Source organism: Rutidosis leptorrhynchoides, chromosome 4 (genome assembly GCF_046630445.1).
Source record: "Rutidosis leptorrhynchoides isolate AG116_Rl617_1_P2 chromosome 4, CSIRO_AGI_Rlap_v1, whole genome shotgun sequence".
NCBI lineage: Eukaryota > Viridiplantae > Streptophyta > Magnoliopsida > Asterales > Asteraceae > Rutidosis > Rutidosis leptorrhynchoides.
Window position 1 is genome coordinate 124,115,836 of NC_092336.1, and position 72,089 is coordinate 124,187,924.

General features: G+C 34.3%; 1 protein-coding gene across 1 annotated transcript; it reads right to left on the minus strand.

Moving 5' to 3' along the window:
* Window positions 1-17,644: 17,644 nt before the first annotated feature.
* Window positions 17,645-19,347, minus strand: LOC139840977 (cyclic dof factor 1-like). Its single transcript, XM_071831214.1, has 2 exons — window positions 19,171-19,347; window positions 17,645-18,613 (listed from the first exon to the last, which is right to left on the minus strand). Exons 1-2 carry the CDS (start codon window positions 19,345-19,347, stop codon window positions 17,669-17,671), a joined length of 1,122 nt encoding a protein of 373 aa, XP_071687315.1. The 3' UTR covers window positions 17,645-17,668.
* Window positions 19,348-72,089: the final 52,742 nt, after the last annotated feature.

A 72,089-nucleotide genomic window follows, 5' to 3' on the forward strand; every position in this document is an offset into this window, starting at 1 on the left:
AGGTTTTTCTAAACCAATGTGGAAAACGACGACTCGTATTAGAGGAACATCATATATCCCTAGAAGATTAGGAAAAAGAACCAAGTTCGAAGAAGAAGAAACCAGTGATTCAGATTAAAGGGGTGTGAGCATGTTGTGTAATAAATGTATTGTAGTGTGCTTGTAATTTTATGTTCTATGTAAAAATTGCTTGTATTGTTTGTTATTACGAATCTAATCCTTGTCTATTTTACAGTATAAAAACAAAATGGACGTTAAGGGTAGACAACCGAATATTTTAGAAGACCTACCAGAGGATTTGATTGAGAAAATCTTGTCTAGAGTCGGTCAGAATTCTTCAGCACATTTAGTTATGGCGAAATTAACTTGTCAAACATTTGAAAGACTTTCCGGAAATGCCTTAGTTTATAAAAAGCTTTCCTTTGATAGGTGGGGTATATCACATTGGGGAGACCGTAAGTTACGCCGTGTTTTCTTTAAAGCATTAAATGCGGGGAACCCAAATGCAATTTTACGCTACGGGTTAAGAACCTATTTTGACTCAACATATCCCAACATAGGATTTCGTGAATTAGAAAGAGCTTCTAACATGCAACATAAAGAAGCATGTTATGCTTACGGGTTAGTGATGTTCGCTTCTTACCAAAGTGAGAAAAAGAATATTGGATTGCAACTTTTAAATAAAACCTTCCCACAAGTGACGGATTCAGTAGTTGGGGTGAGAAACAAGGTTTTTAGATTATTACGGGGCTGTTGGACATTACGAAACCCTCGTCCTTTTGATGATGTTACAACATGCTGCCTAGCCAATGGTCATAACGGTTATTTACCACAAGACCAAGGATGGAAAGTCGTCTTAATAAAACCAGAATGCATGACTTGTTTCTGGACTTATGAATTACGTGTCTTTATTTCCTTTGCTGAACAACTTGCGTATTAACTAGATTTATCTTCAAAACTGTCCTGTATCATAGTGTACTATATTTCATGTTATATGTAATATAGCGAAGTTGTAAGTTTGAAGAATATTTGTATGTAATTTATTATTATAATCAGTTTTTCATATGGAATTGTAGTAGTTGAATTGTATATTAGCTAATAAGTATGAACTTAACGGGTAGGTACTACCCGAATTTAAACTTATAAAACGCTAATATGAAGAAAAATCTTTTATAAATGAGTTCATATTATGCTACGAAATACTATTGACTACTCTTAATATTCTTTATGATTAACTCGATTCAGTTGTCTATTTTGAAAGAAATGGCACCGACTACTCGACACACCATGAATATGAACGAAGAGGAATTTTGTACCTTTCTTGCTGCAAACATAGCCGCAGTACAGGCTGCGCTACATACCAACAATAACGCTGAATCTAGCAATGCAGCTAACGGCGCAAGAAATCGTGTAGGATGTACCTACAAAGAATTCACTGCCTGCAAACCTTTGGAATTTGATGGAACCGAAGGACCAATTGGATTGAAACGGTGGACCGAGAAAGTCGAATCGGTGTTTGCCATAAGTAAGTGTACTGAAGAGGACAAAGTTAAGTACGCTACGCATACCTTCACAGGTACTGCGTTAACGTGGTGGAACACCTATCTTGAACAGGTAGGACAAAATGCTGCTTACGCACTACCGTGGTCGGCATTCAAGAAATTGATGAACGAGCAGTACCGTCCTAGAAACGAAGTCAATAAACTCAAGGCAGAGCTTAGAGAGTTACGAACACAAGGGTTCGACGTTACCACATATGAACGACGATTCACAGAGTTGTGCCTATTGTGCCCGGGAGCATTCGAAGATGAAGAAGAGAAGATCGACGCGTTTGTAAAAGGGTTACCAGTAAGGATTCAAGAAGATGTAAGTTCACACGAGCCCGCTTCTATACAGAAGGCAAGTCGAATGGCTCATAAACTCATAAATCAGATTGAGGGAAGAATTAAAGAGCAGGAGGCCGAAGAAGCCAACACGAAACAACTCAAGAGGAAGTGGGAGGAAAACGGTGACAAGAGTCACCAGTACAACAACAATAACAATTACAACCACAATCGCAACAACTATCCCAACAACCGCAACAACAATCGTAACAATAACCGCAATCCTAACAATAACTACAACAAACATCCCAACAACAACAACAACTACAACAACCGTTTCAACAACAATAACAATCCCAACAACAACCTCAATAACAACAACGGCAACAAAAACCAAAAACAGCCATGTCATATGTGTAAAGAAAATCACCAGGGGTTTTGCACGACATTTTGCAACAGGTGTAAAAGAAATGGTTATAGCGCGACAAAGTGTGAGGTCTACGGACCAAAGTTTAACAGAACTAAGTGAGCAAATAATGCCGGAACAAGTAATGCCGAAATGAATAGTGTCGGAGCAAGTAATACCAACGCTGTTTGTTATAAATGTGGAAAATCGGGCCACATTATTAGAAATTGCCCGAATCAGGGGAATACTAATGGGCAGAGCCGTGGAAGAGTTTTCAATATTAATGTGGCAGAAGCACAGGAAGACCCGGAGCTTGTTACGGGTACGTTTCTTATTGATGATAAATCTGCTTATATTTTATTTGATTCGGGTGCGGATAGAAGCTATGTGAGTAGAGAATTTTGTGCTAAATTAAGTTGCCCATTGACGATTTTGGATTGTAAATTTTTACTCGAATTAGCAAATGGTAAATTAATTTCAGCAGATAATATATGTCGGAATCGAGAAATTAAACTGGTTAGCGAAACATTTAAGATTGACTTGATACCAGTAGAGTTAGGGAGTTTTAATGTGATAATCGGTATGGACTGGTTAAAAGAAGTGAAAGCAGAGATCGTTTGTTACAGAAATGCAATTCGCATTATACGAGAAAAAGGAAAACCCTTAATGGTGTACAGAGAAAAGAGCAACGCAAAGTTAAATCTTATTAGTAACCTGAAGGCACAAAAACTAATAAGAAAAGGTTTCTATACTGTGCTATCACACGTCGAGAAAGTTAATTCCGAAGAAAAGAACATCAATGATATTCCCGTCGCAAAAGAATTTTCCAATGTATTTTCGAAAGAATTACCGGGACTACCTCCACACCGATCCGTTGAATTTCAAATAGACCTTGTACCGGGAGCTGCACCAATAGCTCGTGCTCCATACAGACTTGCACCTAGCTAAATGAAGGAACTTCAGAGCCAATTAAAAGAACTTTTAGAGCGTGGTTTCATTCGACCAAGCACATCACCGTGGGGAGCTCCTGTTTTGTTTGTCAAGAAGAAAGATGGTACATTCAGGTTGTGTATTGACTACCGAGAGTTGAACAAACTAACCATCAAGAACCGCTACCCACTACCGAGAATCGACGACTTATTTGATAAACTACAAGGCTCGTATGTTTATTCGAAGATCGATTTACGTTCTGGATATCATCAAATGCGGGTGAAGGAGGATGATATTCCAAAGACTGCTTTTAGGACGCGTTACGGTCATTACGAGTTTATGGTTATGCCATTTGGATTGACTAACGCACCAGCTGTGTTCATGGACCTCATGAACTGAGTGTGTGGGCCATATCTTGACAAGTTTGTCATTGTTTTCATCGATGACATACTTATTTACTCGAAGAATGATCAAGAGCACGAAGAACACTTGAGAAAAGTGCTAGAGTTGTTAAGGAAAGAAAAACTGTACGCTAAGTTTTCAAAGTGTGCATTTTGGTTGGAAAAAGTTCAATTCCTCGGTTACATAGTGAACAAAGAAGGTATTCAGGTGGATCCAGCAAAGATTGAAACCGTTGAAAAGTGGAAAACCCCGAAAACTCCGAAACACATACGCCAGTTTTTAGGACTAGCTGGTTACTACAGAAGGTTCATCCAAGACTTTTCCAGAATAGCAAAACCCTTGACTGCATTAACGCATAAAGGGAAGAAATTTGAATGGAAGGATGAACAAGAGAAATCGTTTCAGTTATTGAAGAAAAAGTTAACTACGGCACCTATATTGTCATTACCTGAAGGGAATGATGATTTTGTGATATATTGTGACGCCTCAAAGCAAGGTCTCGGTTGTGTATTAATGCAACGAACGAAAGTAATTGCTTATGCGTCTAGACAATTGAAAATTCACGAACAAAATTATACGACGCATGATTTGGAATTAGGCGCGTTTTTTTTTTTGCATTAAAGACTTGGAGGCACTACTTATATGGGGTCAAAAGTATTATATATACCGACCACAAAAGTCTTCAATACATATTTAATCAGAAACAACTGAATATGAGGCAGCGTAGGTGGATTGACTTGTTGAATGATTACGACTTTGAGATTCGTTACCACCCGGGGAAGGCAAATGTGGTAACCGACGCCTTGAGCAGGAAGGACAGAGAACCCATTCGAGTAAAATCTATGAATATAATGATTCACAATAACCTTACTACTCAAATAAAGGAGGCGCAACAAGGAGTTTTAAAAGAGGGAAATTTAAAGGATGAAATACCCAAAGGATCGGAGAAGCATCTTAATTTTCGGGAAGACGAAACCCGGTATAGGGCTGAAAGGATTTGGGTACCAAAATTTGGAGATATGAGAGAAATGGTACTTAGAGAAGGTCATAAAACCAGATACTCAATACATCCTGGAACGGGGAAGATGTACAAGGATCTCAAGAAACATTTTTGGTGGCCGGGTATGAAAGCCGATGTTGCTAAATACGTAGGAGAATGTTTGAAGTGTTCTAAGGTCAAAGCGGAGCATCAGAAACTATCAGGTCTACTTCAACAACCTGAAATCCCGGAATGAAAATGGGAAAACATTACCATGGATTTCATCACTAAATTGCCAAGGACTGCAAGTGGTTTTGATACTATTTGGGTAATAGTTGATCGTCTTACCAAATCAGCACACTTCCTGCCAATAAGAGAAGATGACAAGATGGAGAAGTTAGCACGACTGTATTTGAAGGAAGTCGTCTCCAGACATGGAATACCAATCTCTATTATCTCTGATAGCGATGGCACATTTATTTCAAGATTCTGGCAGACATTACAGCAAGCATTAGGAACTCGTCTAGATATGAGTACTGCCTATCATCCATAAACTGATGGGCAGAGTGAAAGGACGATACAAACGTTTGAAGACATGCTACGAGCATGTGTTATTGATTTCGGAAACAGTTTGGATCGACATCTACCGTTAGCAGAATTTTTCTACAACAACAGCTACCATTCAAGCATTGAGATGGCGCCGTTTGAAGCACTTTATGGTAGAAAGTGCAGGTCTCCGATTTGTTGGAGTGAAGTGGGGGATAGACAGATTACGGGTCCGGAGATAATACAAGAAACTACCGAGAAGATCATCCAAATTCAACAACGGTTGAAAATCGGCCAAAGTCGACAAAAGAGCTATGCGGACATTAAAAGAAAAGATATAGAATTTGAAATTGAAGAGATGGTCATGCTTAAAGTTGCACCTTGGAAAGGCGTTGTTCGATTTGGTAAATGATGGAAATTAAATCCAAGGTATATTGGACCATTCAAGATTATTGATCGTGTCGGACCAGTAGCTTACCGACTTGAGTTACCTCAACAACTCGCGGCTGTACATAACACTTTCCATGTCTCGAATTTGAAGAAATGTTTTGCTAAAGAAGATCTCACTATTCCGTTAGATGAAATCCAAATCAACGAAAAACTTCAATTCATCGAAGAACCCGTCGAAATAATGGATCGTGAGGTTAAAAGACTTAAGCAAAACAAGATACCAATTGTTAAGGTTCGATGGAATGCTCGTAGAGGACCCGAGTTCACCTGGGAACAAGAAGATTATATGAAGAAGAAATACCCGCATTTATTTCCAGAAGATACGTCAACACCTCCAACTGCTTAAAATTTCGGGATGAAATTTATTTAACGGGTAGGTACTGTAGTGACCCGAACTTTTCCATGTTTATATATATATATATATTAAATGAAATTGTTATTTACATGATTAAGTGTTTTCAACATGTTAAGCAATCAAACTTGTTAAGACTTGATTAAATGAAATAGGTTTCATATAGACAATTGACCACCCAAGTTGACCGGTAATTCACGAACGTTAAAACTTGTAAAAACTATATGATGACATATATATGGATATATATATAGTTAACATGATATTATGATAAGTAAACATATCATTAAGTATATTAACAATGAACTACATATGTTAAAACAAGACTACTAACTTAATGATTTTGAAACGAGACATATATGTAACGATTATCGTTGTAACGACATTTAATGTATATATATCATATTAAGAGATATTCATACATCATAATATCATGATAATATAATAATTTAAAATCTCATTTGATATTATAAACATTAGGTTAACAACATTTAACAAGATCATTAACCTAAAGGTTTCAAAACAACACTTACATGTAACGACTAACGATGACTTAACGACTCAGTTAAAATGTATATACATGTAGTGTTTTAATATGTATTCATACACTTTTGAAAGACTTCAAGACACTTATCAAAATACTTCTACTTAACAAAAATGATTACAATTACATCCTCGTTCAGTTTCATCAACAATTCTACTCGTATGCACCCGTATTCGTACTCGTACAATACACAACTTTTAGATATATGTACTATTGGTATATACACTCCAATAATCAGCTCTTAGCAGCTCATGTGAGTCACCTAACACATGTGGGAACCATCATTTGGCAACTAGCATGAAATATCTCATAAAATTATAAAAATATGAGTAATCATTCATGACTTATTTACATGAAAACAAAATTACATATCCTTAATATCTAATCCATACACCAACGACCAAAAACACCTAAAACACTTTAATTCTTCAATTTTCTTCATCTAATTGATCTCTCTCAAGTTCTATCTTCAAGTTCTAAGTGTTCTTCATAAATTCTACAAGTTCTAGTTTCATAAAATCAAGAATACTTCCAAGTTTGCTAGCTTACTTCCAATCTTGTAGAGTGATCATCCAACCTCAAGAAATCTTTCTTATTTATAGTAAGATATCTTTTTAATACAAGGTAATACTCATATTCAAACTTTGATTCAATTTATATAACTATAACAATCTTATTTCGAGTGGAAATCTTACTTGAACTTGTTTTCGTGTCATGATTCTACTTCAAGAACTTTCAAGCCATCCAAGATCCTTTGAAGCTAGATCCATTTGTCTCTTTTCCAGTAGGTTTATCCACAAAACTTGAGGTAGTAATGATGTTTATAACATCATTCGATTCATACATATAAAGCTATCTTATTCGAAGGTTTAAACTTGAAATCACTAGAACATAGTTTAGTTAATTCTAAACTAGTTCGCAAACAAAAGTTAATCCTTCTAACTTGACTTTTAAAATCAACTAAATACATGTTCTATATCTATATGATATGCTAACTTAATGATTTAAAACCTGGAAACACGAAAAAAACACCGTAAAACTGGACATACGCCGTCGTAGTAACACCGCGGGCTGTTTTGGGTTTGATAATTAAAAACTATGATAAACTTTGATTTAAAAGTTGTTCTTATGTGAAAATGATTTTTCTTATGAACATGAAACTATATCCAAAAATCATGGTTAAACTCAAAGTGGAAGTATGTTTTTCAAAATGGTCATCAAGACGTCGTTCTTTCGACTGAAATGACTACCTCTTACAAAAATTACTTGTAACTTATATTTTCGACTATAAACCTATACTTTTTCTGTTTAGATTCATAAAATATAGTTCAATATGAAACCATAGCAATTTGATTCACTCAAAACGGATTTAAAATGAAGAAGTTATGGGTAAAACAAGATTGGATTTTTTTTTTTTTTGTAGCTACGGGAAATATTAACAATTCTATACAAATCATATCCTAGCTAACTTATATTGTATTATACATGTATTATAATATATTATGTAATCTTGGGATACCATAGACACGTATGCAAATGTTTTGACATATCATATCGACCCATGTATATATATTATTTAGAACAACCATAGACACTCTATATGCAGTAATGTTGGAGTTAGCTATACAGGGTTGAGGTTAACTCCAAAAATATATATACTTTGAGTTGTGATCTAGCCTGAGACGTGTATACACTGGGTCGTGGATTGATTCAAGATAATATATATATATCGATTTATTTCTGTACATCTAACTGTGGACAACTAGTTGTAGGTTACTAACGAGGACAGCTGACTTAATAAACTTAAAACATCAAAATGTATCAAAAAGTGTTGTAAATATATTTTGAACATACTTTGACATATATGTACATATTTGTTATAGGTTCGTGAATCGACCAGTGGCCAAGTCTTACTTCCCGACGAAGTAAAAATCTATGAAAGTGAGTTATAGTCCCACTTTTAAAATCTAATATTTTGGGATGAGAATACATGCAGTTTTATAAATGTTTTATGAAATAGACACAAGTAATTGAAACTACATTATATGGGTGAATGATCGAAGCCGAATATGCCCCTTTTGCTTGGTAGCCTAAGAATTAGTAAACCGATCTACTAATTGACGGGAATCCTAAAGATAGATCTATTGGGCCTAACGAACCCCATCCAAAGTACCGGATGCTTTAGTACTTCGAATTCATTTTTATCATGTCCGAAGGATTTCCCGGAATGATAGGGGATATTCTTATATGCATCTTGTTAATGTCGGTTACCAGGTGTTCACCATATGAATGAATTTTATCTCTATGTATGGGATGTATATTGAAATATGAAATCTTGTGGTCTATTATTATGATTTGATAATATATAGGTTAAACCTATAACTCACTAATATTTTTGTTGATGTTTTAAGCATGTTTATTCTCAGGTGATTATTAAGATCTTCCGCTGTTGCATACTAAAATAAGGACAAGATTTGGAGTCCATGTTTGTATGATATTATGTAAAAACTGCATTCAAGAAACTTATTTTTGATGTAATATATTCTTATTGTAAACCATTATGTAATGGTCGTGTGTAAACGGTATATTTTAGATTATCATTATTTGATAATCTACGTAATGCTTTTTAAACCTTTATCGATAAAATAAAGGTTATGGTTGTTCTAAAAATGAATGCAGTCTTTGAAAAACGTCTCATATAGAGGTCAAAACCTCGCGACGAAATCAATTAATATGGAATGTTTATAATCAATATGAACGGGACATTTCAGTTCATAGGTTTATCATAAAACAATAAAATTCATCATTTTGATAGACCACAAGATTTAAATCCTTCATGGTACAAATGGGCCCGAATCCTATACCCACCTGTAATGTACATGCGATATCTTTTAAATACAGTACACCTTTCTCGTGTACGAAATCATCTTTCATAAATCTTAGTAACCGTACACATATCTCGTGCACAAAAATATCATACACATAACCTGTGTATAAAATCATTCTCTCGATACATAACATTCACTTTTCATTTCTTTCATAGCTTGGCTTGGTAACCGACCTTAACATATAATGCGCATAATAATATCCCCAAAAAAACAGAACATCTCATCTGTATAATATATAAACCTCGAAGTACTAAACACCACGCCCACTAGCTCTTCCGTCTAGTGAACATTCTGGGTGGGGGTGTTAAACCCGGTAGCTACCTTTAGGATTCGCGTGAATTAGGGCCATACCCGATTCTAATTCTTAGGTTACCAAGCAATAATAATCAGGGGAAATATTCACAACAATTAGTGGCAATTATAACGTCCAACTAATTGAATAATAATCTACAGAACTTCTGTCTGCATAATAATTTATTCGAGGAATGTTTTGCTTGTGTCTATCTCGTCAAACATTTATAAAAGCATTTCATGTATTCGCAGTTCAAAATATATTTCAAAAGCATTTAATAAAGCAGTTGTAAAAACAGCGCATGTATTCTCAGTCCCAAAAATATAAAGAGTAAAAGGGAGCAAATGAACTCACCATACTGTATTTTGTAGTAAAAAATACATATGACGACAATGAACAAGTGTAGGGTTGACCTCGGATTCACGAACCTATAGCAGGTATATATATTAATACATATAATCGTAATCGAACAATTTCTATATTATATCTTAAATTATATATCTTATATATTTAATTTGTGTATATTTAATATAGTTAATATTTATATAGTTTAATATATACATATGATTAATATTACATTTAAAATTCGAACAATTTGTTATATGTATATATTTATATACATAATCTTAATATATATATATATATATATATATATATATATATATATATATATATATATATCTGAATGTATTATAGTAGTTGTAAATAGTATACTCATATATAGAAAATATTTATTTGTAATAATAATATTGTTAATATGAAAGTAATAACGATAATAATAATAATAATAATAATAATAATAATAATAATAATAATAATAATAATAATAATAATAATAATAAAAATAAATTGCTACCTCAAAAGTGTTTAGAATAGCTTTAAAAAAATAACACCTCAGCTCGGACTCGAACCCGCGACCTTTAGCTTAGCACCCCACTCCCTTAACCACTTGTCTATAAATGTTTTTCTGAAATATATTGCGCCCCATATACCTATAACCCGTACAACAGAGCAGTAGTCCAATATTAATTTAGTAGCCCAAACAATTAAGAGTCCATCATGATTTAAATGGCCCGAATGAGTGAAGTCCAATAAGCAATACATGAGGTTTTTCGTTCTTTTGTTTATAACCCCATAGAAACCTTAGTAGTAGAAGCAACAAAGAATAGACTAGGGTTGTTTTTGTGTTGACCTTGGAGCTTGTCAAAACAGAAACAAGAAAGACATATTGATCGAACCTTAACATCACGTCATTCGTGATTCATCATAGTTGTCATCTCCTTCAACTTCTATCCCCATCGTCTAATCACCATATCATCATCATCATTCTTATCATCTTATTATCATCATTCCTAACTTCACACTATCATCTAAGTATCACCATTTTTTATGTGTAGCGATTATTTTAAACAGAAAAAGAGTTGGACACAATCAAGGTTGTAACAGTAATATGTACCACACCTTTTCGGCCCCATAAACTAAGCCCAAGTGATATAGTCAGTTAGAATTAAAACAACCCAATTTGCACAACACTTAAGGGGGCCGATCCATTACTACCTTTATTAATTTACGGCTAAAAATATATAAATCGGGAGTCAGCAGCGAAATTAAATAAGTGGATGGTTGGTTTGCATTTGTGGAACTCGACATAAACCATTTGGTGGGGTACTCGGTTTTTATCTTAGAAACATAAAGGATATCTCAAGTTGTAATACGTAAATCATGATCTTTGTATATATAATAAACATAAAACAACAAGTGGGGTTTGTTAGAAACTTTCGACCAGAAATAAAAGGAAAACGAATCTTGCTTAACATTTATCTTTTCCATAACCCCACCATCCACCTACTCCACTCATTAACACTTCAACAATTACCTTATTATAATAGTCATCATCATTGTTTCGGATAGTAGCAAAAGAAAATGACGGTTTAAAAGTGAGTGTTATGTGAGCTTAAACAGAAAAGAAACGATGGCAGGAGTAATATATATAAAGTGATGGCTCGTGGTGTTTTTGAAGAAGAAAGGTGAAAAGAAACGGTGGTTTTGTTGATAGGTTTGAGGTGATAAATCATGCATCAATTTCTTAATTCATATTCATATAATAAATCATTATGCTCTTTATTGTGGTGCAGGAACGATGTAACTGAAACAGTGGCGAGGAACAATAAAATAGCAGACAACTGCAGCAGCAAGAATTTAAAGGTGGACGTTTGTTTTGATGGTTCTTGGCTATGACTCTAGCCGAAAGTGGTGATAAGTTAGCCAACTAGAAAAGTAAGTGAGTTTGTGTTTGAGTTGATTTCATCGAATTAAAGAGGAGATAGGAATACTTACAATACGATTTTGGCTAAAACGAATTCAAGCACAGAAGACAACGGTTTCTTTATTTATTTATTTGATTTTGTTCTTTTCTTTTCTTCTCCTGATTTGCATTAGTGAAGAGTTGTATAGAGTTTAAAAGGCATATTTACAGCTAATGTGACTCAATTACGTTTGTTTGATTGCAATTCCATTCGACACAAAAATATTCCACTGGTACGATAATAGATAAAAAAAATTGGAAAGTTGAAAATGATACTCAACAGATTTTGTTACTTTGTAATTAACTTGGAATCAAATGGTACTGGGTTTAGACAGAAAATCAATTGAGATAAAGTTTGACAACGATTGTAACTGTATACGTTTAGCCTGTATATATATATCTAATTCAGCATATATCATATATATCTGTATTTCTGGTTAACTAATTTTCCTATAATTATATTTATATAAATTTTCCATTTATGCGTGTATATATAACTGTATAACTAAATATATAACAGTATTTTGTGTATCTTTATTTGTATAGTTGTATCGATTTTAATTTTATATGTATATTGAATATATAAGGAAAACATAATAATATTAATTATACATATCTTAATTTTTAATATAAATAATGAAACTAATAATAATAATATTATATCATCTAACAAATTACATGTAACAAATTTAAAATTTATAATCTTTAATGATACTAATATTACTATTTCATGTAATACTTTATATAACAACTATAAATAACCTTGTAATTACATTTAACATATTAATTTACAATTAATATTAATATATTATATTATATGATAACATTTATTTAATATTTATATGTTTTATATATATATATATATATATATATATACAAATACTTATTAATATAAATCATATATATACTTACATATATTTATTTTAATGGTAACTTAACTATTTTATTTATTATTTTACCTTTTTAATTCTAATTGATTAATGTGTATTTGATTACTCAAATATTATATATATATATATATATATATATATATATATATATATATATATATATATATATATATATATATATATATATATATATATATATACTCTTATGTTTATATTTACATATATATTTACATATTTATTTACACACAATCGTTCGTGAATCATCGGACATAGTCGCAGGGTAAATGTTATCCATGTAAACAGTTCGTAAATTCTGAGACTCACGTTACAGACTTTGCTTATCATGTCAAAATAATATAAGGATTAAGTTTAAATTTGGTCGAAAATTTCCGGATCGTCACACAACCCAAGGTATGTGAATGGTAGTTGCCCCACTTGACATCCCAAATAACTTGCAACGGTGTTAGTCTCATCACTATTGACCCCAATTCCGTACAGACAACTCTTTTGGAAATTCACTTTCAAACCGGATGCTAACTCGAAACATTTAAGGAGGTTTTGGAGGTTAGAAGTATTCGATCGAGACCATTCGCCAAAGAAGATGGTGTCATCCGCATATTGAAGATGGGATAGCAGGACTTTGTCATTTCCTATTTCAATCCCTTTGAAAAGTCCTCTTTCAATCGCCACTTTGGTTAGAATATTCAAGCCTTCCGTCGCAAGAATGAATAAAAAAGGTGATAAATCATTTTATTTTATTTAGAAGTATTATAAGTAAATTGATAAAGTTGGCATACAATTTAAAAATCAATTTTCATTTGCACAGAAACTATAATAAAAACGAAAATTAAACAAAATGCTCCTTTTTTTTTTAAAACAAAATTAAACAAATTAAACTATAATATATTGATTTATTGATATTGATATAAGGGGGATGATTTTTCTTACATACACTTTTTTGATCCTCACACACCAATTTAAAGAAATGGAGTATTATTAGAAGAGTAAAAGGTTAAAATAGGTTTGTGAGGATCAAAAAAGAGTGTGTTAGAATCATCTCCCTATAACTTGATATAAACTCTTAATGGGGCATTTCAATATCATAAAAATGTGTGTTCTATGACGACTGGCCACCCAAAAACATGCAAGATATTTTCATCTCCTCCGCAATTGTAAGCCACATTTTCATAATGTGAGTTGTATTGTGGACCCAAAATGCCTATCTTGGACGTTTTAGTTTTTTATATTATTCCCCCTTATATTTGAACCTTTTTTCCCCTTGGCTCACAATTGTTTCAATATCATGCAGTTTCTGTTGTTATTCAATTGTAGGCAAGTAAAGTTCACGTCACTTTAAAGTTTTATTCATCTTAAGAGTTCGTGGATTGCTCTATCAATGTGAGCCACAACATCAGCAAAAAAATATCACTACACTTTTTCTTTATTTGACACGTGGATATGCCTAATTAGAAAAGCTATTTGTTATTTAATTAAATAATAACTCTTATCCACATACAAAGGAAAGGACGAAAAATTGTATTATAATCTCTAAAAGCTTACAATGCCAAATTCTCGTGTTTATGCAAAGTTTGCTTCTTGTTTGGTATTGTAAATGTACAGTAGAAACTACAAGTCAATAAAAGTCAATGGTCAACTTCTTCTGAAATAGGTAACAAATTGGGTATCTTCCATATCTAGACTTCGTGTTTCTCAGATACTTCATACAAGTAGCAGGTCAGGTTGTATCTTCTTAAAATAGATTTTGGACAACTTTCTACCTGTATATGACCTCTTACCCAATTAGCTTGAAGGTGGCTGATATTCAACTATAAAGTGATTACCTTAAGTTGTCATTATGAACACCAACCCGAAGTGAATTACGATTTTTAAAGATTGTTAGATATAATCAAGTCAAGTGTCCATGTCTGATAGTAAATGAATCATAATCATAAATCAACTAAAAGAATAAGTATATATAAGTATATAATATATAATATATAATATATATTATATTTATCTTGATAACTTATGGTGGGCATGTCATAATCAGAAGAAATGTGTGTTCAATGATAATTGGACATCTAAAAACAAGAATGATATGTTCAAATCCTCTACATTTTCAAGCCACAATTTTTTGTAAGTATATGAGTTGTTTTATGGAGCCAAAGTGCCATATCTCTACTTATTTGTAAAAAGACACTTTTGCCTCTACTTGCTTTTCCCACATTCTACTCTAACCTCTATTTCCCCTTCCACATATCTCTATTTCATTGTAAATGGACGCTTCTCCCTTGCCTTTATTCAATTCTAGATAAGTAAAGTTCACTTCTTTTTAAAGTTTTATTCAGTTTTAGAATCCATGTTTGCAAAAGTATCTCTAAACTATTTTCTATTGTCACGTGTGTGGAAATTACGGTCTCACTACAAGAATTTAACATGAAAACTTCAAAACAGGAGAAAAATCGCGGGCCTCCAAAGAGAGAAATAGATTATATCACAAATTGTTACAATGACATAGACGACTCTCTTGAGCCAACTACACTCTCCAAAATATTTAACTAGTACAACTCTCAAACAATGGTAAGAAAGAAATAGATAGTTAAATACTTAAAGTGTATTGATTGGTGCAAGTTGGAAGGATGCCCATGACCTCCTTTTATAATCAAGTCATCCACCTCCAACTTCTTCCTCCCACCAATGTGGGACAACATCATTTTATATTCAAAGAGGTTACTCCTCTTTTCTTCTATCCATCAATGTGAGACAAGTAACCATATCATTTTTGAATCAAAAATAAACCAACAACGTGTCCATTATCTGTCTATGGCTCTTTAGGCAAATACATATCAACCACTATAGCCATAGATGACGTAGAAAAGCCACATTTCATTGAGATGGAATCTTATGGCGGAGCTTGAACAACGATTTTGGAGGAGCCAAACATGACATATTATATCGAGATACCAAATGATTTTAGTGAAGAACAAAACAACCTTTATTGTTAAGAAAAGAAGATTTAGAGTTTCACCACAATATTTAACAAAAGTAAATCATACAAACATTGATATTTAACAAAAATCATACAAACATTGATAAAGAAATCACTCATAAGTGCGCCACACAGATTCTAAAATTGAATATAACTTTAAAGTGAAGTGAACTTTACTTGCCTACAAAATTGAATAACAACAAACTGCTGTTAAAACAATTTGTGAGCCAAGGAAAAAAAGGTTCAAATATAAGGGGGATTAATATTAATATAAAACTCTAAAAAGTCCAAGAAAGGTCCATTACCGAATAAGTAAAGATATGGCTTTTTGGGTCCACAATACAGCTCATATTATGAAAACGTGGCTTAAAATTGCCGAGGAAATGAAAATATCTTGCATGTTTTTGGGTGGCCAGTCCTCATAAAACACACTTTAGAGTGGCCATTCAAAGTTTTATATCAATATCAATATCAATATCAATATCAATATCAATATATTTGATTTAATACTCTGTTAACCGTTACATACTAAAACAAGGGCCAAAATAAGTCGTTTTGGCTCTTCCAAGTTAATTTATTAAACGACACCCACCCCTTAATTTCCACATTCGCCCCTTCATCCAGGGTTCAAACGGTATATTTCTCATTTCTTTAGGGGTATAAAATGTATTATTGTTATTTTTATTAAAGAACCAAAAATAAACTTCGCCCAAATTTTCAACGGGTCATTTCTTCCTACTTGCCGCGAGTTAAATTTTTACGCCGCCACCGTTCAATTTGAAATAATTTTACGAACACACAACTTTCTATACGCGAAAAGGAGGTTTTCTGGAAAACGCTACATTTTTTTGAAAAACGCAACATCTTTCGGGCTATCTTCCGTCCACAACACATCCGGAGCAAGGTGTTTTGCGATTCTGTAAATACATAATATTACGCTAAATATGAGTATGCAATCTGAAAGGCCCCGTAGCATCGCGCGGGCCAGTCCGCATCTAGTTAGTATATTATCAAGGGAAATTAACAAATTGCCATTTTTCAAAGTATATAACAAATACTCCACAATCTACCCAAATAAAAATTGTGAAAATGCCCCACAAAATCGCAAACTGCAAATTGCGGCCTGGTCTTTGCAGTTTGCGTATAATTGAGGAAATTTTAACTTTGATCGCGAAAAATACGCAAACCACTAATACAAGCCGGCAACCTCTAAAGATAAGATATCATCAGAAAAAGCAAACCTTTGTGGTTTGGCGTATACACAGGTCAAAGTAAATAATTTCTTCGAACATCAAAACATAACCAGGACACCGGCCGCAAATTGCGTTTACTTCCTACAGGATCATTTTAGCATACTTATGAACCATTTCACATTTTCACTAGAGGAACTCTTTATGTAATAGTAAAATAAATTGATCTGGTGGTCTGCATTTCTAGGATCCTAAAAGTAACTCCAAGTGCTCAATTGTTAATATCAAATTAATTGATGGATCTTGATCCAAAGAGTTTGTATCAATTTGTACAAGATTCATCTTTATATCTTTTATAATTTAATTTTTGTTTTTTCGCCAAAAGAAAAAAACAATATAGCCATACATTGCCTAGATTATTTTTTCTAAGTGAAGTTGCTAATTGAAATGAAGAACCTGTTGTGACAAAATTCATTGCTATGGATATACAGCTACTTCTTAGGGCGAAAAACTTATGTATTAAACATATCAGAAACAGAAAGATTGCAACATCCTAAAATTCCTTCCATCACATATATTGTACTATTTCTATCTTAAACAAAGTTACAAAAGAGAAACCAAACCTCTATAATCTGTACGAAAATCTAAATAACCAAGTGATCAACTCAAGATCGATAAACGATTATATATACACTCTTTCTTGAAAGCATAATGACCTAGAAAACGCAGCAGGATTTGCCTGCAAAACTAAATGTTGCTTGATATTTTCATCTTTTGGTTGAAAGGCCTTAAACATCCCTCTAGTACTAATATTTTCGTTCATGATTCCAAGTGTTGACCAAATAGAACTCTTTGCAGCTTCATCAGGATCATCAATTCTAAGAGTCTTTGGAGTCAAAATCGAATTTTTCTTTCTCGATGGCTCTTCAGAACCATTTAATGTTACCGTTTCCCCGTCTCTTGAACGTTTTCCCAATACAAACGAGTCCATATCGATTTGTGTAGATGATGATGATGATACAGGTAACCAAGGAATATAATTCCAATAAGGCGAAGGGTATATTGACATTGGAACAGGAATATTAGCTGAATTCAACGGATTATAAGACCAAGTAACACCTGGTATACAAGGTACAAAATGAGAACGAAATCCATTTTCATCTTGCGGTTTCTCGACTACTGAATTAGATGTTGTTATTGTAGATCCACTTGAGCATTCGTCAACGTTCTCTTTATCTGTACAAGAAACTGCAGTATCAACACGTGGTAAATTGGACCCAAATGAAACGAGTCTGGGAAGGACATTGTGATCAATCTGAGATGTTGGATTCTTGTTTTTTCGGCGACCCGATCCAACAGCCATGCTTCTCATAGTGCCGCCTGCAGTCCAGTACCGTTGACAACTCTTACAATAATGACGTGGCTGCTTGACGTTGTAATTGTTATAATAACAGAATTTTGTGTCCATGCTATTACAACGAGGACACGGAAGAAGTTTATCGGGCTTTTTAAGTTGCAAATTCGTTGCATCCTGTTCTGTTTCAGTTGTTGCAGAATTATTGTCTTCAGTAGTGATAGATGTATTAGGTTTTGCGTCTTCCTTCTGATAAGACTCACACTCTTGATTCTGTATATGCAAAACATATTTATTTATAATTAAATAAGCATAATTATAAGCATTAAACATTAAAGGAAAAAAATTCATGAATTAGAAACTGCAGCTCATAAATTTCATCATGAATTCGCAAGGTTATGAATACGAAATAATAATATACTAATACTAATACTAATACTAATTGGAGTAATTAGTAATTACTTTTTTTTTTTTTATGAATGATTCGAAAAAAGAGAGTAATTTTAATATAAAGTACAGCTCGTGACACCAAAAAATTAGGGCTAAATCAATTTCTTTGATTGAAAACACAATAATAATCAATCGATTTAAAAACTTAGAGCAAAATTAAGCCATAACATATAAAAATCTATATAATTCCATAATCAACAAATACTGAAAGATGAATTACATTACATGAATATAAACTGATATCACATAAGTTGAGTTTCATGAAAATTAATTAACGCAATCGTGTTCAGAAACATACATGATTTAAATCGATCGAGTGTATATATGAATTTGATTATATATGATCTATATTATACATAAAGCAAACGTAGTATGCATACCTCCTGTTGCAAGTGTTGATTATTGTATGTGCTATCCGGTTGGAAGGCATGAACGATATCGTAAGCTGCAGCCTGTTGTTCATGATGACGACATTCTCCGGTGGAGGTGACGGTAGGATTAGTTTTCGTTTGGCAGCTTATGCTCTTGCCAAACAGTCTGATGCCAGTAGCTTCCATCAATTTTAACTTTCTGGTCACAGGTGGTTGCCGGCCGGTGTATTGAATTCAAATGTGAAAGTACAAATAAAGTGTAAAAGGTACAAGTAGCGAGTGTTGTTGGCAGATGTTAGCAGTATGGAAGGACCAGGGCCTCTCTTTTATAAGCAAGTAAAACTAAACAATTACAATTATTATTACTGACACTACTCGCAATTAGATTACATTACATAAATTAAGAAAACATATAATAACAATTAATTATATAGTTTTGGTTTTTTGTGCCAAAAAAATTATATTTAATTAATATATGCGGAGTATACATTAAACTTTTATTTTAATTAGTTTTTATTATAAATCATTTTATTTTATTTAGAAGTATTATAAGACCACTCCCAACCATGACGCCGTCATGGGCACTTCCTCAGCGCCACATCAGCTTTCTCTCTCCTCTTTTTTCACCACTTCCTCTCATAACACTCCCATAACACACCATTGCCAACCATGACGCCGTCATCAAAATTTAATATTTTTAATGTTATTATTATTATTATTCAATTATTATTATTATTATTCAGTATTATTATTAATATTTTTATAAATAACTAAAAAATATACGATTGTTTTGAACTGCACTTTTATTAAACACGAGGGTTACGGTTACAATTTTTCAAAACAAGAAAAAAACTACATAATTAAAAACACACAAACACAACTACGATAAACAAGAAATACTACTCCTCGTCGTCGGAGTCGGCAAACGCTTTTAGGTATTTCTTGGTGATTCTTGTTCGAGCTCTCATTACCAAATTGCGTTGTTCCTCCGTCAAGTCGGGTGCACACGATTGGGTAAGAAAAGACAAATTATCCAACATATCACGGGTCTCGGTCGCATCGTATATGCGATCCATTGCCCGCTTCGTAGCGTTGGCGGTTTGAATCATATGTGAACGAGCTTCGTTGGAGGACAATTGCGAGGCCGCATCGGACGAACCCGAACTCCTTTGACTCTTGGTGCTCGCACGACCCGGTGGACGACGTAAAGGCACCTCGTGAAATAAGTTTTCAAATTGACGCGGATCCGCACTCGCACCCGCACCTTCGACCCCACCCGAACCTTCACCCGGTCCACTCACGAGAGGCGGAGGAACTTCAGGCACTTTACGCTTCGGAACGACACCCTCGAATGTCAAGAATTTGGGACAATCCTTGAGAACTTGCCACGCGTTTTCGTACAGAAAGTTTCGACCAGTTTGTTCCTTAAACGCGTGGCGGGCTGAACTCACAATATCAGACATATTGTTCCCACTTTGCCAATATTTTTCAAGCTTTGTGTACTGCCCGATAAATATTTTGATGTCTTTCGACATCTTGCTCCATTTACCCGTCAACTGATCGGCTCGGCGCTTCTCTTTGACTTGGGCATTGTAGGTTTCTCGAATATAACCCCAAAACGATTCTTTCGTTTGACCCGTACCCGTTAACTCCGAGGACTGCATCCACACCTTCGCCAAAATAACACTTTCCGCGTCCGTCCATGCCACCTTCTTGCACCGAACTGTCTTTTTCCCTTTACCCCTCGGGTCACTTTCACCTTCGTCTTCAACTACAAGGTCTTCGGGTTGGGTTTCGGGGACAGCTTCAACATGTTCCTCGGATTCGGAATCCGTAGGAATTTGAGTAGGAATTTGACTTTGGAAGATTGGTTGTCGAATGACTCGATGAGTTTGTTGTGGTATAATTTGTTGTTGTGGAATATAGAATTGTTGATAGGGTGGAGTTTGGTATTGGTGTTGGTGATGATAAAATAGTTGTTGTGGTGATGGAGTAAAAATTGGTGAAGATGATGCGTATTTGGCGAATCCCATGTCTTGAGCCGGATTCGAAGATGACCCGGACGGTGATTTGTTAGTCATTTGGGTGTCAAGCAAGGTTTGAAAAAATTGATTGCTTCGTTGCGTGTCGTTAAATTCTTCGGTTGGTATGTTTTGGTTTTTCTTTGAGGATTTTTTAGGCATGATTGATGATTTTGAAAGTGAGAGTTTAAATGATGAGAGTGTTGTGTGTGTTTGAGGTAGTTTAAATGTTGAAAAAGATGTAAGTTAATTGTTGAAAATGAGGTAGTTTATATAGAGTTTGTGGATGAAATTTGAAAGAAAAAAAAAATATAACATCACATTTAAACCCCAACGGGTATCTGCATACAAGGAAACAAAAAAAAAACGGGCATTTTGACCAAATTTTATTATTATTTTTTTTTAAAATTCGTTAGTATAAAAATAAAATAAAATAAATAAATCAAATAATGTTAATGAGTAACATAAAAAAATCTGGAATAAAAACTTGAAATATTCAACTACCTTTTATAATGGGGTCCCACATATATTATATAAATATAAATATTAATTATTTAAGTAATATAAATATAAAATAAAATAAAAACACACCACCCACTTCATCTTCTTCTTCCCCTTTTTAACCCATTCCTTCAACCCTCCATTTTTGTTTAAAAAAAAAATCAACTGCAGGTTGCAAGTGTAAAAAATAAATGGAAATACACTGGAAAATTACAAATACACTTGAAAAAGGTCCACGATTACGCCCTCCTCCTCGTGGTTTTGAAGAAATTTTTCAGGGCGACAAGCTGCAGGGCGATCGAGGAAGTGGCCAGGGCGGCACAATGCCATCGGCGCCCTCGAGGGCATGGCCGGATGGCGGGCTGAGTACGTACCGTTGGGAGTGGTCTAAGTAATTTGATAAAGTTGGCATACAATTTAAAAATCAATTTTTATTTGAACAGAAACTATAATAAAAAGGAAAGTTAAACAAAATGCTCCTTTTTTTTTTAACAAAATATAATTATTTGTTAGAAAACATTATTGTTAAAATGAACTCTCAAATCACAATTCTTTTTTCAATTTGTGATTTGCATATGCGCAGATTGCTTTTACAAATGGGTGAACGAATTTTCATCGCGACCGGTAATTTTGCAAGGTCATATATTTTGATTCGTAATTACGATTTAGTCTCCTCTTTTTACAAATGTATTTTTTCGACATCTATCTATTTATACTAAAATCGAAGTCCCAAATTTTATTTCGAAATGTACAAATGAACCATTTATTTTCTAAACTGGTAGAAGAGTTTAATATACTCTTACTAAGCATAAGTGATAAACTTAGTAATATTATAATACTTATAAAACTTATTTGCCTTTCAAAAAAAAAAAAAAAAGTGATAAACTTAGTGAATTATAAATTAGAATGTTCTATAACAAATTATGAGGAATATTCATTTGAGTCCATAAATTAAGTTGAGATTCAAGGGACCAATGAGAGCGCGACAAGTGTCGCGAAAATCACATGTAATTGGAAAAAAAATTCAAAAAATTTTTTCAAAAAATTTTTTTTTTTAATTTTTTTTCGAATTTTTTTTAATTTTTTTTAATTTTTTTTTTTTTTTACAATCACATGTGATTTACCTGCACAATCACATGTGATTGAATTGTACAATCACATGTGATTGGATTTGCCATGCATAATCACATGTGATTGGGTTTACAATCACATGTGATTGACATGCATAATCACATATGATTTAAAAAAAAATAATTCGAAAAAAAAGTTTGAAAAAAAAATTTCGAAAAAAAAAAATTTCAAAAAAAAACAAATTTTCGAATTTTTTTTTCCTCAATCACATGTGATTTTCGCGCCACATGTCGCGTTCTTATTGGTTCCCTTGTTTTCAAGCAAATTTATGGATGCAAGTGATTATAACTCAACAAATTATAGGTGGTTAAAGTACATTTAAAAGTTAAATCAACTAAAAATGTAAAAAATGAAGATCTTCAAGGAAAAAATACGACTTTTCAAAGTTTGCAAGAATCTTATCACGTCCCATTCGCTAACCAGCTAATCGCAACTTAGATACTCAAATCAAAGATATACTGTATGTTATTTTTAAAATCAATATAACACTTAATATTTAATATTGTACTACGTATTACTTATAACATCACACTTTTGTCACGTAGTGTTTTTCATTATCAAACAATTAAATGGGTAATGGTATAAAATTGTATGGTTAGTAGCCGGTCTCAACCATTACACTAATCTTTATTAGGATAACAATTTCCTTTTAATGACATTCTGAGGACAAAATTAATCCCAACTATCATACTTTTATTCAAAAAATTGAGACTTGCTATAGTACTTAAATAATGCATTGTATTAATGCAAAATGTACAAATCAATCACACGTTCGTCTGCAATATGTTTCAAATCACGAGAACAAAGGCAAGTTTGGATGTCAAGACTATGGCACGTTGGTGCCAACTATGTCCTAGCCATCACATTGTATCACAAATGGATATCAGACTTTTATCACAAAGGGATGAGAGTGGTACCACACATTCAAGTAACCTCTTCGCAAAACAACAATCGAATCCAAGAAACACACTCATTTTTTTTCTCTGACTCGGGACTCGAGATATTTTAATCCCACTTCTCACGCTCCTCTACCACCCTGCACCTCCCTCCTCAGCCACTCTCCACCACCTTAAACTATCATCCACCTCTCTCCTCAGACACACAACTACCTTTTTCTCTATACTTTTCAAATTCTCACTTCCATCGTTGCCCTAATTTTCCCGACGCTCCACATTTTCTTGTAGCCGCCTTCTTCCTTCATTCTCATCGATCTCAAGGTTGTTTTGTAGCCGGTGGTGCCCTTCGTTCTCCCACCACCGGCATCTCGACGATGCTCGGTTTGTTGGTCGCCATGTCTTGGCTTTGCCACGGTAGAGTCTCGTTGCCGGTGGTGGTCGGAGGTGTGGTTCTTGTTTATCGATTTATTGGTCGACTTTGCTCGCCTTTTGGTTTTCAAGGTTGTGACAACCTTGCTATTTCCATTAAGTTTTGTTAACTGTCCGTTAAGTTATTTAACTTTGCTTACTTTGGTTTTGCGTATTTAATCGAATTAAATGCATACTTGATTTCATGATAAACTACTATATTTAATATATGATTATATTAGCCGGAAAACCTATTTCATGTTTTCAAATACTGAGAAAACGATACGGTTTTGAAAACTGCAACAGAGGTCTCACAAGACTGCGAAACGTTCGATTTTTGATAAAATAATTATTTTTAATAATTATTCACTTTAATAAAAACTTAATTAATTTATTATTTATTTAATGAATAAATCTCGGTGGATTGTGTTTTAACGACCGGTTAACATTCGAGAACACGGTACGGTTAACGACACTCGAAACGGATCACTGAAAGCACACTAGTAAGCAAAACGGGTCCATGGACTACCCCCCCCCCCCCCCCCCCCCCCCCAATTTAACCCCTTTAGTGGACTTGTTTTGGACTAAGTAGTGTATTAGTGGTCTTTTAATGAAGCCCTAACCTAATATATCTAGTAAACAACACTATAGCCCACATTCACAAACCCTTACCAGTCGACAGTTTCTCCTTCTCCATGCCTTTACCATCATTACCATCATAACACCACTCAAAACTCAAAATTAGACAAAATCTTGAACATAAACGTTGTTCTACGCGTCGTTCTACATCTAGTAACGTCTATTGATTGCTCGATTAAGGTATATTTGCAAACCCTAGATATTTAAATCCGATTTTTATTGTTTTTTGTATGGTCTAGATGTTCTATTCCTCGATTGGTTGTATTTGTACGCGTAATTGGTCGTTATAATATCCGGATTGCATGCTAGGGTTTAATCACTGTAACGACCCGGAAATTTCCGACCAAATTTAAACTCTAATCTCTATATGGTTCCGACACGATAAGCAAAAACCCTAAAGTTGACCCGCACTTTTTCGATCGTTCTATACTTATAAGATTAATATTTACATAAATTAAACCTTACCAACATGATAAGCAATCCAAATTGTTGAGTCTTATGTTTTCGAAAAGAGTTTTACACAACGTTTGACCGTCTAGTTTGACCGATGATATCACGAACTATACAATATATGATAATTATACGTTTGTGTATATATATATGTATATATACATATTTAACATGATCTAAGAATGTTTTAATATCTCATTTTGTATTAATAACAATAAGTTATAAGTATATTTTGAAACTACTAACTTAAGTTTTCAAAACGATAACCATACGTAACGTTATTTGACTTAAATACTTATGACCTATAATGTTTATACATATATCGTATAAGTAATGTATTTAATCACTTTTAAAGACTTAAATACATAAAACAATATAAGTATATTTACAAAAGATAGCTATATTTGAATCCTCGTTCCGTTTTCTCAAAGATTTCTATACGTATACCTAGGGTATATGTACCCGTATCATACGCAGCTTCTAGATGTATTTACTATTGGTATATACCAATAAAAATCTGCTCCTTAGCAGCCTTAAATGATTAAGAAACATGTGGAACCAACCATTTGTCAAGTAGCATGAATTATTTAGCAAGAAAACAAAGTTAGGTATTTTTTTTTCCTTTATAACCTAAAAACGTTTTTATGCATGCACACCATTTCTTCACCCCATTTTCTTATACTTACACTTCCATTTCTCTCTCAAAATACTCTTAACTTCATACTTGATCATCTCCAAGCATTTTCCCCATCATTTAGCTTCAAAAACCTTACTTAAACACCATAAGAAAACCATACAAAAACACTTCAAGAAATCCTTCCAAGAACACAAACTTACTTCCAATCTTTCATCCAATTCCATCACCCTTTTGGTTCTAGCTTTTTACTCCTCTTTTACAGAAACCTTGTCCAAGGAACTTGAGGTAGTATCTATGTTCATAACCTTATTCGATTCATATATATATAGCTATCATATTTTGTGGTATACAATTTTAACAACAAGAACATAGTTTGAAAGTTTTCAAACTTGTTTGCAAACTAAATAGATCCTTCTAACTTAACTTTTAAAATACTTCAAGACCTGTAATATAACTTAAATATATGCTAACTTAACAAGGTATAACTTGGTTTTTCAAAGAATATCTTAAAAACTGTTTTTACGACGTCGGAGTGTAACCGGGGACTGTTTTGGGTTGGATAATTAAAAACTATCTTAAACTTTGAATTGGAGGTTTATGTTCTGGAAAAATGATTTTTACTATAAATATGTTAACACATAGAAATTTCATGATTTAATTCAAAGTATAAGTATTTTTAGAAAAATGGTCATTAAGTGTTATTTTTTTGTAACAAAAATGTTTAACTTCATAAGTTTCACTAAAGTTTCACCTATGCCGTGTGATTTTGAATACAAACCAAGGTATTTTCAGTTCATAGTCTTAAAGAGGGACTCGATCCAAGGAGATGGCAAGTTGAATCAACGAAAACGGATTTGTAACGAATAAACTATGACCGAAACAAAATTGGTTATCCTAGACTTGTTTAACTTCGGGATTAATTGGAAAAAATTAAATAAATCACATATTTCTAAGATAACATGATATTTTATATATATGTACTTATAATTCAATTTTATATGGTTCAGGATCACCCGTAAACAACACGAGAAGATTAATCATAAGATCCCATGTTTGTACGCAACACGTCATTTGACAACACCGGTACTTTATGTACGCAACACGTCATTTGACAACACCGGTACCGTGGGTCAAGATTAATCTCGACCAATACATATACGATGGGGTTTTATTTATTTCATTGGGGGTTTTATTTATTTCATTGCGGGTATATTAAACATCTAAAAATGAACCATTAAAATTGAATTACTAACAACGAGCTGCTAACTACGGACTAAGGAATTATTCAAAGTATTAAAAGTATAACAAGTATATATATGTGACGTTTGTTTAAAAAGAAAAGGTATTGATATATTATATATGGATAGGTTCGTGATATCAACCGGAGACAAAGTCAAATTATATATATCTTCAAGACGAAAGTGAGTATATAGTCCCACTTTTAAACTCTAAATATTTCGGGATGAGAATACATGTATTTTATGTTTTACGTTATGGACACAAGTAACTGAAAAATATATTCTACGTTGAGTTGTACCACTGGCATACTTCCCTGTAGCTTGGTAACTAATATTTACAGCGGTATTGTAAACGCGAATCCTGTTGATAGATCTATCGGGCCTGACAACCCCAACCGGACTGGACGACCAGTATTCAACGGTTGCACAGTACTTCGTTTCGTGACTACACTTGGTACAGTGTAGTAAGATTTCATATTAAAGGGAATATGCGACGTGATTAATTGTTAAGTATGGTTACCAAGTGCTCAACCACTTAGAATATTTTTATTAAAATGTTTATATATGAAATCTTGTGGTCTATATTTATATCGCTGTCGACATTAAACCTATATCTCACCAACTTTATGTTGACATTTTAAAGCATGTTATTCTCAGGTATGAATTAAGTCTTCCGCTGTGCATTATCTCGTACTAAGGATACTACTTGAGGCCATTAAGGACTTATATCATAAGGCGTTGCATTCGAGTCATTGAAGTTCATAGAGACTATTATTAAGTAAATGGCGGTTTAGGTCATTTGAATATTATTAAATGTCAGGCGAATATTTCAATTATGGATGTAACTATAGATTGTCTTTTAAGAATAAATGCAACGTTTGTAAGATGTATCATATAGAGGGCAAGTACCTCGCAATGTTATCAACTATTGTAATTCGTTTGTAATCAATATGGACAACGTCCGGATGATTAGTTTCGGATCCTTTCAGTTGGTATCAGAGCGTTGGTCTTAGCGAACCAGGCCTTGCATTAGTGTGTCTAACTAGTAGTTGTTAGGATACATTAAGTGAGTCTGGACTTTGACCGTGTCTGCCTGTCAAAAGTTTTGCTTATCAATCCTAGTCGGAAATCATCTGCTTATCATTCTTAGGGAACTGCCTGCTTATCATTCTTAAGTCTAGACACGTCTTACTGCATTTAGTGCATCGATAGTGTATAGACAAAATTCATATCCTAGCGTATCTGTTACTATAGACATTGCCTGACGTATTTCAAAGATTCTCCGTAATTCATGGGATTTTGATATTATATATACATATGTAAATTATGTATTGAAGAGTACCAAACCCAACTCCTATAATCTATTCCAAACCAAAAATTCATTTCTCCGACCATACAAGATGGATTCTTCATCCAGCTCAAATTCCTCCGACTTCGATAGCTTCGCCGATATGGATTTCCATTCGAGCTCCGAGAACAGCGTTACCGGAATGGATCAACCAATTTCCCATCATTTATTCTGGATGAATTGGGGATGGGTTCGTAATATACTAAATTTATGGAGGCAAGAAGAAGGTGATCCATTCCATCCACCAAATTGTCCTCTTAACGATGAACCTGAAGCACTTACCGGCGAACCTATTCGAAACACCATTTTCTCGCTCATTTCTAGAGTATCTCGTCATGATTACATACTATCCCATATTTCAAATCTTGTTCATTCGCTCGTTCCAACCGTCAATCATCCCGGTATAATAGAAGAAGTCAACGAACTCCGTGCTCGGGTAGTGGTTTTGGAGAATATGGTGCGAAGGTTACAAACACCAACAGCAGCACCAGCAGCATAATCTGTACTACCATCGTCAACGCCGACAGTACCTTTATCACCCCAATCACAACCGCGCCTTAAATCTCAACATCACAATCTGTATCTCGAATATCAACATCACACGACTCAATATCTGTACTTCGAGTATGATCTTCGTTCTATATATCGTTCTACATCGATTATCTTCGCTTTACGTATCGTATGACGATTATGTAATTTCTAAAGTCTTAGAGATTATGTAACCTAGAATTAACGATAAATCAAATGAGTTTAATATCTTATTGACTCATTAAATCTATGATTATCTCTGAAGAAAATATATATGCAAGTATATTTTCATAAAGATAGTAATTAAAAATTCCTTCGTACAAACTATTAATGATGAAAATATTTTAACGGGTGGGTAGTACCCGAGGAATATTTAGAATTCACATTAATAAGTTATATTGTACATTCTTGAATCTGATTCAACGGTTATCTATTATCTTACTTACAACCACCGATATTCGTATCCGCTCACCCCAGAATAACCATTTTCAATCAAATTTCATATACGGATTTTGACCTACCAGAATCCAACAAGTGGCATAAAGAAGAAAACATTGGACAAAATAAAAAAAATTGTTAGAAACACACGATTTAACTAATTAAAAATCTATTAAGGATTCCACGCTAACTGTTCCGGCTAACTCTGGACAATTAAAATGAATTAAAATGTTGATTGTAACATATGAAGCTAAACAATTCTTCAAGCATGCCACTTGATTTTATCTTAAACCTCATTCGTAACTTGACGATTACAATTCGCATTCAAATCCTTTCATGATTCCTGAAAACACCTCGACCGAGAAGTTGAACCCGCCGCACCTTGCCTACGGAATGAAGATTTATACATACAGTTATACACCTGAAGAACTCTCGAACCCAAATTCATAATTTAACACATAACGTATTGAATCCTTTGCCATTTATTAGCAAGAACAACCCTACAATTCCTTTTCAAGAAGCTAATTTTGTCACAGCTCCACTTCGACTTTTCAGTGAGATTATTTCTATTATAATCATGATATTTATACCTTGTCCTTTCGCCGTCATTACCGGAAAACCTTTTATATCCCTCGACAACATCAACAGGTGCACCAGCAGATCGTTATCCTTTTGGCGAAATCAACAATCAGTATTTTGAAAATCTCGCGGAACTTCTTCCATCATATCTATAATGTCTATCCCTAAGAATTTCATAATCTGAACGTGAAGTTTCTGAAAAACACCCGGGACTATGAAATAGTTCTTGAAATGCTAACGAAGCAGCAAAAACTGTAAACGACTTTAACGGTCAAAAGTTTGATGACAAAGAATAGTAAGGTGGTAAAGCTGAAAAAAAAAAAGTTTGGAACTAGAAAACGGATGAAGCAAAGTATGAAAGAGGCTGTGGATAAATCACAGGGACTGAACCTGCTCTCAAAGAATACAAACGATTCCGTACCTGCTGAAACCGTCAGTAAGAACCCTACTCTTTATTCAAAACCTTGCCCGGATGATATTTTTCATCATCATCTTATCTTAGATATTATAAGATATCTTCATATCATTCGTTATACATATTTTTCATATTTCTGGAGATATTTTTACAACTATTCCTATCTGCGATCATTTATCTCTCCGTAACATCTGCGTTACAATATAAAAGAAACTGTGTTAATTTCTAAATTCTGAAACCTCCGAGATTAAAATATAAATGATTTGAAGTAGTGTTGGGAACTGATGCATGAATTAGTATAATATAATGAAACTTGATCAACTTCATTATATTACAGTAAATCATGTTAAGTTTCTAATGGAATGTGATGATTCACAGTACCGTCATCATGTGCCATGTTACACGGCTCTTACATTCTATCAAGTCTCCAAACATATTAGAACGTATCACCTTGTTAGTTCTATTTTTCCGGAATATTCGAGTAATTTAACGAATCAAGATCGTGCCATTACAATTTTATTCTAAAACCAATAGCTAGGTTCATTCCAAATTTCCTACCTACGAATTTCGGACCATTGTTCGCTTGGCTCGAGGACAGGAAGAAGAAACGAAGGGACAAAACCTCAGAATAGAAATAGGAACATAAACCACAGCAAATAAGAGAGAGCATTAACTGTGGATGACAATGATTTTAAGGGACGGGAGTAGGAACATCGAAATATAAGGGAAGGTATAAAACCTAACAACAACCCAGAAACTACAAACCGTGCATATCAATACGTATTGCAACGTAAAGGCACGGGAGAATTAAAAACATTATAATTCCAAGGAAAGGATAAAAGAGAATAGATTCTTCTGGTGATAGATGAAAAAGAAGAATGAAAGATATGAAAGTTAGAAATATAACAAGGATTAGAATGGGATGGAGCATATTAGCGAATGTCTTAAAGTAGGAACTAAAGAGAAAGAATAGAAGATGTGGGAAGAAAGAAAGGGAAGGAGGTAAATTTATAGTGAAATATTCGACAAAGAAATCAAAACAGATTGCCGCGTTAAATCAAAGAAGATCCTGATCGCCGCAAAACTAAATCTTATTACATAAGATTTTCTTTAAAACCCTTAAATCCCGAAAATCGATCATAATCACGTCATCGGTTACAACAATTCTATATTTACTCATTTCACTCTTTTGTGATAGCTTCGCTCGTGCGTCTCACATAACCGAATCGTTTTATCTAAATCTTTCAATAATGATAAAATTTCATTATTACCTCATATTCGTCATGAAAACATTCCTATTGTTATTTATGACAACCTCTACCAAATTTCGAGGACGAAATTTCTTTAACGGGTGGGTACTGTAACGACCCGGAAATTTCCGACCAAATTTAAACTCTAATCTCTATATGGTTCCGACACGATAAGCAAAAACCCTAAAGTTGACCCGCACTTTTTCGATCGTTCTATACTTATAAGATTAATATTTACATAAATTAAACCTTACCAACATGATAAGCAATCCAAATTGTTGAGTCTTATGTTTTCGAAAAGAGTTTTACACAACGTTTGACCGTCTAGTTTGACCGATGATATCACGAACTATACAATATATGATAATTATACGTTTGTGTATATATATGTATATATACATATTTAACATGATCTAAGAATGTTTTAATATCTCATTTTGTATTAATAACAATAAGTTATAAGTATATTTTGAAACTACTAACTTAAGTTTTCAAAACGATAACCATACGTAACGTTATTTGACTTAAATACTTATGACCTATAATGTTTATACATATATCGTATAAGTAATGTATTTAATCACTTTTAAAGACTTAAATACATAAAGCAATATAAGTATATTTACAAAAGATAGCTATATTTGAATCCTCGTTCCGTTTTCTCAAAGATTTCTATACGTATACCTAGGGTATATGTACCCGTATCATACGCAGCTTCTAGATGTATTTACTATTGGTATATACCAATAAAAATCTGCTCCTTAGCAGCCTTAAATGATTAAGAAACATGTGGAACCAACCATTTGTCAAGTAGCATGAATTATTTAGCAAGAAAACAAAGTTAGGTATTTTTTTTTTCCTTTATAACCTAAAAACGTTGTTATGCATGCACACCATTTCTTCACCCCATTTTCTTATACTTACACTTCCATTTCTCTCTCAAAATACTCTTAACTTCATACTTGATCATCTCCAAGCATTTTCCCCATCATTTAGCTTCAAAAACCTTACTTAAACACCATAAGAAAACCATACAAAAACACTTCAAGAAATCCTTCCAAGAACACAAACTTACTTCCAATCTTTCATCCAATTCCATCACCCTTTTGGTTCTAGCTTTTTACTCCTCTTTTACAAAAACCTTGTCCAAGGAACTTGAGGTAGTATCTATGTTCATAACCTTATTCGATTCATATATATATAGCTATCATATTTTGTGGTATACAATTTTAACAACAAGAACATAGTTTGAAAGTTTTCAAACTTGTTTGCAAACTAAATAGATCCTTCTAACTTAACTTTTAAAATACTTCAAGACCTGTAATATAACTTAAATATATGCTAACTTAACAAGGTATAACTTGGTTTTTCAAAGAATATCTTAAAAACTGTTTTTACGACGTCGGAGTGTAACCGGGGACTGTTTTGGGTTGGATAATTAAAAACTATCTTAAACTTTGAATTGGAGGTTTATGTTCTGGAAAAATGATTTTTACTATAAATATGTTAACACATAGAAATTTTATGATTTAATTCAAAGTATAAGTATTTTTAGAAAAATGGTCATTAAGTGTTATTTTTTTGTAACAAAAATGTTTAACTTCATAAGTTTCACTAAAGTTTCACCTATGCCGTGTGATTTTGAATACAAACCAAGGTATTTTCAGTTCATAGTCTTAAATAGGGACTCGATCCAAGGAGATGGCAAGTTGAATCAACGAAAACGGATTTGTAACGAAGAAACTATGACCGAAACAAAATTGGTTATCCTAGACTTGTTTAACTTCGGGATTAATTGGGAAAAATTAAATAAATCACATATTTCTAAGATAACATGATATTTTATATATATGTACTTATAATTCAATTTTATATGGTTCAGGATCACCCGTAAACAACACGAGAAGATTAATCATAAGATCCCATGTTTGTACGCAACACGTCATTTGACAACACCGGTACTTTATGTACGCAACACGTCATTTGACAACACCGGTACCGTGGGTCAAGATTAATCTCGACCAATACATATACGATGGGGTTTTATTTATTTCGTTGGGGGTTTTATTTATTTCGTTGCGGGTATATTAAACATCTAAAAATGAACCATTAAAATTGAATTACTAACAACGAGCTGCTAACTACGGACTAAGGAATTATTCAAAGTATTAAAAGTATAACAAGTATATATATGTGACGTTTGTTTAAAAAGAAAAGGTATTGATATATTATATATGGATAGGTTCGTGATATCAACCGGAGACCAAGTCAAATTATATATATCTTCAAGACGAAAGTGAGTATATAGTCCCACTTTTAAACTCTAAATATTTCGGGATGAGAATACATGTATTTTATGTTTTACGTTATGGACACAAGTAACTGAAAAATATATTCTACGTTGAGTTGTACCACTGGCATACTTCCCTGTAGCTTGGTAACTAATATTTACAGCGGTATTGTAAACACGAATCCTGTTGATAGATCTATCGGGCCTGACAACCCCAACCGGACTGGACGACCAGTATTCAACGGTTGCACAGTACTTTGTTTCGTGACTACACTTGGTACAGTGTAGTAAGATTTCATATTAAAGGGAATATGCGACGTGATTAATTGTTAAGTATGGTTACCAAGTGCTCAACCACTTAGAATATTTTTATTAAAATGTTTATATATGAAATCTTGTGGTCTATATTTATATCGCTGTCGACATTAAACCTATATCTCACCAACTTTATGTTGACATTTTAAAGCATGTTATTCTCAGGTATGAATTAAGTCTTCCGCTGTGCATTATCTCGTACTAAGGATACTACTTGAGGCCATTAAGGACTTATATCATAAGGCGTTGCATTCGAGTCATTGAAGTTCATAGAGACTATTATTAAGTAAATGGCGGTTTAGGTCATTTGAATATTATGAAATGTCAGGCGAATATGTCAATTATGGATGTAACTATAGATTGTCTTTTAAGAATAAATGCAACGTTTGTAAGATGTATCATATAGAGGGCAAGTACCTCGCAATGTTATCAACTATTGTAATTCGTTTGTAATCAATATGGACAACGTCCGGATGATTAGTTTCGGATCCTTTCAATCACGAATTTGATTACTATGCTAATGATATGATGACTTTGATTTCTGTAAATATAAAGTATTTAGATGGAAAGCCATCGAAAACCAATTGAGTTTTCTCACTTGAATCGCATGATTTCGTTATGTATAGCTTAAGTTATACTTAATTGAAGTTTCAGTGTGTATTTATGCTTTATTTCGAAAACTTCAATTTGTGTGATTGGAATTGGCTCATGAACTGATGTCTGATGGATAAATAATTGAAAAAAACATAAAATGTACTAGGATATCATAACTATTGGATTTGAGAAAGTCATTTAATGCTTACTTGAACGTTTGCGGTAAAACTTGTTAAACAACGATTTTCCTTTGGATCAAACGACCACTTAACATGATTTTTGAAAACCAATCTTTTGTATTATGGAAGTTACATTATTAGTACTTGATCTTTCATGTAGACCTTATGTGCTAATTGTCTCTAGATGCTCTTATAATAGACCCCGAAAACGACTACCTGAACGGGATCGAATCTGTCTCGTTTGTACATTTAATTGTCTAGCATGAAGTAGAAATTGATTTAGAGCTTGAGCTTATGGTATGTTGTTAAATGTATGTTCCTTAGCATATCTCATTTGTATTTCTAACTCTAAAAACTCTAATTGCTATGTGTTCTATGCGTGCCGAAACCAAAGGTCTGAATTCTGTCTAAATCAGAAAGTTTGACTTGTTGGTCGAGACTGTATAAATTGGCAACATTGTTTTCTTAGATCTTTTTACTACTGATAATTTGAGATGTTAGGAATCATCTCCAATTGGCCGTTTGTGATTTAATATTTTCTAGATTAAATGAGAATTATTATGAAACTGATGCGCAAACAGAAACTGAACTTGAATGTTTTGCATGCTACGTGAGTTTTAGGAATCGTATGATAGCATGCTTGGTATTTTTAGAAAGCTTATGATTGTCCGATTGCATGATGTGTCATTTGTGATGTGTTTATGATTGTCCGATTGCATGATGAGTTTATCATAATTTCTTGATGTGTCATTTGTGAACAATGCTTGTCTGATTGCATGATCGTTGTGAACACGTACAATAACTAAACTAGTAAACGTTAATTTGCTAAACGAAAGTGTGAAACTTATGAGTTGACCTTGATTTGATTGTGTGATATTATTGGCATGACCTACTGATGTAGTTGACTTAGGTTTACCAACTTGACCAAGTTTGACTTTTGTTGACTTGCTTGACTAGTTGACTTTTACACTACAAGTGTGTCGGTCTGAGCAATAGGACAACTGTACTGTGAGTGAGTCTTTTGAAATGAACTTATGTAACTATATATTGGTACACTTAGGTTACATTACTCGGTCGTAGTAATTCGACTATTCTTTACTTGTGATTTTCAAGTGCACTCTCCCATACTCTTTTACATTTTGGGATGAGATAACATGCTATTTTGAAACTGTTTTACGCATTAGAAACGAGTACGAAAACTGAATATATATATGAGTTCGATCTAAAAAGCACTTAGCTTGAATATATTTATTACATACGTAAGGCTCGAACTATAAGAACGAATCCGTAGGTTTGACAAACCTCGCTCAACGAAGGAGTGCTTATTACTTCGTAACCATATACTTGATCAGTGTATGATATATAGGGTAAAGGAAGTCGTGTAGCGCATTAGTTATCCGCGGGTTAAAGCTTTATATTCAAGTGCTCATAACAGATGTATAAATTTTGCTGTTTTGAACTAAATCTCGTGGTCTAACAATAGATAAACTGATTTACTAAACCTGTAGATTCACTCAACAATTTTGTTGACCGTTTTCATGTTTTATCTCAGGTTCTTAAAGGTACTTTGCTTCCGCTACTTTGATGACTATGTGCTTACTTAGTGCATACACTGGATTGGAGTTCAGCATGGTTTATGTCAAGACATTTACAGTTGCATTTAAAACTGTTTCATTTTAACAAATGTTTGAGGATTATTTACTTATTTCATTAATGTTAACTTTTTGATTTATTTATATTTAATGACAACGTCTTTTGAAATAAATGCGATTGTTTTTCGGAAAACGTCTCATATAGAGGGCGTGACCGTTAACTGTGGAATCGGGAGTTAATATTCCGTTAGTATGTTATGACGGAGTGTTACAAAGGTGCTTCACTTTCGATAGATATGGGGTTTGGTGATTCAATCGTGGTCAGCTTTGTCGCCAGATCTCCTTTTCATTGTTGCCAGAGCTTCTTCTGATGTCCATTATCCTGGAAAAAATCAGACGACGAGTATCTCTATTGATACCCTGGTTTTTTAGGTGTTTGGTTTAATTTTTTTTAATTTTTTTTTTATTTTTTTTGGTGTGGCTTTGGTTATGTAGGCGGTAATGAAATGGTGGCTTTAATTCTTTCTCCGACCGGTCGAGATTGATGATTTTCTCAATCGGTACTTTTTGGTCGGATTGTTGCTGGTTGTTATGTTGGCGGTCCGATTTTTTTCCGGTTGCTGTTCCAATTATTTTCTAGCGGGTACCCCGGTGTTATGTTTATTATTTCTTTGTTAGTGTAGACCGTTTTTAAGTTTCCATTAGTTGTAGTATTGACTTTACTTTGTTTACTAGATTTAACGCGTTTTTCACCTTGTTAGTGAGCCGTTTGGTTTAGTCAGTTTAGTTGGACTAGAGCTCTTCGTTGGATTCTTTTGTAACGATTGTATTGTTTGATCTTGGATCCGTTTATTGCTGTCGTTGTTTACCAAAAAAAAAAAAAAAAAAAACTATATCTTAGCCATCACATTAGTGGTGACCTGACTTTACTTAAAGAGATGTTCGACTTTCATGTGCCGCAAAACTATTTTTTTATGGATACTTGTCATTTCATGAGTCTCAGAGGTTTCAGACGTCTATATGTTTGAGTTTCACGCGAAGGGTTTTACCACACCAATACACGTATGAATTCGTCACGGGTTTTCTCGCGAGGGGCGATAGAGCTGTAATGGTACATTGGTGTGCGTTCAAAGAAATGATTGGGTGTGTTGGTATTGACATCGCATTAAGATCTCGTTATTCACTTCTAACCGATGTTAAAAAAAGTTGTACAGTATTTTTTATTATATTTTTAATGAATATTAAGTAATTATTTAATTGTACACGATAATATTTACTCCTTTTTAGACTTTTAGAAAACAAAAAACAAAAAGGTAACATTATTTTAAGAGGTGGAGTCCACGAATACATGCGTGTGAAATTTGTGAGCCACAAATATGTTGTGGCCTTGATATGTTTGCACCGAAGTGAAGGGTGGCAGGAGACTTTTGGAAACATTGTAAAAGCGGTGCAGCTGTCCATATCTGATTAATTGTGGTCGTCGACAAACCTACAAAAGGGATAAAAAGTACAACTATTGGTCAAAATATCGTACATGGTATACCACATTCATTGGACTGATAGATGATCAAATACGCCTTCATTGATAATTTAGAACTATCGATAAGAAAAGCTATATCTATATCTATCCAGAAAATCGTAAAGTTACCAATATAAAAGTTTGACAGTCTCCGTTAATATCTATCCAAAAAAATGTGACAATGCCATTGGTGAGTTAATAAAAAAAAAACCGCATGCGCAGTTCGAAAATAATGTGTACCCGATGTCGAGCCATGAACGGGTCAGGGATATAGTAAAATCCGATACGTGAAAGCATCAAACGTGACACATCAGTTTTAGGGGTGCTTGGATTTGCATTTTCAAAATTGATTATGCGTTTTAAATAATTGAAATCAAATAATCAACTTCAGTAAAACGTGGTGTAATAAGTAGTGTTTGGATAAGATTATGGAATTTGATATCGCAATAATTAAATAATCAGTTTTTTGAGTGTTTGAAAAAAAACGAGATTATTCAATACTTATTCGATAAAATGACTAAAATAGACATGGTATTGTTTTAATTAAGTTACATGTAAAGAGGTTGTGAATGTTTACGATTAGATTTTAAAAGACTCAATTCATGCACGTTAAATATATTGGACTCATAAAACTAAATACTCCGTAATACTTTTATCTAATCTAATTAAAACTTATAATAATATAATAATATAAAAGATATAATGTCAGGTAGGTAGGCAAAGTGAAGCTGCTTTATTATATGTAAATGAGAAGTGATATGTACACAACCAATATTTACACATACACAACCATATCATTACCCTATTGGTAAAGTGCAAGTCACCAAGTAAGAAGGGCATTTCAGTAAATTTTTGTTGAACCTACTAATAAATCAAAACGCCGTTTTCTTGTAGTGACCCATGAGTTACTTCTCCAAACTTGCATTTTCAGATGTTCAAAACATAAATAATCTATATATCTATATAGTCATATAAAGCTCTAAAATGATGATGTTATCATTAAGTTAATTACCCTTTAATTTTCATAATGATGATGTCATAATTTATATTAATTTAATTAAAAATAATACAAAATCTTTTATAAAAGAAAATACAAATTTCTCATAAATTGTAAAATTTTCTATACAAAACCCAAATTCTAAAGCATATTATACAACTTTTATATAATAATTGTATTTTAATTTAAAAAAAATTAAAAGGCATTTATTATTATTAATTATTATTATTATTATTAAAAATATAAATACTATACTTTGAACGAATTTTATTATTATTATTTATTTTTAATATAATAATTATAATTATTATATTATTAATATTCAATTACGGATTCTTTTTACGAATTTAATTACGTTACATATGTATGCGAAAATACATGTCTCTATATATTTATAAAAAATAACGACAAGTTTCTTAGTCAAACGGGTCTTTAAAATAAATGACTTTAGCATTTACATTAACTTAATACCTAAAAAATGTTATTAAATTCTTTCGTTTAAACAAACTCTTAATTTTACGGGTCATTTCACTAGTTGTTTTTAAAATTTAAATATCAAACACTATAATTTAATTATTTACATCTTCAAAATGCAATAATTAAATAATTAACTTCAAATCGTATTCCCAAACACCCTCTTAGTAATATCAACATCATTCTCCTTTAGACCATTTGTAATATGTGAGTTTGTGGAATTGTGGTGTAGTTATTATTATTTTTTTTTGCAGTGTGGTTTTAAGGTGTGAAGCAATGGTAGTGTATATTTTTAGTGTGGGTTGAAAGTGTAATAGTGATATGACATTTAATTTTTATTTATTTTTTATAATAATATAAATAATATTATTTTTGATTAACAATTATAATTCACTTAATAAATATTAATAATATTAATTAACTAAAAAAATCATCACTTAAATTTCTAAAATGTATATAATTTTAATTTCCAAATAAAAGTATGTTGCACACAAAGTTATTTTTGATCTTGATATCCACACAAAATCACTTTTCACACATTGCGTTACTGTGGCAATGAGGAGGGGATTTTACCGACCGTGCCCTCGTATTTGTCAGGGTTTCTTCCAGAGCAACAGTTGGGGACAGATTATGCAACTGCGGGAGATGATCGTGTGAGTGGTTTAGTCGGAATATGATCGCGTAGTTGGTTTAGTCCCATAGATGATCCCAAATTGCTGTTAAAAAAATCCTAAATAAAATACTAAGAAAGTACATGATTTTTAATTCCTACATAATACATATATTTTTCATTAGCTGGACATATGTAGAGCGATAAGTTCCAAAAGTGATCGATTAAACCTGTTTGTAACCGATTATGAACGTTCATATCTCTTATTTCATTAATTCCTGCATCTCGATCCATATCTACCCGTCGTGGTCAGTTTATTAGGTCAGTAGTCATTCTTTCTTCTACCGTTCCAATCACAAAACCGTTATCTTCTTGAATCATGTTGTGTGATACAACACAAACATACATATGTCTTATAACTTTGTTGAAGTCCAAAGATCTCGTCAGAGTAACATTGCAAATCTACCCCGAAGTACTATGAATGTATGCTCAATATAATTTCTTGCACTTTCATGGAACTGTTTAAATTTACTAAGTGTCTCGTCAGTTGGAGCATGAGGGGCTTTGACCAACATACCCATAACTGGGTATATACCATCACCAAGGTAATACCCTCTCTCGTAGTGATACCCATTTACATCAAATGATGAAGGTAAACTAGTGCCATTTTTCTAGTATTAAACAACGATGAATAATATAAAACATTAATGTCGTTCTTTGCACCTGACATACCAAAGAATGCATGTCATATCCACGTATCTTGGGAATGATTGCTTCAAGCATAATTGACAGGTCTTTTTATCACCCTTAGTATATTGTCTTTGCCGCGCAACCGGACAATTCTTCCACTCCCAATGCATATAGTCAACAGCAAGCATACTCGGTAAACCATGTTTTTGTGCATAAAAATTATAAAGGCGAGCAATATCTTCGGCAGTTAGTTTTCGCAAATACTCTCTTGCATATAAATGGATTATGCATTTGCAAAAAATATATGGACATTTAGCGGACGTTTTTTCACCCATTTGTAAGTGTTCGTCAAACAAATCCGGATTAGTTCCATACGACATTTGGCGTATGACGATGTGCAATTTTGTTGTATTGTCAAAATTTGCCGACCACTTGCATCAGGACGTTCTCTAGAATTCAAAAAACATTCGGAATAGTACTACTAGAAAATTTGGATATATCTTTCGATGATTGGGGGAAATAATAAGGACTCGTTCGAAAATGTCGTCTAAATTTGTAAGATGTATACTTTGGCGTTTTCACAAAAATAATAACCTTTATGAGGCGACTTCACGATCCCTTGGAATATAAAGTCTGGTTCGAGGGATTTGTGAATTGCTAGTTTCTTCCGCGACTAGATTGAAAAATTGAATAATTCTTTCTCATTGGAATCATTTTGTATGTTTTATCCATTATGAATATAAATACGTATGCAAATTGTTGGTTCATTTTACTAGTTCATTGGGATGTGTTTTCTATTTTGTTTGATTTGTTTTGATGTCAATAGATTTGGATTCATAAATGTTTTTTTATGTTAATTGTGGTTCTTTTTTATTACGGTTATTTCGATCATCTTAACTAGGCTGGATTTTCATGCGACTGTGATGTGTTAGTTGATGATGGTTTTCAGTGGTCGGCGTGCCTAAATATTTGGTGTTGGAATTCTAGTAAATTCTAGTAATATTCAGTGGTCGCCGGCTTTTTGCTTGGCCATAACAAGCCTGTTGGTCGAGTTGCTCAATTGCATACCTTATATCATATCTTCGTCTTTCATTTTGTGATATTGGCAGTGTTTGGTCGATGGATTGATGGTGTCAGGAGATCTGAGTGGGTCAATTGACTGGTTTGGTTGGTTGTTCATGGACTACATATCCTCGTGTACTTTTTCTTTAGACTCTAGGTGGTGGTTTCTTATTCTCATTCTTGATTTTCCTTTCCTACATCTCGTTGAAACACCACCTAGATCGGATGAGTAATTATTATGTAAGACCCGATTATTTATTGTACAGAGATGTAAGTAGGGTACATAAAGTGTGGATAACAGTGTGTAATTAAACTGGGTCAGAACCTGTTCAGATCACTTATGCGCGCCGCTCACTATTAAGGGTGCGCGTGGCGCACTGCTCCTGGGCACAGTTTTCTGCTTTTTAAATTAAAGTTAAATGAGGGGCATTCTTGTCCTTTCACATGAGGTCGGGTTTAGGTCACTTATGGACAGTTTTATGGTGGTTGAAACACATTCAACACAACCACCAACACCATCTTCAATTCCACTTCAATTTTAGAGAGAGAAACCCTTTGAGAGAGAGAAAGCTCAAATCAAAGAGGAAGAAGCTTGATTTGGGTTAAAGCTCAAGTATTAAAGTTGTTCATCTAGCCTTTAGCTATGTTTTGGTTGTGGTGGTATGTTCTAACCTTGATTTCCTTACTTTGATTTATATAAGGGTTAGGGTTTGGGTAAATGGTGAACATAAAACCCATATTTGGTGATTTTGGGTGTTCTTGGGTAAGATTGGGTCATGAGGACTCAATAGTAACTAACCTAGGGTTTCAAAATGTTAATTGGTGGTTATGAGTCTTAAATGGATAGTTAATCACTAGCACACTTTGTTGTTTTTATAAATGGGTGTTATTTAGGTTGTGGATGACCCAAAAGGGTGTGTTGACCTCGGTATGGGTCAAACGAGTTTTGAATGACCTAGTAGTGTGTAGTTGGGTGATTTAATGCCATGGTCACTAGTTTTAGTAGTTATTGGCGAGTTAGGCCTATGAATGGCATTATGAGTGCAAAAGGGTGAACAATTGCACTAGGTGTCTATTTGGGCTGGTTAAGAGTCCCATTTAGATAAGTGTTGATTTTACATTAATATTATAGGTGATTTCGTTAACGGTTGAAGAGCTTATTGGCTTACCTTCGCTTTGAATACAAGGTGAGTGGAATAATTATATGCGTAAGTATATAATGTATTTATTTGTATGCTATGGTATGAACCAAAGAGCCGATAGTGCCATAGTATGTGCGATTGTGCTATGATGTAAACCAAAGAGCCGGTAGCATCGTAGTACGTGTGTTGTAGTGTGAACCAAAGAGCCGGTAGCACTTAGCGCGAGTACGACTCGGGTTGTGATGTGAACCAAAGAGCCAGTAGCGTCATAACCGATGTGTATGGTGTGAACCAAAGAGCCGATAGTACCATGACGCGAGTATGGTTAACCATGGTTGTGTGTTGTATTGTAGCATATTGTATTATGTCGATTATATGCTATTGTTTATGTTAGTTGCGGTATTGGAGATTTTTAGCTTCGTACTTGAGATGGTATGCTAAATATATTGCTAGCATGTATGCGGTATTTGTGTAAGTGTTTGCAAGTAGGTATATTATATATGTATGTGTATAACTATTGCATTCACTAAGCGTTTTGCTTACCCTCTCGTTGTTTATCTTTTTATAGGCTCCGACGTGGACAAGGGAAAGGGTATTCGTTCGGACTAGCGATCCCGCTTTGTTATGATAGGCGAAGCTTTTGGGAGTATAGCTTTTTGAAGTTTGACCGAGATTTGGATAGTTTAACCCCCAAACATCATGCTCTAATGTCATTTGGAATTTAAACTAATTTGGTCGAAACTTGTATTTTGTACGAAACTCGTAATTCGGGATGATGTGGGCCCGGAGTCGTAAAACTTCTTTTATTATTGGAATGTGTTAGTTTTACTTATATTAATGTGTTGTGAAAAGCATTTCGTCTAAAAGTGTCGGGAAGTGGGAGATCTTTAAGCGAAAAATGGCAAAACCGGACAGAAGCTGCCAGGCCTTGTGCGCGCCGCGCACTTAAGGTGCTACGCACCGCGCACTACACTGTGTATAAATTTCTTTTTTTACGCGTATTCGATTGTTATATTTGCAAAAATCAAGCGAGATAGACGTTGTACTAGCAAGTTAATACGACGTGCTCGCGTAACAATGACTAGCTACCATTGTTACGGGTTCAAATAGTGTAAAGTGAGCGATGTACGACGATTGTTGAGCAAGATGGGGCGGTGAGGTGTATACATGTATATATCATGTCTTTTCATTCATCGTTTAACCTATTCCGTTTTGTAGAATGAAGAAGAGAAACGGACATGATACCAATGAAGGAGGTACGAGCGAGGACGCCGAGTTCACGGCCAAGGTTGAAGCCATTATGCAAAGGCGTCACACGGCTTTTCTAGAGGACGTCAAGAAGATGTTCTTAGATTCGATTGATGAGCAAGTAGTCAATCTATTCAAGGAACAAGTTAAGATTGTTCTTCAAGAAAATAACATTGGAAGGCGAGACTTCCACTATAAAAATTTCAAAGATGCTCAACCTCCCACCTTTGAGGGAGAACGAGACCCACTCAAGAGTGCTCATTGGATCTCTGATATGGGGGGGGGGGGCTTTTCGTACTAGTGATGCCCTCTCGATAAGAGGACGAGGTATGGTAGTAGCATGATGAGGGGTGATGCCAAGTTGTGGTGGGATGCGAAAATCCGACTTTATGGTGAAGAACAAAGTATGAGTTTGATGTGGGACGAGTTTAAGGCAGGATTTTTCAAGGAGTACCAAACTTCGACCGATCTTTCGAGGCTTAAGGACGAGTTGCGAACTTTAAGGCAAGGGTCAATGGATTTGAACACTCTCAAGTCCACCTTTTTATCAAAGACCCAATTTTGTCCGGAGTATGTCGGGAATGACCATATGTTGAAAGAAGATTTCTACCGAACCTTGAATGATAACTATCAAGAAAGGATTAGTAGGAACTCGGCGAAAACTTTTGATGAATTGTTCGACATAGCTAAGGGTTTTGAGTCGCTTGCTCCGAGAAAGAGTGACTTCACCTTTGGCTAATGAAAATTTGAAGCTACTAGCCACTCGAACAAGAAGAGTAGGAGTGTGAACGAGAGCGTCGGTAGTGTGAAAAAGGGGGCTTCTAAGGGTTTTGGACCCACGTGCTACAATTGTGGGCGACAAGGGCACATGGCCCGTGATTGTACGAACTCATCTTCCAATAAAATCGTTTATTTTAATTGTCAAAAAGAGGGTCACCGAAGGACGGAATGTCCCAATTTGAGGAATGATCAAGTTAAGAAGCTAGAAAAGGCAGCGGGGACGGTGAGGGGACGAAATTACTTAATGACCCATGATGAGTCCAAGCAATCCAATGAAGTTGTCTCAGATACTTTCATGGTTAACTCTAATCCGGCAAGGATACTATTTGATAGCGGTGCTAACTTATCGTTTGTGTCTCCGTGTTTCATGTCTAAGCTTGATAAACCGCTAGCTAAGTTAAGTCATCCGGTAGAAGTTGAAATAGCGGATGGTAAGACGGTGCTAGGGGTTGATGTGTGTAATGATTGTGATGTTGTGTTTGGTACCGAAACCTTTAAAATTGATCTCATCCCGATGACTTTGGGTGAGTTCGATATTGTCGTTGGTATGGATTGGCTCGATCGTTATAGAGCCGATATTGCCTGCCATGAAAAATCTATTCGTGTGAAGACCCCTAGTGGGGGAGAGTTAATTATTCATGGCGAGAGACGGAGAAGACTTGTGCCATTATGCACTTATGCACGTGTATGACGTTTCTTATTAGTGGTGGTATGGCTTTTCTTGCTCATGTAGTTGATACTCGTGAAGAGCCACCATCTATTCGTAAAATTCCGGTGGTTAATTAATTCGAAGACGTTTTTCCGGATGAATTATCGGGTGTTCTGGCAGAAAGACAAGTTGAGTTTCGCATTGAGTTGGTTCCGGGGGCTACTCCCATTGCTAAAACTCCTTATCGTTTAGCACCAACCGAAATACAAGAGTTGTTAAATCAAACCCAAGAGTTTCTTGAAAAGGGTTTTATCCGACCGAGTGCTTCGCCATGGGGTACTCCGGTTTTATTCGTGAAAAAGAAGGATGGTAGTATGCGGATATCGATTATCGGGAGTTGAATAAAGTGACGATCAAGAATCGTTATACATTGCCTCGGATTGACGACTTGTTTGATCAACTTCAAGGTGAGACTTATTTTTCTAAAATGGACTTACGATCCGACTATCACCAAATGCGGGTCCGTGAGGAAGATATTGAGAAAATGGCTTTTCGGACGCGTTACGGGAATTTTGAATTTGTAGTAATGCCTTTTGGTCTTACGAATACACCGGCGGCATTCATGGATCTTATGAATCGAGTGTGCCAACCTATGTTGGACAAGTTAGTAATTATGTTCATTGACGACATACTTGTCTATTTGAAAAGTATGAAGGAACATGAACGTCATTTGCGCGAAGTATTGAAGACGTTGCGAAAGGAGAAGTTGTATGCTAAACTTTCCAAGTGTGAATTTTAGCTAAGGGAAGTGCAATTTCTTGGCCATATTGTGAACAAAAAAGGTATTCAAGTGGATCCGGGGAAGATAGAGACGGTGCAGAGTTGGGAACAACCGACTACGCCTACGGAAATCCGAAGTTTTCTCGAATTGGTCAGTTATTATCGTCGGTTTATCCAAGACTTTTCTAAGATCGCTTCTCCGTTAACAAAGTTGACAATGAAGAACGCGAGATTTAATTAGGAAAACGAACAAGAAATTGCTTTCCAATTGTTGAAAGAGAAGTTATGCCAAGCTCCGGTTTTGGTGTTACCGGAAGGTGTATAAGATATGACGGTTTATTATGATGCCTCATTAAATGGAATCGGGTGTGTTCTAATGCAAAGAGGTAAAGTCATCGCTTATGCCTCTCGACAATTAAAGGAGCACGAAAAGAGATATCCGAATCATGATCTTGCATTGGCGGCGGTGGTTCATTCGTTGAAAATTTGGCGCCACTATTTGTATGGTGTCAAGTGTACGATTTATTCGGATCATAAAAGTCTAAAGCATCTCTTTGACCAATGAGATTTGAATTATCGTCAACGTAGATGGATGGATGTGGTAAAGGATTATGATTGTGAGATACTTTACCATCCGGGTAAGGCGAATGTGGTCGTGGATGCGTTGAGTCTAAAAAGTCAACATCCGACGATACGAGTAGGATCGTTATGCATGATTATTACTAACGATTTTCTTGTAAAGCTTGGTGAAATTCAAATTGAAGCTTTTGTTAATAACAAGCATGAAGAACGAATCGTGGGGCAAATGGAGTCCATTACCTTAGGCCCGCATGGTTTGTTGTCCTTTCAAGGAAGAGTGTGGGTGCCTAGAATGGGAGATTTCCAACAAGTGTTACTTGATGAAGCGCATAAGTCAAAGTATTCCATTCATCCGGGTGCGACGAAGATGTATCTTGATTTGAAGAAAGAGTATTGGTGGCCGGGCATGAAACGTGATATTGTAAAGTATGTTGAACAATGTGTCACGTTTTTGCAAGTTAAGGCCGAGCATCAAAAACCGTATGGTATGTTACAACCGTTAGAAATCCTGAAATGGAAATGGGAGCACATCACCATGGATTTTATCACGAAGTTACTTAAGACGGCGAGAACCTAATTTGATACGATTTGGGTGATAGTTGATCGATTGACGAAAAGTGCTTTGTTTCTTCCCATTCGGGAAACGATATCGTCGGAGGCTTTGTCAAGGTTGTTTATCAAGGAGGTGATATCGAGACACGGGGTCCCTATATCTATTGTTTTGGATCGGGATACTCGTTTCACATCTCGATTTTAGGAAAAATTTCATAAAGATATGGGTACACAATTGAGATTGAGCACGGCGTACCATCCTCAAACGGACAGTCAAACCGAACGTAAGAATCAAACATTGAAGGATATGTTACGGGCGTGTATTATAGATTTTGGTGGTAGTTAGGATGAGCACTTGCCTTTGGTGGAATTCTCGTACAATAATAGTTATCATACTAGTATTGGGATGCCACCTTATGAGATGATTTATGGGCGTAGGTGTCAAACTCCGATTTGTTGGGGTGAAGTGGGACAAAGGGAAATCGGGAGTACCGATTTGGTTTTAGAGACGAATAGTAAGATTGAGATGATTCGGACTCATTTGAAAGCGGCTCAAGATAGGCAAAATTCGTATGCCGATAAGCGTAGACGACCGATTGAGTTCCAAGAAGGTGACATGGTGATGCTTAAGGTTTCGCCATGGAAGGGTATTATCCAGTTTCGAAAATGAGGAAAGTTAGCTCCTCGGTTTATTGGGCCATTTAAAATTTTAGCTCGTGTTGGTGAAGTTGTGTATCGTTTAGAACTACCCAAAGAGCTTGCGGGGATCCATAATACATTTCATGTTTCCCATCTCCGTAAGTGTCTTGCGGATGATTCTTCATGGGTGCCATTAGACGAGATTGAGCTAAACAATAAGTTAGAGTATATTGAGGAGCCGATTGCTGTACTCGATGAGAAGGTCAAAAGGTTGAGAAATAAAGAGGTGAGAACTTTTAAAGTTCAATGGTGTCGTAGTAAAGGTTCCAAGTTTAGTTGGGAGCCCGAAGAGTTTGTGTTAGTTTATCTTCCCTCTTGTCATGCGGCTTGGATCGCGAGGACGCGCTCCGATTCAAGTGGGGGAGAGTTGTAAGACCCGATTATTTATTGTACAGAGATGTAAATAGGGTACATAAAGTGTGGATAATAGTGTGAAATTAAACTGGGTCAGAACCTGTTCAGATCACTTGTGCGCGTCGTGCACTATTAAGGGTGCGCATGGCGCACTGCTCCTGGGCACAGTTTTCTGCTTTTTAAATTAAAGTTAAATGAAGGGCATTCTTTTCCTTTCACATGAGACTGGGTTTAGGTCACTTATGGCCAGTTTTGTGGTGGTTGAAACACATTCAACACAACCACCAACACCATCTTCAATTCCACTTCAATTTTAGAGAGAGAAACCCTTTGAGAGAGAGAAAGCTCAAATCAAGGAGGAAGAAGCTTGATTCGCGTTAAAGCTCAAGTATTAAAGTTGTTCATCTAGCCTTTAGCTACGTTTTGGTTATGGTGGTATGTTCTAACCTTAATTTTCTTACTTTGATTTATATAAGGGTTTGGGTAAATGGTGAACATAAAACCCATATTTGGTGATTTTTTTTGGATAAAGGGGACGGTACCCCGGAGAAATTTTATTAATTATCAAAAAATATATACATGGGGCGGATGTTTTGAAGTGACCATCCGAAACACTTTAACAAAACATCTATACCAGAAAATCAAACAAAATTACATATTTGAAATTCTAATAACCAATCACCTATGTCTAAACATCCACCAATACCACAAAATGTAACTATAAAAGTTATGATCTATCTTGTCAATCTGCAAAATAGAAACACAACAAATACAATTAATACAAATAAAAATAGAAGTCTTTGTCCCTTTGCTCCATGCCATCAGATCTTGCATATTACTCGACAAATGAATCACCAATTTGCTACAGCAAACTGCTATAACTTTCCTGCACAAAAACTTGTTTACCATTTTTTAATTAAAAACTGGTAACAGCAAGCTTATAACCAAACTTCCATATCTCAGCAGCCTCTTTGACTTTAACAGAGTCAACTAAAGTCAAACCACTTAACCTTAATCTTATTACTTCAAACAAATTCTTACAGAGAACATCATGATTTCTACTCCTTTGTTGAAACAATCTCCAATTTCTCTCTTGCCAAATTGAATAAACAACACCAGCAAACACAAGTCTTCGAATGATGTTCCATATGGATTTAGAACACGACATTTGAGCAATAAAATTAATCACATCAGTCCATAAAACAGTACCACCCAAAATCAGTTCAATTAAATTATCAAGCTGAGCTTTACCTCTGAATTCTGACCATACTAGTTTAGTATATGAACATTCAATAAACAGATGATCATGTGAATCTTTTACAGATGAGCATAATGGGCAAACCTGGTCAACCTGAATACCCCACCTTTCTAGCCTGTCTTGAGTAGGTAATCTACCCTTAATAGCAGTCCAAAGGATAAAAGCATGTCTTAGTATATTTTGAGAAAACCAAACAGTTTTAAACCAAGGGACAACATTTTGTACCACATTAAAATCTCTCCAAGCTTTACCCACAGAATAATCAACCAAACTCCCATCACAAGTTCTCCATTTAATAACATCAGCTTTATTAAGTATCAATTCAGGAACAAAGCACGAAAGCTTAACATCATAACTCTCCAACAAATCCCAAGACCATACCCATATATCACCCAATTGGCAGCTACTGACCATACAGCTCCTACCAAGCCTCGAAGTAAAAATATCCATATTACAGATAAAAGAAGAAAGTGGACCTGAAGGATGCCAGAAGTCAAACCAAAAGGAAGTCTCATCACCATTACCCAAGCAGCTGAAAAACTTCAGTCTAAAAGCACCCCTTATATTCAAAATACATCTCCAATTATATGAGGCTTTTGGCTCAACATGAACATCCCAAAAATTACTACCATTCAGTTTATAAAATTTGATCCATTTTACCCAAATAGAACTTTTATTGGACAAAATGTACCAAATATGCTTTGACATCAAGATTTTATTCCACCTGCTCAAAGACTTAATACCTAACCCTCCATAGGCTTTAGGGTTACACACATCCTTCCATGCTAATTTAGCTATACCCCTATTATTGCCAGAACCACTCCAAAGAAAATTTCTCATCAATCTTTCAATATCATAGATCACAAATTTAGGCAACAGAAATATAGACATCCAATAAATATTCAAAGAAGCAAGAACATATTGGATGAGTTGCAACCTTCCAGCAAAAGATAAACTCTTATTTTTCCAATCTTCAATTCTATTTCTAACCTTGTCAATTAGGGGCATACAATCTTTACATTTCAGCCTAGATGCAAGCAATGGTAAACCTAAATATTTAACAGGAAGTTTACCATTTGCAAATGGCATGATGTCAGCAATCAGATCTTTCTCACCAGCAGTAATACCCCCCAAATAGCAAGTACTTTTAGCAACATTGGGCATTAAACCTGAATAAGAACCAAATTCATCCAAAGCCTCCTTAATCAGCCTAATAGAATGAAAATCATACTTGCAAAACATAAGCAAGTCATCTGCAAAGCACAAATGAGTCAAATTGAGCTTCTCACAACCTGGATGAAACTTAAATCTGCCATCTTCTCTAATTTTCCTTTTCAAACACAGATTTAACACCTCCATGACAATAGTAAAAAGATAAGGAGACAAAGGGTCTCCTTGTCTTAGACCCCTTTGACCTTTAAAGTACCCATATTGACCACCATTGACTGAAATAGCAAAATGAGTAGTGGTGACACAGGTCATCAACCAACCAATCATAACTTCATTAAACCCAAACTTTCTCAAGCAAATTTCCAGAAAACTCCAGTCCACTGTGTCATAGGCTTTTTGCAAATCAATTTTAAAAGCACAACTTTTCTTCCCCTTCTTCCAGTTATACCCTTTCAAAAGTTCTTGAGCAAGCATGATATTGTCACTAATCTGCCTTTTGAGAATGAAAGCAGATTGGTTTTCATCAACTATATCATCCAAACAAGACTTAAGTCTATTAACCAGGACCTTACTGATGATTTTATACAGCACGTTACAGCAAGAAATAGGTCTGAATTCAGCAACAGAATCAGGACTTTGCTTTTTAGGAACAAGTGATATTAATGTAGCATTTACTTCACCTAATAGTTTACCATTAACAAAGAATGGTTTAACTGCATTACACACTTCATCACCAACTATTGACCAAGCAGCTTTAAAAAAATTTGACCCAAACCCATCAAGTCCAGGAGACTTAGCTTCATCAATACTCCATAGTGCAGCTTTAATCTCATCATTATTAACCATTCTGATCATATCATTAGCCTTTTCCACACCAATTTTATTAACAAACAAGTCATCAGGCCTTAAAATACTCACCACATCATGCTTTTTACCCAAAAGATCTTCATAAAACTTAACAAACTGACCTGCTACATCATTCCCTTCAAATCTCTGTCCATGGACATCTTTAATAACTTCAATTCGACTTCTATTAACTCTACTTCTAACAGCTTTATGAAAGAAAGTAGTATTAAAATCACCTTCCTTCAACCACTGCTCCTTGCACTTTTGAATCAAAACTAACTCCTCATCAATAGTAGCTTGCTTATATGCTTTAAAATAACTTGCCTCTTCATCCCTTAGCTCAATATTATCAGGATCTGAATTAACAGCAGTCTGCACCCTCAAAAGCTCTTCTATAAGAACCTTAACATTCATAAAAATATTGCTTATTTCAGAATTAAACTGCCTTAATCTTTTGGGTGTTCTTGGGGAAGATTGGGTCATGAGGACTCAATAGTAACTAACCTAGGGTTTCAAAATGTTAATTGATGGTTATGAGTCTTAAATGGATAGTTAATCACTAGCACACTTTGTTGTTTTTGTAAATGGGTGTTATTTGGGTTGTGGATGACCCAAAAGGGTGTGTTGACCTCGGTATGGGTCAAACGAGTTTTGAATGACCTAGTGGTGTGTAGTTGGGTGATTTAATTCCATGGTCACTATTTTTAGTGGTTATTGGCGAGTTAGGCCTATGAATGGCATTATGAGTGCAAAAGGGTGAACAATTGCACTAGGTGTCTATTTGGGCGGGTTAAGAGTCCCATTTAGATAAGTGTTGATTTTATATTAATATTATAGGTGATTTCGTTGACGGTTGAAGAGCTTATTGGCTTACCTTCGCTTTGAATACAAGGTGAGTGGAATAATTATATGCGTATGTATATAATGTATTTATTTGTATGCTATGGTATGAACCAAAGAGCTGGTAGTGCCATAGTATGTGCGATTATGCTATGATGTGAACCAAAGAGCCAGTAGCATCGTAGTACGAGTGTTGTAGTGTGAACCAAAGAGCCGGTAGCACTTAGCGCGAGTATGACTCGGGTTGTGATGTGAACCAAAGAGCCGGTAGCATCATAACTGATGCGTATGGTGTGAACCAAAGAGCCGGTAGCACCATGACGCGAGTATGGTTAACCATGGTTGTGTGTTGTATTGTAGCATATTGTATTATGTCGATTATATGCTATTGTTTATGCTAGTTGCGGTATTGGAGATTTTTAGCTTCGTACTTGAGATGGTATGCTAAATATATTGCTAGCATGTATGCGGTATTTGTGTAAGTGTTTGCAAGTAGGTATATTATATATGTATGTGTATAACTATTGCATTCACTAAGCGTTTTGCTTACCCTCTCGTTGTTTACCGTTTTATAGGCTCCGACGTGGACAAGGGAAAGGGTATTCGTTCGGACTAGTGATCCCGCTTTGTTATGATAGGAGAAGCTTTTGGGAGTATAGCTTTTTGAAGTTTGACCGAGATTTGGATAGTTTAGCCCCCAAACATCATGCTCTAGTGTCGTTTGGAATTTAAACTAATTTGGTCGAAACTTGTATTTTGTACGAAACTCGTAATTCGGGACGATGTGGGCCCGGAGTCGTAAAACTTCTTTTATTATTGGAACGTGTTAGTTTTACTTATATTAATGTGTTGTAAAAAGAATTTCGTCTAAAAGTGTCGGGAAGTGGGAGATCTTTAAGCGAAAAATGGCAAAACCGGACAGAACCTGCCAGGCCTTGTGCGCGCCGCGCACTTAAGGTGCTGGGCGCCATGCACTACACTGTGTATAATTTTTTTTTTACGTGTATTCGATTGTATAACGGGTTGGGTTGTTACATGTTACTATTTTTTTCTCCTCCCATACCTTACTATGTTTACCCACGCACTATTGCGCTACGACTTTGGGCCCTTCTTGAGAGTATTTATACATTGCACGATATGTTTCATCCTTGAGGTTTCTACCCTTGAGATCCTTGGCATAGTTGGTTATCTATGTAGCAGGCTCTGATTTGGTGAGTGCTTATTTGGTGGTTCGGGTGTCTGCTATTTTGATGCTTTTGATGTTGGGTGTTTCAGCTTTATGGTGTGTAAGACGTTAGGTGGGTTGAGTTTCTTATGATTCAAGATTGCTTATGTATGCATCAGATTGTTATAAGTTCACGCTATCAAGGTAGTCGTTGATTTAAATTCCGATGAATTCTTCGTTTGTGCTACCCAAAAACAAAACCTATGCTAGTGCAATTTTTTTGATTCACTTGTCTCCATCAATTGTATGTCGGTGATTGCTTTTTGACTTTTGAGCATGTACAATATAGTCAATGCTTGGTTTAATTGCTAGTTTTTAAATAGTTCATTTAAATAAATATAGTCAATTACGAGATAGAATAATTAATAGTAATTTAACTAGTAAAAGAACAGACCGCGCGTTGCAGTGGTTGTTTTGGGGTAATTTGTGTACACAAAATGGCTATGTTGCTACACATTGCTTATATTAGGTGATATGGTTTGCAAAAGGGCTATGTTTTAGTACAAAGCTATTATGTTTCGACCTACTGGCTTTTCAGTTTGTAGGATCGTGTAAACAGGATTAAACGATCTTAGATTCAATAACGAGTGCGGAAAATCTAGTTATTGGGTTTTATACTCAAAACTCAATGAAAACCTTTGATCTTAATGATAAAATCGACTTAGATATGTTAAAGATCGACTATATTAAATACTAGAACACCAGGGAATCGGATAGCACGTGTAGGATAGGCTAGGATATGTAACCCTAACAATGAACCCGAAATCTCCTTTAAATATATACAGCACGTTGCAACCGTGTGGTTGCACCTTGAAACTGTGCGGTTGCCTGTCTAACCGTACGGTTGCATCCTGCAACCGTGCGGTTGCATACCAGCAGAGAAAATTAAACGATTAAGCTTATTAACATGATCATAATGAACTCGGGGACTAATTATGCTCCAACAAACTCCCCCTAGGACCCAGTTCATTATCTAAAATCACATTATATACATTCCCTGCAAAACAACTAAACACATAGTCAACACATTCAATAATATGAAAATTAAGACATTAAAATCCAGTTATTACAACCAAATGGAATTAAATCCAAAAGAAAACATTCAAGTTCACAGTTCATGAAATTTAAAACCATCAAGCAAACATTAAGCATGGAATGCATAACACATTAACTTAGTCATCTATTTCACAAAGTTAAACATTCCAGTCCATCAAGTTCATAATTTACATACCAACTAACCATAATCAAAAGACAAAGTTACCAATATCATACAAAGTTTCATCAAAAGATCACCAAAAGATAACAACCAACACCAAATAACCACTTAAGCTGCATATAAGACCTCAGCTTCCACCTCTTCCACATCTGTTGGATGCACCAACTCATCATCATCTTCAAAGAAATTGTTCAGCAAGAACCCATAAGGCAAACCACGATCTACAGACACTGGCAGCCCCACCATTCTTTTCGCTACCACATAAGCAAAGTTGAAAGGAATTTAACTAATCAAACATATCAACATCAGAACCTCAGTCACAGTCAGCTCTAGATCATCCTCATCTCTAAACATCACATTTCTCTTTATGATTCTCATCATCTGCCTGTATTCATCCTTGATGTTCTCCTCTCTGATGATTACCGGTCCCCTTCTTGGCCACTTAAACCCAGATTTACACAATCCAGAAACAAAACCAAATGAAGAAAACAAGTTTCTAGTTGCAGAACTTCTAGGAGCAGTGTTTATATCCTTGTTCATGCTGAAGAACTTAAAATCACCATCAGGTATATCGAGTATCTCAACAAACTCTTCTAAAGTCCAGTCATAGGAATATCCAAACATATTCAGATGAATACTTTTCACTTTTCTCTCATTAAACTCAAAGTTTGTATAGAACTCCCTAATAAGCTTAGGGTAGTAAACCCTATCTCGATAGATAAATGCCCAAGCACTTATTCCCCTCCAATAAGCAGTAAATCCTAGTTGAGCACTCACATGACAACCGGTCAGAATCGCACGACCAGCAATCAGATTTCTTCAAGTTGTGATAGCTCTCTCAGATTCACTCTGAGATACCCTGTGTGATACTCTGTTCTCCATAGAGATGTGATGTTTCGCGAGGTGTATATAAAATAGTTATTATTTTACTAGAAAAATACTATTAAATACGATACAATTTTACACAAGATATTTATTTATTTATAGAATGGATATACTTAAACCTTGCTACAACACTTATAGGCAGTGTACCTAATCGTACAGTAGTGTAGTTTTTAGTAAGTCCGGTTCGTTCCACAGGGAAATCTTTAAACAAAGCTCAACGCTATATTAGTTTACTTTTATAAAAATACAAATATATATATAGGTAATATTATTATTATAAAGGGGGGGTTTTTACCGTTTAATGACCGGTTTGTCGATTTTAAAACTTTAGTCGCAGTTAAAACCTAATGTAAAATATAAAATAAATACAAGACTTAAATTAAAGCGTAAAGTAAATAACGATAATGAAATTGCGAATAATAAAAGTGCGATAAAATGAAATAACAATAAATAAAAGTGCGATAATTAGAAGTGCAATTAAATATAAAATAAAGGAAATTAAATATGAAATAAAAGAATTATGCTTATTTAAACTTCCGTAATCATGATGTTTGACGTGTTGATTTTAGTTTTATGCCCTTGGGTTAATTGTCCTTTGTCCTGGATTATTCAATATGTCCGTCTGGTTTTTGTCCATAACAGTCCATCAGTCATAAATATAAATTGCAAGTGTCCTTGTCAAATTATTATTATACCCGAAGATAAATATTCCAACTAATTGGGGATTCGAATTGTAACAAGGTTTTAATACTTTGTTTAATGAATACACCAGGTTATCGACTGCGTGTAAACCAAGGTTTTACTACTTTGTTAACAATTACACCAATTACCCTTGAATGTAATTTCACCCCTGTTTTAATTATTCTAGTGGCTATTAATCCATTCCCGTGTCCGGTTAAATGAACGATTATTCGTACATATAAATACCCCGCCCATCGTGTCCGATCGAGTGTATATGGTAATTTATAGGGACGCCCAATTGTAAATCTTTATATTAACATTAACAAACTTTCATTTAGTTAAACAAATATAAAGCCCATTAATAGCCCATAGCCTAGTTTCCACAAGTGTCGTTCTTTTGTCCAAACCCCAATTATGGTACAAAGCCCAATTACCCAATTTTAGTAATTAGCCCAACATCATGATTACTTCGTTTTAAACAAGCATAATAATAACTTAGCTACGAGACATTAATATAAAAAGGTTGAACATAACTTACAATGATTAAAAATAGCGTAGCGTTACACGGACAGAATTTCGACTTACACCCTTACAACATTCGCTAACATACCCTTATTATTAGAATTATAATTAAAATTAAAATATAAATTATAAATATAAATATATTACTTCGTATGAAGAGAAGAAAAAATATTGTGTGTAAAATTCGATCAGAATTCGGTTGGCTTTATAGCCAGAAATGATTTTTGGGGCTCCGCGACTCGCGGCAAAAACCCCTTTAAACTCCGCGAGTCGCGGAGAGGTATTTTCATTTCACACCCTTGGAGTTTCTGGCTGCCGACGGTTTTTATTATATATATATAATATATATATAATTAATATAATTAATTATATATTATATTATATTTATATACATAGTTAACTTGTAATTTTTAGTCCGTTGCGTCGAGCGTTAAGAGTTGACTCTGGTCCCGGTTCCGGTTTTTCGAACGTCCTTGCGTACAATTTAATATCTTGTACTTTGCGTTTTGAATCTTGTACTCTTGTGATTTCGAGACGTTTCTTATCAATAATTGGAACCTTTTTGATTGTCTTTTGTTCTTTTGAGCTTTTTGGTCGTTTGCGTCTTCAAATCGTCGAATCTGTCTTTTGTCTTCACCTTTTATTATTTAAACGAATATCACTTGTAAATAGAACAATTGCAACTAAAAGCTTGTCTTTCTTGAGGAATAATGCTATGAAATATATGTTCGTTTTTAGCATTATCAAATATTCCCACACTTGAGCGTTGCTTGTCCTCAAGCAATATCGTCTTGAAATACTAGAATCACTTTTTTATTCTTCACACTTTGTACATCAGTGATTTCTATACGGCGGTATAAACAATGGTAGTAACGATATGGTTTACAGTCCCACATGACTATAAAAATTTAGATCCATTAAGGAAATTGGATCTTTATGAAAACATTTGATCTTTTGAAAATTAAATCTAGTTTTTTCCCTAGATAAGTTTTCCGGAATAACCCTTTACCGGTGTTTGCAAAATATTTTTGTGGGTTTGGTGGGTTTCAGATTTGAAAATTTTAGCTCAAAACTTGCGGTTTTGTGTCACCCACTTGCTAACCTTGTATTTGGAAAGCAACACGTCCAGTTTACTTATTCCGTATATTACCTTTCGGCAAACTACCGTCCGGTTGTAAAGGAAAGCGTTGAACAAGCAACTGTTAAGGCAATGTCCCGTGACATGCTTTTGATTATGGTCTATAACGTGTCGGACGCAATTACTATCCTTGGTAGGAGCAATAGTAAAGCTCACCCTTATAATTTGTCGGTTTGGCACAAAGTCCTGTCTTTGACCACTATGCAACCACCGTTCTTACGGTTGACACCCGATTTAGTTCAGGTGACCTAATGAATTCCAGGTGAATTCCTAGGATTTTACGTTCAATGGTAATGAACGCATTGAAAATGGGTTTTTCAGAAAACAAATCGGTTTATAATTTTGATCAAAATATTTTCTCGTTCAAGCTCGAGTTTAGATATCATCGAATTCCATGAGTTTGTAATTCTCAATCTTTAAGGTCAATCTCTAGGATTGAGTAATATCAGTCTTAAAAGCTGATTTTTAATCTTTAAGGAGATTATCCTTTCTGGGGATCTGATTCATTAGTCTTATCCAGCTAATTTGCACGGTGCCTCCCCATTGTACGAGATAAATCCTTCTCATGGTTAGGATAAATCTGACCACTTGACGACCCTGTTTAATGCTGAGGTCCGTGGATTTCCTGCTGATTTTAGTGATGACTTTTCTAGATTTTTCGTCAACCTACAGCTGGTCTGGACGACAACTTCATGACCTAAATCAAGAAGCGCGTGTCTTTTTCGGAAGACTTTACTTCCTTTTAATGATGGAATTGATTCATCGTGTAGATCCATCTCTTCTTTTCTTTCATCGGGTAAAACAGTTTAGTTTAGTTCAAAGCAAAAGTATTTTCAGTTATTTGTTACAAATATATGTGACATATGTTTAAAATAACTTGGTAAATTTTCCCACACTTGGCTTTTTATTTTTCTTTTTATCGTCCTCTATTCCATTTTAAATGAATTTTGACGTTTTAGTTTGTTTCTCAATTTATGTCCTTTTTGAGGTAACAATAATTTCGGTGTTAAAACCTAGTTTTATCGTTCATAAAAACATGATTTGAATTCATTTTATACTAAAAAATTTACTAGAATTGGGTAGTCAGTATATAAGACTAGTGCTGTTCTTTTTTATCAGAGAGCACTAGATTCTAATACAACTACTGCTTTACTAGTATTTTAATGGTAACCAAGTGTTTAATAAAAATTTTTAAAATCCGAAAGAATTTAACCCCTTCCCACACTTAAGATCTTGCAATGCCCTCATTTGCAAGAAATCAGTAACAATTTAAATTATTGAGGGTGATTTGTGTGAAAATGATTAAATTTTTACCAAAGTTTCCAAATATATTGGCGTTTGTTTGCTGAATGATAAATGGTGCACGTCATTTGTTCATTCCGTCTTGTTGTTATTTCACATATATTTTGCATCATTGTCGTCAAAATTACTTGCTTTTGCTGAACTTAATGCCAGTCTTTGAAAATGCGTTGTTTTACCCTGTTGTGTACATAAGATAAACTGCAAACATATATACAAATTTTTGAAGTTTGGTTTATTACCCCACATTCAAAAATTATTAAAATCTAAGAATAAAAGTTAGATAATTATAAAAATGATTACAATATTAACAAAAGTATTAAACATATCAATAAATACAAATTACAAAATAATAAAACAAAATAAGTAAACTAAGGATGATATTGGTACCAATAGGGGTTCCACGCATAACCATAAGTGCTATAGAATGCCTCGGCAGGGTCATACGTAGGATATGGTGGCTGCATCTCTATCGACCAAGGAGGGAAAACGGGTTTCGGTGTAGGAATATAGTTTCTACCTATATGTTGGCAATGCGCTATGATCTGGTTCTGATGAACTTGCCAATCTTCAAATGCTCTCTGTCTAGCATTTTCGTATTCCTGAGAAGCTATAAACCTTTGCATTTCTTGCATCTGGTTCCCCCCTCCTACATTACCTTGTTCCTGGTTTCTCTCTACCTGTGGATGTCTACCATTGTATCGTACTGCGGCGTTATTTCGCCGCTTCAACACTTTCGCACCATGGTATACATTTAAACCTATAGTGTCGCGGGGTTCCGGCTCTTCTACTAATAATCCCCCCCGACTTATATCCACACCGAGATATTCACCAATCAAAGTAATAAAAATACCACCTCCTATTATGCTATGTGGACGCATCCCTCGAACCATAGCTGATAAATAATAACCCACACAATATGGTATACTTACAGCGCTGTGTGGGTCTCGAATACACATATGGTAAAACAAATCTTGTTCATTTACCTTTTCTTTGTTTTTACCCCTTTGTGTAATCGAATTAGCTAAAAACCTATGTATTACTCTTAATTCGGCTCTATCTATATCCAAATAAGAGTAGTTTCCCCCTTTAAAACGGTGATGGCTTGTCATTTGACTCCACACACCGTGTGTATCAAAATTCTCATCTATTTTCCTACCGTTTAGTATCAATCCTCTACAATCGGCAGACGCTAATTCCTCAGGCGTATATATACGTAAAGCCTGAGCCATGTCCAGTAAAGACATGTGGCGCATCGAACCGCCTAACAAAAATCTAATAAAAGAACGATCGGTTAAACTAGCTACCCGATCATTCAACTCTATACTACATAACAACTCTTCACACCATACTTTATATACAGGTCTGCGTATGGTGAATAAACATATCCAGTCATTAAAAGAAGAATTACCATACCTCTGTACCAGTAATTCCCTAATTGGCCCGGCCAATTCTACAGCTTCCAAGGGTCCCCATTCTATGACCCTCGGTACCTCAACAACCTTGGAATGAAGAGTATGCAATCCCCGTTGATATTTTGGATAATCTATCCAAAGTCTGTCAAATCGCAGGTTCGGGTGCAACTGTTCCAAATGCATATCTGAAAAGGTCATGACTGGATGAGGTACATCCTGCCTGTAGTAGTTATCTACCTCCTGTTGTTCCAAGTTCTCAGCAGGAGCATGGCGGGCTTGGGATGAAGATTCACCCCTTTCAGTCTGCAAAACACATCAAACACAAATTTTGTGCATCCAAATATGCATTAGTGTCAGCAAAATCATCAATCAAAATAATTACAATGACATTATCAATTTATATCAAACTTAAGCTTATTTTCACATTTTTATCAAATCTACACTTTTTCAAATAAGCATATACGAAAATTTTCGCCAAGTTCATAAGCATTCAACTCAAATAACATGTCAAAATAATCATTACTAGCAAATAAACAAGTCTCAAATGGCATTATCTTTCAAAAATCAAGTTCATGAATTTTGGACTTGAAAAAGTCCACTTTAATTCTCAAAATCATGTTTAGGCTCAAAGTTTGGATCATTTAACTACCTAGACATGTTACACTACTTAATTTAGCAACAATTCATGACAAAAATCGGCCATAACCTGTTTATATCAAAAAGCCCCAAATTTGCTCAAGAACACAAACCCTAGATTCTAAAAATTTTGAAGTTTTTGGCTTCAAATCATGTTAACAAGCATCAATCTAGGTTATACATGCATAATATACTAACAATTTAACACTAATTACACTAAAAATTAACCAAATTCAAATTATGAAAATATGCTCAAGAACACACTAAAATTCGGATTTAAAGGTGATTTGGGGTGTAATTGTACCTGTTTTCTTGAGTAGTTCCTAGATATCATCCTTCTCAACATGATTGTAGTGAAAAATTTGAAGATTAACGGTGAAAAATCGAGTTTTTGGGATGATTTTTGTGGGTTTTTTCGGGTTTTTTCGCAGCTATTTCGGGTGTTTATGTGTGTGTGTGAGTGATCAGTTCGAGCAGCTAGTTTTATTTTTTTTTCTGTAATTTGGTCCCTCCGCGAGTCGCGGAGGTTTTAACTGAAAACTCCGCGAGTTGCGGAGTTACTTTTTTTTTTTTTTTTTTTTTTTTTTTTTTTTTTTTTTTTTTTTATAATCTTTAACTTATAAAACAATTAAGAAATTAATTTTAAAATTTTGTTTCCCTTGTTATTTAGGACGAGGTCGTTTCGGATTGATGTCCTAGTCCGTCCCTCGACAAAATTTTTAAAATTTGTCTTTTTGTAGAGATTGTTTTAAAAGCTAAGATTTTTTGGGTTTTTTAATGTTTTTGGCATACTTTAAATCAATAAGATTAAAAATAATGATAATAAAAGTTCTCGTCCCTCCCTCGGGTAAAGCAATTTCGGTTCAAAGACCTAGTCTTCAACTTACGACGAATTTTAAAAATCATATTCTTAACTTAATTAGATAAAGTAAATTTTTGTTTTTAAATTCACACAACATAAATATAAAATTCAAAATTAAAAATAAAAAAAAATTCACACCAAACTTAAAATTTGAAATGCATAAAATTAAAAATTCATATTTTAAAAATTAAAAATTCACACCAAACTTAATTTAAAAATTCATATTATAAATTCACACCAAACTTATATTAATTTTTCAAATATTTACAATTTTAAAAATATTGTTTTTACAAAGTTTACAATATTAATTTAAAATATTAATATTAAAAACATAATAAAATTAAAAATCTTTTTGTCTTTTTATCCCACTTTAATCAATCAAATATTATCAAAAATATGCGCCCCTCTTTTCGGTAAAGTAATTTCGGTTCCAAGACCTAATTTAACTCATGACGAATTTTTGAAATATTTTGGGTTGATTGTTTAAAGATATTTATACCTTAAGAATAAACGTTAAATTTCGCAGTGATGTAATAAATTTTTGAATGATATCAATAATTTCGGTCGCCAAACCTAATTTTATTTAATACCAATTTAATACTTTTTAGCGAACAAATTAGCGTTTATTATCAAAAAAATAAAAATAAAAACTGTACAGACATACCTGTGAAATAGATTTCTTAGTTATATGATCTATTATATTCATAAGATAGTCGGTTTAATTGGTCTTCCATGGCTGCATAGGCGTAACCTCTAGCATTCATTGTCTTTTCTTCTAAACATATGAACGGTCCGTCTCTGCATAAAGTAACAAATTCGGTATTTGAATAGGTTTGATTATTTGAACATTTACCTCCATGTGACCATTTTCCGCATTTGTGACATTTTTCTAGGTGTCGTGCTCTTCTTTTTGCTGCGGATTTTGATTTTCCTTTACCAAATTGTAACTTATTATCTTCGCATCTGGATCCTTTTCTAACTCCGTCCATTCTTTCTCTGATTACTGATACTAATTCACTCGGTAGTATGTCATTATTACGTTTAGCGATCAAAGCGTGTAGCATTAGACCATGGTTTAATTCACAGGCAGTCTTCATTTTGTAAAAACCTAAAAAAAATAAAAATTCAGAATGGGGGGAGAAGACTAGTTCTTTAGGGTCTGCTAGGGAAAGACCATACGTGTTCCATTTTCGAGAACTACACGAAAACAGACAATCTAACTCTAACAGAAATACATATTATCCTTTAAAGACTTGATTCTCCCCACAATTAGTTAGCTGTGGTGTCGAAATTGTGATTAACTTCGTTGTCGACTTCCATCGGACCCTGTATGTAATGTTTAACTCTGTGACCATTAACTTTAAATTCAATCCCATTTGAATTCATCAATTCTATCGTTCCGTATGGGAAAACTCTTTTTACTATGAATGGTCCAGACCATCTTGATTTCAATTTTCCAGGAAATAGCTTGAATCGTGAATTGAAAAGAAGAACTCTGTCTCCTTCTTTAAATTCCCTTGAACTTCTGATTCTTTTATCATGCCATTTCTTCGTTCTTTCTTTATAGATTAACGAATTTTCGTATGCTTCATGTCTTAATTCTTCTAATTCGTTTAGTTGACTTAATCGTAGACGTCCGGCTTCATGTAAATCAAGATTACATGTCTTCAAAGCCCAAAATGCTTTGTGTTCAATTTCTACTGGAAGATGACATGCTTTTCCATAAACAAGTCTAAAAGGTGTGGTTCCAATTGGAGTTTTGTAGGCTGTTCTAAAAGCCCAGAGTGCATCCTCCAATTTAATGGACCATTCCTTCGGATTTGATCCTACGGTTTTCTCTAGAATACGTTTTAAAGCTCGGTTTGTATTTTCAACTTGTCCACTTGTTTGTGGATGATATGCGGTGGAGATTTTATGAGTTACTCCATATCTTTTAAGAACTTTCTCAAGTTGATTATTACAGAAATGAGTACCCCGATCACTTATTAAAGCTTTCGGTGTTCCAAACCTTGCAAAAAGACGTTTTAAAAAGTTGACTACAACTCGTGCATCGTTAGTTGGGAGAGCTTGTGCTTCCGCCCATTTAGATACATAATCAATGGCTACGAGTATATATAGATTATTATGAGATTTTGGAAATGGACCCATAAAGTCAATACCCCAAATGTCAAATACTTCACATACTTGGATGACATTTTGTGGCATTTCATCACGTTGACTTATTTTTCCGGCCCTTTGACATGCATCACAGGATTTGCAAAGAAGGTGTGCGTCTTTGTAAATTGTAGGCCAATAGAATCCAGCTTCATAAACTTTTCTTGCTGTTAGTTGAGGCCCATAATGCCCTCCTGTTGGTCCTGTGTGACAATGATTTAAAATTTTACTAGCTTCATCTCCAAATACACATCGGCGTATTATTTCATCGGGACAACTTTTAAACAGATGTGGATCTTCCCAGAAATAGTGTTTTATATCACTGAAGAATTTCTTTCGTCTTTGGTACGATAATCCTTTTTCAAGGAATCCACAAACTAAGTAGTTTGCATAGTCTGCAAACCATGGGATTTCTTTATAATCTATCTTCAATAGATATTCATCAGGAAAGTTGTCTTGTATGGCCGATTCATTCAGAACTTCTAATTCGGGATTTTCAAGACGAGAAAGATGATCAGCGGCGAGATTTTCTGCTCCTTTTTTATCTCGGATTTCAATATCAAACTCTTGTAAGAGTAAGATCCATCGGATTAATCTTGGTTTAGCATCTTGTTTTGAAAATAGATATCTAAGAGCAGAATGGTCGGTATAGACCACCGTTTTTGCTAGAACGAGATATGATCGAAATTTGTCAAAAGCAAAGACAATAGCAAGGAGTTCTTTTTCAGTAGTTGTATAGTTCGGTTGTGCTCCTTGTAATGTCTTACTAGCATAATATATAGGTTGAAATCGTTTTTCAATCCTCTGTCCTAAAACGGCTCCCATTGCAAAATCACTTGCATCGCACATTAGTTCAAATGGTAGATTCCAATTTGGTGTTATCATGATCGGTGCATTAGTGAGTTTTTCTTTAAGAATATTAAAAGATTTGATACACTCATCTGAAAAGATGAATGGCGCATCCTTTTCTAGGAGTTTATTCATAGGAGTGGCAATTTTAGAAAAATCTTTTATGAAACGTCGGTAAAAACCGGCATGCCCTAGAAAACTCCTAACTCCTCTAACATTGGTGGGATGTGGAAGTTTAGCAATTACATCTACTTTAGCTCTATCCACTTCAATTCCTTCTTTTGAAATTTTATGTCCAAGAACGATGCCTTCTTTAACCATGAAATGGCATTTCTCCCAATTAAGTACTAGATTTGATTTTTCGCATCTAATTAGCATTCGTTCCAGATTAACTAGACATGATTTAAATGTATCACCGAAGACTGAAAAGTCATCCATGAATACTTCCATGCATTCTTCTATCATGTCGTGAAAAATTGCCATCATACACCTTTGAAAGGTTGCAGGGGCGTTGCAAAGTCCAAATGGCATGCGTTTGTAAGCAAAAGTACCATAAGGGCACGTGAATGTGGTTTTCTCTTGATCTTCGGGTGCTATTGGAATTTGAAAATATCCGGAAAATCCATCTAGAAAACAATAGTAACTATTTCCGGCTAATCTTTCCAACATTTGATCTATGAAAGGTAAGGGAAAGTGATCTTTTCTGGTGGCGTCATTTAATTTTCTATAATCAATACATACACGCCATCCTGTTACAGTCCTAGTAGGAATAAGCTCATTTTTCTCATTTGTAATGACAGTCATGCCACCCTTCTTAGGCACGCATTGAACTGGGCTTACCCATGGACTATCAGAAATTGGATATATCAAACCTGCATCTAGCAGTTTAATAATCTCTTTCTTAACTACATCTTGCATATTAGGATTTAGTCTTCGTTGGCGTTGCACATACGTTTTATGACCTTCTTCCATAAGGATTTTATGTGTGCAATACGAAGGACTTATTCCTTTAATATCATGAATCTTCCATGCAATGGCTGGTTTATGAGCTTTCAACACAGAAATGAGTTGTGATTTCTCATTTTCAGTAAGAGAAGACGATATTATTACAGGTAATTCAGATTCACCATGTAAATAAGCGTATTCCAAATGGTTTGGAAGTGGCTTTAACTCTAATTTCGGAGGTTCTTCTATCGATGATTTATATCGATATCTGTCTTCTTCTTTTAGCATTTGAATTTCTTCTGTTGTTGGTTCATATCCATTAGCTATAAGTGTAGCTAACATTTCAGCTTCATCAATTGGTTCATTTCCTTCTCCTAAAGAACATTCTCCTGTTCCTTGTAATTCTGGAAATTCTTCTAATAATTCTGCATGTGCATCTATAGTTTGAATATAATAACATGTATCATCTGCAGATTGTGGTTGTTGCATTGCTCTATCAACTGAAAAGGTAACACTCTCATCCTCTATACTTAGGGTCAGTTTCTTACCGAACACGTCTATCATTGCTTTAGCCGTGTTTAAGAATGGTCTTCCTAATATGAGAGGAACTTGAGAATCTTCTTCCATGTCCAAAACAACAAAATCTACTGGAAATACTAAAGTACCAACTTTAACTAGCATGTTCTCCATTATCCCTCTAGGATATTTTATTGATCTATCGGCTAGTTGTATGCTTATTCTGGTTGGTTTCAATTCTCCAAGGTCTAGTTTAGCGTATAGTGAATACGGCATTAGATTTATACTAGCACCTAAGTCTGCCAATGCTTCTATTGAACTAAGACTACCCAGAAAACATGGAATTGTGAAACTTCCTGGATCAGATAGTTTTTCTGGTATCTTATTCAACAGCACTGCTGAACAATTAGCATTCATAGTAACAGCCGAGAGTTCTTCCATTTTCTTTCTATTCGTGATTAGATCTTTCAAAAATTTAGCATATCTTGGCATTCCTGAAATCACATCAATGAAAGGAAGATTTACATTTATCTGTTTAAACATATCCAAGAATTTGGATTGCTCGGCTTCAAGTTTCTCTTTCTTCATTTTACTCGGATAAGGAAGAGGTGGTTGGTATGGTTTAACATAAGGTTTATCCTTAACTGTGTTATCTTCATTAACCTTTTCAACTACCGGTTCTTTTTCCTTATCTTGATCGGGTTGTGGTTCTTGTGGAGTAGGATTAGTTTCATCAGAAGTTACAGGTATTTCAGGTGGTTTAAGTGTTGTACCACTTCTTGTGGTAATAGCTTTAGCTGTTTCATTCCGGGGGTTAGCATTTGTATCACTAGGTAGACTTCCCGGTTTTCTTTCACCTATTAACCTTGCTAGGTTACTTACTTCTTGTTCCAGATTTTGAATAGAAGCTTGTTGATTTCTAAATGCTTGAGCATTTTGTTCATTTGTTTGTTTTTGAGATGTGAAAAACTGCGTTTGAGTTTCAACTAGCTTCGTCATCATATCTTCTAAATTCGGCTTTTTATCATCGGTTTGTTGTGGTGGTTTGTTTTGAAAATTCGGTCTTTGCTGATTATAAGTATTATTGGATACTTGTTGATTGCTAGGACCTTGTTGGTTGTTGTATGGAATATTTCGGTTATAATTCTGGTTTTGATTGTAAATCGGTCTTGGCGGTTGATAATTATTCTGATAATTATTTCCAGGCCTTTGGTTTATGTATGAAATATTCTCTCTTTGTTCCATTGTTAATTCAATACTGAGACAATCTTTTGTCAAATGTGGTCCTCCACACTGCTCACAACTAATTCGTATAGCATGAATATCCTTAGTCATCTTTTCCATTCGTCTCTCGAAAGCATCTATCTTTGCTGAAATGGAATCTAAGTCATGGCTAGAATCGGCTCTAGCTGCTTTAGATGATCTAATGATATCTTTTTCTTGGTGCCACTCATGCGAGTGGGAAGCAGTATTATCAATAATTTTGTAAGCATCAGTTTCGGTTTTCTTCATAATCGAACCACCAGCTGCTATATCTATGTCTTTTCTTGTAGTGATGTCGCATCCTTGGTAGAATATTTGTACTATTTGACAAGTGTCTAAACCATGTTGCGGACATCCTCTTAACAACTTTCCATATCTTGTCCACGCCTCATATAGAGTTTCATTTGGCTTCTGTGTGAACGTAACAATTTCTGCTTGAAGTCTTACGGCTTTAGATGCGGGAAAAAATTGTTTAAGAAATTTATCAATTAAAACGTCCCATGTATCGATCGCCCCTTCAGGTAACGATTCCAACCAATCTTTGGCTTCTCCCTTTAAAGTCCAGGGAAATAACATGAGATATATTTGTTCATCCTCCACTTCTCGTATTTTAAATAGTGTGCAGATCCTATTAAAGGTACGTAGATGTTCATTTGGATCTTCCTTCGGCGCACCACTAAATTGGCATTGATTAGTCACCATGTGTAGAATTTGTCCTTTGATTTCATAATCTGGCGCATTAATGTCTGGATGAGTAATTGCGTGACCTTGGCCAGTGCGTTTAGCTCTCATTCGGTCTTCCATACTTAGAGGTTCTAGATTTTCCATGATTGGAAGTGTTGTATCTGAATCACTAGAGGTTTCTGATTTAATGGTTTCTTCCTCAACAATCTCTGTTTGAATGATTGGTGGTTCCGGAGGAAAGTTTAATGGTTCAGGATCTACGAACCGTTCCTGAATATTTTCTGGATTCTCAATTGTGAGATCGGGTTCAAAAAATGGATTATCGGTAATTTGAACTGAAGTACTTGGTCGACTGGATGACGATTCTAAAGAAAAATCAACGGCGGTTATATTTGTTAAACGATGTCTTGATCGAGTTACAGGTGGTGAACGTACAAAAGGTGATGAACGTCTTGCTCGGTGCATTCACAGAATATCCTATTAGTTTTTAAAAGGAAAGAAAAATTATAATAAGTTATCCAATCAATAGACTTTTCTGATTTTGCCCACGTTTCGAATAGCCAAAAGATGCAGCAGAGGGGCAGGATTCGTTTGGTCTCAATATAATTGAGGACTGTTTGGCTCCAATAACCCGGTCCACGTACAAATCCAACTATTACTACGAACCAGAAAATTTTGATGTCTATTAATTTAACCACTTAAAATAAATTTTCGTAATTTTAAGAAATTTAGATAAGAAGTAGAAAAAATTCTAAGTCCTAAAAACTAGAATAGCGAGAAATAAGAGAGAAAAAGATTGCGCGTCGAAAAATGTCGAAAAAGAAAAAAAATGGTTGAAAAATAAAAGGTGACGGAAAAATAAAAGAAACTTATCAAAACTTAAAAATACTTAACTAATTTAACCTTATTACTACAACTAACTTAAAATTATAATCGCAAATTGAAATTATTAATTGGAATGATAATTGATACATAGTAAAAGGTCTAAAAATATTAAAGCTTACAGGAAAAACTAAATCCCAAATTGAAATAACTTAAAAAGAAACTAAAACGTAAAAAGGCGTCGCAAAATTCTAAAGCACCTAAATCTTAGTCTAAAGAAAAAGCACTTAAGGAGTTCTACGGCGAAGCCTAAAAATATAGGAGTAAAAATAACTATAGCGAAAACTAAGTTTAAAATTAATTATGAGCTAAAAATACAAAAGTTACGCTACAACGATTAAAAAGGTACAAAATATAAAAATATACAAAAAGTTGTAAAAAGTACAATTTTTATAAAAATATTATTTTTATATTATTTATTTAATTAAAACTACTAATTTTACAATTTTAATAAAACTAATTAACAAAATACATAAATATAAAGTAAAAAGTAAAAATAAAACTAAAATTAATAATAATAATAATAATTAAGTAATTAATAATAATAATAATAAATTAAAACCCGTGATTAGGGTTTTGTCCGTGTGTCAGAAACCCTCCGCGAGTCGCGGCAAATAAAGAGAAAAACCCCGCAAGTCGCGGGGTTCAGGAATTCTGTTGACAGGTAGTACTTTTTACGCGTTTTTCTTTTTTTTATTTTTATTTATTTTTCTGTTTTCTGTTTTTAATTTAAATAAACGATTTTTAATAAAATTTTTATTTTTATAAATTAAAATAAAGATAAAGAAACTTATAAAACTTAAATATTTAACAAAATCCTAAAAATACTTATATTTTTGTTTTTCTTTTTATATTTTTGAATAATTAAAACGTAATTTTTACAAAAACGACTTTTAATAAAAGTAGATAAAAATCTTTTTTTTTTTTTTTTATATTAGCGTTGCGCTTCAGGTTTTTAAGATAGATCCCCGGCAGCGGCGCCAAAAATACTTGATGTTTCGCGAGGTGTATATAAAATAGTTATTATTTTACTAGAAAAATACTATTAAATACGATACAATTTTACACAAGATATTTATTTATTTATAGAATGGATATACTTAAACCTTGCTACAACACTTATAGGCAGTGTACCTAATCGTACAGTAGTGTAGTTTTTAGTAAGTCCGGTTCGTTCCACAGGGAAATCTTTAAACAAAGCTCAACGCTATATTAGTTTACTTTTATAAAAATACAAATATATATATAGGTAATATTATTATTATAAAGGGGGGGTTTTTACCGTTTAATGACCGGTTTGTCGATTTTAAAACTTTAGTCGCAGTTAAAACCTAATGTAAAATATAAAATAAATACAAGACTTAAATTAAAGCGTAAAGTAAATAACGATAATGAAATTGCGAATAATAAAAGTGCGATAAAATGAAATAACAATAAATAAAAGTGCGATAATTAGAAGTGCAATTAAATATAAAATAAAGGAAATTAAATATGAAATAAAAGAATTATGCTTATTTAAACTTCCGTAATCATGATGTTTGACGTGTTGATTTTAGTTTTATGCCCTTGGGTTAATTGTCCTTTGTCCTGGATTATTCAATATGTCCGTCTGGTTTTTGTCCATAACAGTCCATCAGTCATAAATATAAATTGCAAGTGTCCTTGTCAAATTATTATTATACCCGAAGATAAATATTCCAACTAATTGGGGATTCGAATTGTAACAAGGTTTTAATACTTTGTTTAATGAATACACCAGGTTATCGACTGCGTGTAAACCAAGGTTTTACTACTTTGTTAACAATTACACCAATTACCCTTGAATGTAATTTCACCCCTGTTTTAATTATTCTAGTGGCTATTAATCCATTCCCGTGTCCGGTTAAATGAACGATTATTCGTACATATAAATACCCCGCCCATCGTGTCCGATCGAGTGTATATGGTAATTTATAGGGACGCCCAATTGTAAATCTTTATATTAACATTAACAAACTTTCATTTAGTTAAACAAATATAAAGCCCATTAATAGCCCATAGCCTAGTTTCCACAAGTGT

What these genes read in the sequence shown, in the direction of transcription:
- LOC139840977 (XM_071831214.1), bottom strand. Translation starts at nt 19,347, where the DNA reads ATGGAAGCTACTGGCATCAGACTGTTTGGCAAGAGCATAAGCTGCCAA. An exon ending in ATCAACACTTGCAACAGGAG is followed by an intron (nt 18,614 to 19,170) that starts GTATGCATACTA and finishes TTGCATATACAG; the next exon opens with AATCAAGAGTGTGAGTCTTA.